Genomic DNA, 72,089 nt, shown 5'->3' on the forward strand with positions numbered 1-72,089 from the left:
CCAGCCCGCCATCCATTCTCCAGGCTCTCGCTGATCCTTGAACGGAGGCGGGGGAGTGACGGCCCGAGCGCGACGCCTCCTCCCCTCTTATGGGCGTTGGCTGCGCAAGAGGCGGGGTTCTTGCTTCTTACGGTCTGTCCGCAGTCCCGGGCAGCAGAAGCCGGGAGGGGAAGGAAAGCCTCGCGACGTCAGAAGGGCAGTGCCTTTTTTTTTTTTTTTGCTAACTTTGCATTACAGGTAGGGTTGCCAAGTCCAATTCAAGAACTATCTGGAGACTGGGGGTGGAGCCAGGAGCAAGGGTGTGACGGGCATAATTGAACTCCAAAGGGCGTTCTGGCTATCACATTTAAAGGGACTGCACACTTTTAAAATGCCTTCCCTCCATTGGAAATAATGAAGAATAGGGGCACCTTATTTTGGGGCTCGTAGAATTGGACCCCCTGGTCCAATCCTTTTGGAAGTTGGAGGGTATTTTGGGGAGAGGCACTGGATGCTATGCTGAAAATTTGGTGTCTCTAGCTCAAAAAAACAACCCCCCCCCCCCCCGACACCCAAGGATCAATTTTCCATTATACACTATGGGAATCGATCTCCATAGGGAATAATAAGGGTGCCCAGCAGACATTTCCCTCCCTCCACTTTCTGATGACCCTGAAGCAAGGGTGAGGACCTCCAAACCGGGAGATCTCCTGTCCTCACCTGGGGATTGGCAGCCCTACGTTACAGTCATTGGAAGGAGCTGGCAGTGGGGGATACTACTCGCTACATGGCAGGAAGTAATATTATGGAGGGGGTACCTGAAGGAGGCTCTTATCGGTAGTATCACCCATGCCCAGTCCAGGTTGGAAAATTCCTGGAGATTTAGGGGCAGAGCCTAGGAAGGGCAGAGTTTTTTTGGGGGGGGGGGAGGAAGGTTGCTCACCAGGGATATAATGCCATAGAGTCCGCCCCCCAAAGCAGTCAGGGGAACTTATCTCTGTTGCCTGGAGGTCAGTGGCAGTTCCAGGAGATCTCCAGGGTCCACCTGGAGGTTGGCAACCATAATAAAAGGGCTAAATTTTGAAAAGGTTTTTAATAGAGAATGGGGGAGCAGCAGACATTGTGTTCCAGCAAACCAAAGGCTCAGAGAATAGACTGGACAGGGGAAATAAAACACACTCCCTTCCACTTAAGTTTCTGTAATACATGTGCTTGTCCAAACAGTCCCTCTCTGACCCTCCTCTCTATGCAAATCCTTGGTAAACATTTTTGGGTGATGCACAGTTCTTTTCACCTGATGCAGGTGCAGCCTAGGGATGTGCAAAAAAAATATATACGGATTTACACGGATTTGGAAGTATACGGGGGAAAAATACGGAATCCCGTATATTTCTGAATTCCGTAGTCGGAATAGCCGCATATACGGTAGATGCGCGGCTATTTCCGAATATACGGCCCCATTATACCCTATGGGCCATTGAAATCAATGGCAAATAGGGTATATCTGAAGCCTCCTGGAGGGGAGGGGGTTTGAGGGAGAGCCCCCAAATTTGCAGGGGACCTGCAGGGGACTCTCCCCTACAAACCCCCCAAGTCCCAAAAAGATTGGGCCAGGGAGTCCCTGTCTTTGGGCTCCCCAAAAGGCCCATTGTCAACAATGATGGGGAAAGCCCAATTAGCCACAAGAATAGAGAGTTTTAAAGTTTATATTATCTATCTACAAGGGATATGTGCAGAGAAGAAACATCATGGTACAGTTTGAATCAGGGCTTTTTTTGTAAAAAAAAAAGTCCAGCAGGAACTCATTTGCCTATTAGGCCACATCCTCTGACACCAAGCCAGCTGGAGCTGTGTTCCTGTGCATTCCTGCTCAAAAAAAAAAAAAGCTCTGGTTTGAATGCTTCTAGAAATAAGGTTGGCTCTTACAAAGCACAAACAAGATGTACTCACAGACATGTGAAAAGCATGCCAGCGACTGGATAGAGTGCATGGACAAAAACACCATGCAACACGAGCAGTTATCGTGAAGAGGGGGAAACAGGCAGACACACTTCTCTTTTCCTTTTGCACAAATATAAACACAGCTTAGAGGAGGGATTATTTCACCTGATTCTCCCATCCAACAGCCTATTGTGACTTTTGCCCATCATGTCCCTGAATTCCAGCATCACCTGTCAGGGGTCAAAAAGGTACCGCTTGGGAAAGGGCAATGCAAGCACCGATCCTGTTCCAGAGAGTTCAGCACAGTGCAAAATAGTTCAGCCAGTCAGGAAACCATCAAGAAATTGGGGAAGACTCTTGTCATTCTTTTAGCAAATGTCAGCCCTGTGTCATGTTAGACATTCTCTTAGCATGGAACAGACCTTTTGATGACCGCTCTGCTGCTTGTCACGTTGTTAACTTGAAAGAGTCCTCTAAAAACAGCAGATGCAAAGATGTTGCTATCCTCTGTTGCCTTCATCCTGTGTTTTTGGAGCTGGCTTCTCCCACTCTCTCATGTGTTGTCAAGTACAGAAAGACAGGGTGTATTCTTTTGTAAGACACACCTGTGAGCAGGTGTGCTGAGACCAGAGCTATACAATGCTGTTCTTTGCAGAGAGTTTCTATTGTGACGAGCATGGTTAAAAGCAAATTTTAAAAATACAATGAAAGAGCACCTGTTGGGGAAATCTGCCTAATAATCAGGATGGTTTGGTCATCCATGGGTCAAAACCCTTCTTCATTCAGTCACTTGCTCTTGACTGGGTGAACCTGTTGCATTTAACAGCTCCAGGAGATCCGGCAGTGTGCTGTTGGCTGGTTAGTTCAAAATAGTGTGTCAAATTCAGGAATCAGCCCCCTTTGCTCTCACTGCCCCCTTAAGATTACTGGGTCAAATGTAGCATGGCCATAAGAACAGCTGTCAGAATGATCTACCTGCACAACAGCTAACAACACAGGTGCTCTTGGAGCGTCTAACCTGCATAAATCTAAGGTCCTATCTTAAAATAGTCTCTGGACAATGTCCTCGGGTATTTGTTCACCAGCCCGCCCTCTTCTCATTTACTACCACTCCACTGTATTCTCTGCTCCCTTCACATGAACCTTATACTGGGTCAGTCCATAGGTCTTTCAAAGTCAGTGTTGTCTACTCCAGGGGTGGCCAAACTTGCTTAACATAAGAACCACATAGAATAAACATCAGATGTTTGAGAGGCAGAAGACAAGGGAGGGAGGGAGGAAGGAAGGAAGGCAAATAGATGGGGGGAGTGAGGAGGGAGGTAGAGGTGGAAAAAACAACTTTAAATGCATTCTCCCAGCTGCTAGCTGGCTTGGCTTGGAGAAGTGATAGAACATATGAACATATGAAGCTGCCTTATACTGAATCAGACCCTTGGTCCATCAAAGTCAGTATTGTCTACTCAGACTGGCAGCGGCTCTCCAGGGTCTCAAGCTGAGGTTTTTCACACCTCTTTGCCTGGACCCTTTTTTGGAGATGCCGGGGATTAAACCTGGGGCCTTTGGCCTTCTCCAAGCTGGCTGTCAGGGCAGTGAGGTTTCGAGAGCCACACAATATGTATGAAAGAGACACGTGGCTCCCGAGCTGCAGTTTGGCCACCCCACTCTACTCTGATGGGTAGCTGGAGATTTGGGTAGAGGTCTTCCATATCACTAGCTACCTGTTCCTGGAAGTGCCAGGGACTGAATGTGGAACCATCTGCATGCTGAACAGATACTCAACTACTAAGCTATGACTCCACCTCAAAGGGTTCCTTTGGTCACCCTATACCTGGTCCGTTACATACCTTACGTGCTGAGGCCTCCTTCCCACAAGCTTTTAAAGCTTTACCAGGCCACACACAATCATCCCTCTAGATGCCCTTTAGGAAGTTGTATCTCTTTATACAGAACAGCTGAGCCAGTCAGTGACAGAGATGTAATTTCCACAACATAGATACAGCGAAGATGGTGGCAACAAGGTGATGGAGTCCTGAGGAAATGGAAAGGACCGAATCATTTCAGACTGCAGTTTGGAGGAAACTGCATTTCAGAACCTCCCTGGGGTGGGGTGGGGAATACAAAATACAAGAAGCTGAAGGGAGGCTCCTTAGGCAGGAGGAAGTTTTCCTGGAGGATGGCTGGACCACTATAATGCCAAACAAACATGGTCTGGAATTATATGACTGATCAGGCCATCCGTGATTCTTCCTCCTCTGATTCAGTTAAGACTTGTGCAGATGGCCTGTCCATGCACAGACTCTGCTTAATCGCTGAATTGTCTGCCCAGTGCAGATGCACAGAGGTGCTTGCTTGCATGCCCCCTCCTCATGATTAGCAGCTTCTGGAAAGCAGTGTCACCAATCATCCTGAAGTCCTCAAGCGGGCGGAGGTTACCAGCATCGAGGCACTGCTGTTGAAGACGCAGCTGCGCTGGGCAGGGCATATTTCTAGGATGGAAAACCACCGCCTTCCCAAGATTGCCCTGTATGGCGAACTCTCCACTGGCCATCGAAATAGAGGGGCACCAAAGAAGAGGTACAAGGACTCCTTGAAGAAATCCCTTAGCACCTGTCACATCAACCATCACCAGTGGTCTGACCTAGCCTCAGATCGCAAAGCATGGAGGCACACCATCCACCAGGCTGTCTCTTCCTTTGAGAACACACGCATAGCTGGTCTTGAGGACAAAAGGAGATTGAGGAAGAATCGCACTGCTACAGCACCAACCCTAAATCAGAATTTTCCCTGCAGCTGCTGTGGCCGGACCTGCCTGTCCCACATTGGTCTTGTAAGCCACCAGCGAGCCTGCAGCAGACGTGGACTATTGCACCCTTCTTAAATCTTCGTTTGCGAAGCCAAGCCGAGAGAGAGAGTCACCAATCATGGGGAGGGGAGTATATGCATGGTCACATCTTCTGTGCCTTCACAATGTGCAGATGGCTCGGTGATTGTATAGAGGGGGCGGGGGGGGGGGCAAGGCCCACATGCTTGTGCCTGTTCCCCCTCCCCACAGGGTGAATTAACCTGCAGAATGGTCTTCTGCACAGGGCTTGAGTTGATTCCTCTTTGCCAGTGTATCCAAAACATCAGACTAGGGTTTGGGGTTGCCTTTCAAACCAGGATGGCACACACCACCCTTTGAAGCTGGGGAACAGTCCTTGCCTGGTGGGGGAGTGCAAACCTTCATTTGCAAGTTGGTCATAATGGCAAATACTGGTTTGCACTAAGCAGGAAGAAACTAATTGAACTGGAGGATGCAGAGGGAAGCAGGAACACATAAGCTTGAGGCAGTCATGTAAAGCTGCAGCCAACCAGTATTTATTTTAAAACCCAGATTGCTTTGTGGTTTGCCTGCAGACTGTGCTCTGAGGCAACGTGCACCGCATTGTCTCCAGAGGAAGTAGACAAGGGGCTACTGTCTCTAGCAGTGCCTTCTAGGAAATACTTACACAAGTCAGATATATCTATCAGAGAGAACACAATATATGTCATTAGGCTCTTTATCTTTGACAAATAGTATCAGAGGCATAATGTGTATACTGTACTGGGCTGTGCCTACCGTAGTGGGTTGCCGTTCTGTGGTTGCAATCTTACGTGCACTTAGCAGGAAGTCAGCTCCACTGAATTTAGTAGTACTTGCTTCTCAATCCACAAGCCTGAAGTCACATTTTAAAGGACTACCAGAACACGAGGAAGTTCCGGTCCAGTTGCCAAGCCTTAGTATCTACCAGTGCTCTTGTTAATAGCCTCTTAATGTAAATGTAAGGAAAGAAAGACTTCTTTATATATAATATTATATACAATATAGAGGGGTTATCTAAATGGGTGGGATGTTGCATGCATGAAATAACATTTGAAAGAGAGTTCAATACCATGTAAGAGAAATCAGGAAGGAAGGCAATAGAATTAGGCAAATAGAAGTCATTTTAGGGGATGAGTTTTAAATTGTCAGTTTGGGTGAGTGGGGCAGGGGCTTGATTTGGGACCACTTTTTGGTTGCAGAACCTGAGGAGCTGAAGCTTTTCCTGGCATGGATCTTGAATAGTGTGGAACGTGTTTTGCAAGGAGAGCAAGTCATCCCACCAGTCCCTCCTCTTCCCTTCTTCCAAATATTAGTGCATGTTTTGATGGTGCAAGAAAAGCCATGTCTTGTTCAGAACTACATTAGCCACTAGATGCATGGGAAAGAGGGTTCTAGTTGCAGGAGGGGGAAAGCAGTGGCAAGTTTACTCATTCACAAGCCCATGCAAACAGCACCTGCCAAAAATCTTTTTTCTATGCAAGATGCCAAAGGATACAGCAGCACCAATGAACATTCATAAAGTATCCTGGACCATAATGGCATTCAGTTCATCTAGGCATTTATACCCTGCTTTTGCTCTTCAATGAGGCCAAAAAAGTGGCTTCCAATATAATTCTCCGCTCCATTTTATCCTCCCAACCACAGTCCTGCAAGGTTGATTAGGCTGAGCAAGTGACTGTCCCAAGGTCAAGCTTCCATGGCAGAGTGGGGATTTGAATTGGGGTCTTCAAGATCCTAGTCCAGCACTTCATCACATGAGCTGTGATGCAACTCCAGCCTTTTCATGCCTCTGTGCTTTTATTATTGTAAGCTGCCTTGAACCAAGAGGAAAGGTGGGATACAGGACTTTTTTTTGTTAAAAACCCAGATTGCTTTGTGGTTTGCCTGCAGACTGTGCTCTGAGGCAACGTGCACTGCATTGTCTCCAGAGGAAGTAGACAAGGGGCTACTATCTCTAGCAGTGCCTTCTAGGAAATGCTTACACAAGTCAGATATATCTATCCGAGAGAACACAATATATGTCATTAGGCTCTTTATCTTTGACAAATGGTATCAGAGGCATAATGTGTATACTGTGTATTGCTGTGTATTGTATAATGTGTATACAATACATGAACTCTTTTGCACATTAGGCCATACCCACTGACATCACCATTGTTTCACACAGGGCTTTTTTGTAAAGAAAAAAGAACTCATTTGTAGAAAAGTACTCATTTGCATATTAGGCTATATACCCTAATGCCAAAACCAGCCAAAACTGCATTCCTGTTTGTCCTTGCTCCCAAAAAAACCCCTGGTGGGATATGTTTTAATAAACAAACAAACGAGTAAATATTCAACTGATATGTTGTGTTAGGCTGGAGGCACCTTTGGAATTATGACACAGCATGATGGGCATAGCCACTAAATGGCTGCCGCAAAATAGCTGCCGCAGGAGGTAGAACCAGCCACAAAATGACCGCCGCAGATCTCAGTCACAAAGTGAAGTTTCTTGTGCTGTGGTGGCAATTGCTGCCAAAGCAACATTTTTAAAATCTGCAGAACCAATCCAAAGCCTTAGGATTTGTAGGATCTTTCAGGCTCAAGTGCCGTGTTCTAGTGGAGAAAGTTTTTCTTGCAGACGTTTCGTTCTCAGCTGCGGAGAACATCCTCAGTGGCGTTGCAGCCAGAGCAGGCGCTCTGACCTTCTTGGCTGCTGTGCATTGAGTGAGGCCAGGGCTGCTGGAGAGCTGCTATTTCTAGGCTGGAGGGGGTGTGGTGAGAGGGCAATTGGTTTGTGAATGTACCCATTGTTTGGTGGGACTTCCTGGAAGGGTGGTGATAAGGAAACTGGCTTTGGAATGTGGCCATTGTTCTGTGTTAATTGCTGGGAGGGTTGGAAGGGGTGTGAAGATAAGGAAGATGGTTGTTGACTGTGCTGATTGTTCTCTGGAATGTGCTGGGCAAAGCCTTACTGGGCAAAAGCTCTCCTTAACACTGCTCAGTTTCTCAAAACATTTGGCAGATGCCTAGAAAGGTGTTAATGGGCCCCATGGTGCCCCCCCCCCGACACCACATTGGAGGACCCCTGTGTTAGGCCATCTGCATCGTGTCACCCCAGTACCGATCCAAATGCTAGAGGTCTTTTACAAACAATCCTCCTGAAGAGAAAAACTAGTGTAACAGGCTACCGTGTCAGCTCAGATGTTAAGAATTGGAAGGGAAGAGATTGTAAGGTATGTAAAAGCACTGATTGTCTATGAACTGCTTAGGGGGGGGCAGTGTATTTCATTTTTGCAAGTGAATCCCCACACTGGAATCTGTGAATATGTTGTAAAACAGGCTGTAAAATATAATAAATATCTCCCTGTAACACTCTCATTGATGAAAATTATTTTTCTTCAATACAGCTACAAACATTCGAGAGCTTTGAAACAACAGTGCCAATTAATTTTTGTTCCCCCCGCTAATTACAGAGGTTTGCTCTGTTAAAAACAAACATGTTTTTAACCATTAGAGATTCAGACAGTTTGCGCCAATAGAAGTTAAATCATGCAAAGTAAAGGGTGTTATTTAATCATTAACAACTTAGTCCAGTGAGATGATATGGTTCATGGAACACAAAGTGGAATATCTTGGTTTTTCTCATTTGAAGAGCCAGTAACTGATCTGTGCAGAACTAGCAATATTCACAAAAATAATTGTCCACCGCCCCTTAGTGTTTACATGTAGTATTGCATGAACTGGAGATCGCTGGTTCTTATTCTGTCTGCTAGCTAAAGCGAATAACCAGCACTCCTGTGTGCTGGACAGCAACACAAGGCAGGAAAGGCTCTCTGATGATGGCGCAGAGTGGTAAGCTGCAGTATTGCAGGCCAAGCTTTGCTCACAACTTGAGTTTGATCCTGGCAGAAGCTGGGTTCAGGTAGCCGGCTCAAGGTTGACTCAGCCTTCCATCCTTCCGAGGTGGGTAAAATGAGTATCCAGCTTGCTGAGGGGAAAGTGTAGATGACTGGGGAAGGCAATGGCAAACCACCCCGTTAAAAAGTCTGCCATGAAAACGTTGTGATGTGACGTTACCCCAGAGTCGGAAATGACTGGTGCTTGCACATGAGACTACCTTTACCTTTTTAGCTAAAGCGAATAACCAGCACTCCTGTGTACTGGACAGCAACACTAGGCAAGAAGGGCTCTCTGATGATGGAAGGGTTCCCGCCCCCGTGTGCTCTACCATGACACCTCCATAGTCAAGTTAAGCTAACTCTTCTTGCTTCTTACTGGGGGATTCCTACAAAATCAGGTTGTGGCTTCATGGTCTGAAATACCCTTGTCTCTTTGTAAATTTTGTAACAAGTCGATGCAGAGTCCTGGTGAGGTTGGAAGCCTACACTATGTGTTGTGCCAATAAGGTTGGTCCTGATAAAAGGTATAACACAGATTTCATTCTTGTGCTTGGATTTTGTGTGGACCGATATTTATTCATTTATTATTTAATTCAATTTATCTCCCGCCCTCCCCACCAGGGTGGGCTCAATATGGTTCCTAGACTTGGATGGCCCAGGCTAGCTCACACAAAATATGGTGGCACATTTTTTGTTCTTCTACAAGGATTTCAGCAAGGAAAGAGATGGTATTGTCAAAATAATTAAAGCAGACCCGGGTAAAGGCTGTTCTATAAAAAGGGGAATAACGCATAATTTTACTTGAATAGACTTTCTCACCTTAAATTTATCTCAGGTATTGTCATTATAGAAACTATAAGGTATTTCCTGTTGTTCTCGTTCTGCAAAGGAACGGTGTGTCTTATTTGGCATTTTGGCTGGATTTGGGTTGGTTGCACCGTTTCCAAGAAAGAACAAAGAAAGGAGGACATGGATTGAATGCTGCTTCCCGGAGAACCTGCTGTATCTTGACACCTCAGTAACCAAGTTATGCTATTTGCCAGCTTGCATCTCACAGGGGATCAATGTAAGATCACAACTTAACATCATGCCCTGGGGAAAAAAAGCTGCTTTTCGCATCTAGCCTGATAAATAGTTTGCTGAGCTTGCTGTTTTGTGTCCATTTGGTTGGTCTTTTTTTTCCAGTGAATGTTATCGAGGAGATTTTAAAACGACGATATTTTTAAAACCCAGAAAATATTAAAAGAAAAGGGAATTAAAAGTAAATCAAGAAGAACAGAAATATATAAATAAGTGACTTTTGATTTCCTCCGTAGCAATTTGGTTGGTCTTAAATGAAAGGTATTAAACAGATTTACTTCTTGGTTTTGGATTCTGGGTAGACCAAAATGACTGTGATCTGACCTCAATAGCCCAGGCTAGTCTGATCTAATCACGCCTCAAAAGCTAAGTTGGGTCAGCCCTGGTTAGTACTTAGATGGGAGACCACGAAGGAATACCAGGGTTGCTGTGCAGAGGCAGGCAATGGCAAACCACCTCAGAATGTCTCTTGCCATGAAAACTCCCTGGGTTGTCTTAAGTTGCTTGTGACGTGACAGGAAAAAAAGGCACAATTTTACCCCCTACATAGGCAAAGGATTTCAAAAAAACAAAACTCAAGGACAATGATAAGATTTGTACCCAGGCATCAATGGTAGAGAGCATCACACAATAATAGCGGTACAGATATTTATTTTATCTTTGTTATTTTGCTTCATATATCACCTGTGTTTCTCATCAAGACTCAAGGAAGATTACAGCATTATACAATAGTGTAATAGAAACCAATGTAATAATACAATAATGAATGCAGTAATACTGGATTACACAATTAGGGAACAATGTAATTTTTAAAAACCCTAGCTAGTACTTCCAGTGAACAATGCAGTTTGATGGGGGAGTGGAGTAGGGGGAAAAAACCTGCCCCAAATATTCTCATGAACAATTAAAATGACATCCCTGTTCCCATCATAAAAATCGCTCATCGGCAGAATTGTTCTACCACATTCCCATTCCCCTTGTAAAAATGCCCTCCCCCCCACAGTGGTTATGTTTATACACTTCATGATGATGATGAAGAAGAAGAATTGCAGATTTATACCCCGCCCTTCTCCTTGAATCAGAGACTCAGAGCAGCTTACAATCTCCCATATCTTCTCCCCCCACAACAGACACCCTGAGAGGGCTCTCACAGCAGCTGCCTTTTCAAGGACAACCTCTGCCAGAGCTATGGCTGACCCAAGGCCATTCCAGCAGGTGCAAGTGGAGGAGTGGGGAATCAAACCCGGTTCTCCCAGATAAGAGTCCAGCCACTTAACCACTACACCAAACTGGCTCTGATGGAAGGCTTCTGGGCTTGTCTTATGGGAAGGGCTTATAGCTGCTTCAAATGAAAAGCTGTATTTATATATTTGAATATATTTATTTAGGACATTTGAATACCTTACCTGGTGTGACTTTGTCCATGGGGTCGCAAAGAGTCGGACTCGACTGTGTGACTGAACAACAAACCTTTCTCCAGACACAGGATCCTTCTGCTTCTGAGGTCCTCCAGTTGGCTCTGGACTTCAATGCATTCTTGGATCCATAGCTCATTCTCTGAGACCATTTTTCTCCCCTATCTTCCTCAGCCTTCTAGTCTAGCTGTCACCTTTGTGAAGGCTTCAGGGGCCTCATTATGGGACTTCAGTGATTAACATGGGAAACCGCATCATTCCCTCAAGACACCCTGCAAGAATGTCAGAGCTGGCATATGTGTGTATGAGGGGGAGTGCACACATGTGTAAGTCTTCACAACCACTGTGTGTGGGGGGGGATGAATAACCATTACTGCAGTGCCACCCTCCCCACCCCCAACCAAAAATTGCCTGACTGAAACAGAGGAGCCACTGTAGTCTCTCTGGATTTAGGTTCATAGACATGTCTCTAGAAATATGTGCTGTTGCTCTGAGAAGTAGTCTACTAGCTTAAGCCAGACACCTGGAGCCAAGTCTGGGGAAATCTACTACAGCCCTTCCTCAGGGGCTGAGAACTTCACAGATCAAGGAATGGGATACCTGAGAAGACTGAAGTAGAACCATATGGGTGGGGAGGGAGAGGGGAAGAAGGGAGAAATCTTTCTGTTCTACCCTTCTTCCTTTCTCTCCATAAAAAATTATAGTCAACATTACACAGTTACTACACCTTCATTTCCTGTTTGCCTGGCAGAGGCTCTGTGCCCAGCAACAAGATATTTGGCAGTGCAATTATGAGAGAGGTTTAATCTGTTGAATCTCTCACCTGTCTTGTGATCAAGCAAACTAGCAGTCCCATTCCTTTCTGGGTGCATTTATGGCGAGTATTCAAAGCATTAATATGTTAACTGAAACAGAGAGAGTTGTGCAAAGTATTGTTTTTTTAAAAAACACCCAATTTGGGGCAGCTGTTATTTTGAAACAGTAAAATTAAGCTGGATTTTAATAGCTCATTAATGGTTTGAAACTTTTGTGGTATTTTATGCTTGTATAATGTTTTACTATGTATGCAGCCTGAAGCAGGTTCTCTGAAGAGGCAGCATAGAAATTGTCTAAGCAAACAAAAAGTCTGGCTGTCCTCAACAAGGTCCAAGACATTTTTAGTCCTGGCCTCGACTTGGTGGAACACTCTGCCAGAAGACATCAGGGCCCTGTGGGATCTTTTACAGTTTCGCAGGGCCTGTAAGGCAGAGATCTTCTGCCAGGCCTTTGCATGAGGACAGCGACAGTTGCCATGCTGGCACCTTTTTCTCCCTACCCCAGTTGGGGGAATTCCCTCACCCCCAACGTAATGACGGGGAATCGTGCAATAGCACTTTAATAGAGACAACATCAGGCTTTATAATTTCTTTTAGTGTAACTGGTTTTATTGATTTAAATGTATGTGTTTTATTCTTATGTTGTACGTTGCCCAGAGCCTGGCACTGGCCTGGATGGGGTGATTCATTAAGTTTAATTAACAACAACAATCAATGTAATATATGTGAGTGATGTTCAAGGAATGGAAGAAATCTTCCTTGTTTTTCGTTTATGCATTTACTCCATTTATAGCCTGCCCTTCTCCCCAGCGAAGATCTGCACCCAAAGTGGCCGGCATTGTTCTCCTCTCTTCCGTTTTACCTTTGCAAAAACTCTGTGGGGTCAGCTAGGCTGAGGGAGAGTGATTGGCTCAAGGGCGTCCAGTTAGCTTCCATGTGAGCAACAGTGACATCCTAGACCCTATGTCTTGTCTTGGGGATGGTGGGGGCAGGGTGTAGAAGCTTCCTGGAAAGAGATGCAGGGCAGGGCCTGAGAGAGAGAGAGAGAGAGAGAGAGAGAGAATGAGAATGCATTTCCGTCAGTCTGGTGATCAGCAGTGCCCTCCTAACCCTTCTGACTCCATTGAAGGCAATAAAACAATTAAAAATAATAAGATGGAAACAGGCACTGTACTCAATCACAAGCCTGGTGAAACGTCTTAGCCTTGCAAGCCCTACAGAATCGCATAAGGTTCCACAGGGCCCTGGTGGAATTTGGCAGAGTTCCACCAGGTTGGAGACAGGTCCAAAAAGGCCCTGGCCCTGATTGAGGACAGCCAGATGTCTTTGGGGCCAGCGAGCACCAGCTGATTGCTCCCTGAGGAGTTTAAACTCTTTCAGGGTCATAGCAGAGGAAACAGTCCCATAGATATTTCAGTCCCTGACTACTCATGGCCTTATAGGTCAGTTCCAAAACCTTGTACCAAAACAGGACCTATTTGGCACTAAAATGCTGCAGCTGGGGTCAGGGATAATAAAGATTAGGAACAGGGGGTTAACTCTTCCCCTGTTGGTGTTTCCTGTTTTGGTTGCTGGAGGAATCAGTACTGAACCCGTAACAAAAGCAATGGGTGGGAGAAGTAAACCCTTTTCCTTCTACACCATGTCTCATCATGATTGCTTTTTATATCTCTGGAATTTCAATCGGAAGTGCTGGCTAGGCTTTCTAATGGCTAGGCTTTGGATAGTTAATTTTTAACAATTTTATGCTGTTTTATAATTTTATCATTTTTTCCCCTTTGTCTGCCACCTCAAGCTGGCTATCCGGAGAAGCACCTGTCATTTAAAGAATTATAAAATAAATAGGCGTAAGATGTGGACAGTGCTGCCCGGCCTCGTTGTGGTTATTTTGTTAAATGAAAACTGTGAATAGACATGCCACTGTGATGTTCCTTGCCTTTGGTTGCCTGAAGCAGGTATATCCCCACCCTCAGCTCCAAGCCCAAACTTGAGGAGTGGGAGAAAAATGGCTGGAAAATGCTCTCCACAGTGATTCTTCAAGAATTCCCCCATGATTTTTACCAGAGATGTCAGGGGAAATTCCTAGAGTATCAGCAGGAAGTGATTCCATGTGTTCTCTGTCCTCCACCCTCCCCAGGAACTGCCCTCAAAATCTTCCAACATTTGCCAAGGCAGTGTTGACAACTCTATGGACCCTACCTCTTTGAAGCATGTAAATCTCAATTTGAGAGCCAGTTTGGTGTAGTGGTTAAGAGTGGTGGACTCTAAACTGGAGAACCGGGTTTGATTCTCCACTCCTCCTCCACATGCAGCCAGCTGGGTGATCTTGGGTCAGTCACATTTTTTTCAGAGCTGTTCTCTCAAGAGCACTTCTCCAAGAGCTCTATCAGTCCCACCGATATCACAGGGTGTCTGTTGTGGGGAGGGGAAGGGATGGAGATTGTAAGCCATTCCGAGACTCCAAGTGAAGGGCAGAGTGTAAATCCCTTCTCCTCTCTTCTCTCATGCATGCAGGAATCAAGGCTGCCATACCTCCAGGTCTTCCTTAGTTCTGTCGTCTGCTCTCTCCCTTACCTGCTGTGTGGCAGATATCAGGCATGCCACAGTATACTATAGAGCAGGGGTGGCCAACGGTAGGTCTCCAGATGTTTTTTGCCTACAGCTCCCATCAGCCCCAGCCAGCATGGCCAATGGCTGGGGCTGATGGGAGTTGTAGGCAAAAACATCTGGAGAGCTACCATTGGCCACCCCTGCTATAGAGGACAGAGGAGCTGTATGGATAGCCAGGTGGGAAGAGGTGTTGCTGCTGCATCTCTCAATCTGGAATAAAAGGGAGCTCTGGGGTTGATTTGACCAGTCACTTTATTCCATTCCACCCTTAGCACAAAAACAAGATTTATTTATGGGAAAAGTTTTCTCTCACACAAGTTTAATATCAGTGGATGTTTTTCACAAATGAAATACAAAGGCCAGTGCACAGGCGATGAAAGAACTTTTCTAAATATAACCAGGGTTGCCCTAAGACGCTACCTGATATTATTATTGTTAGAGCAAATTTAGAGCTTCCACTAAAACACATACCTGAAGTTAAACTTACAATGAATTTGGATATTCCTTCTCAGGCAAAAAGCGTCAGGAATTTTCAGAAAAGCCAATATTGGCTTTTTAAAAGTACATAACAATACTAATAAGCATGTAGTGGCACATTTTCCAGAATATCAAAAATGCTCTCAGTACCTCACAACAGCCCGGCTTGACACATCTGGCTGCCAAGAGTCGTCCCTCTCAGAATAATTGCCTTCCCTGGAGTTGGGCTACAGCCCAGAAATACATCTCTGTTCAAGGACTTGCTAATTATTTTATGACCTTTTAACCTCTCCTTTCTTGGCCAGATTGCCAGAAGTTGACCTCGGGGTGAAAAATAAAACATTTCTCCTACATATGTATTTTGCCTTTGTGCATGATAAAGGGAAGAAACAGGGCTTGCTGTGCTAATGAATGTTTTCCCAAAAGCAGAGTAGCCTTCGTAGACCGATAGGAGTTGAGCACTTTGATGTTGTCAGTCATGAAGCGTTGCTGAGTTGTCTGGATGGTTTGGCAGTGCGTGCTGTACATCCATCTTCGACCAGCTGCAGTTCTTTCTTTTGGAGGTGAACATAAAGTAACCTAGGAGAATCCTAACCCAATGCATTTTCCTTGCAGCGATCTTAATACAAAGGCCAGATCCCTTTCAGTGCTGCAGGCATGTGTTTTATTTGCAACATCAGGTTTATCAGCAGCACAAAAGAAATGGTACAAACGTATCCCTTGGAGCTACTTTATCAATTAGTTGGCAGGGAGGATTAGATGCAATTGTTATGCAGGTTTTATCCACAGATGCTACCAGGGAATTGGTGCTCAGCAGGGCCTTTTTTTGAGCAGGAACACACAGGAAAGCAGTTCCAGCTGGCTTGGCACCAGGGGTTGTGGCCTAATATGCAAATGAGTTCCTGCTGGGCTTTTTCTACAAAATAAGCCCCAGTGTTCAGCCTAGGCTGGTACTGTGGGCTGTTGTATATGAGTCTGGATGTTTGAAAATGGCCCTGGGAACTCTACCTCAGTTTCCCTGGAGAAAATGGCTGCTTTGGGGGGGTGGACTCTATGACATTATACCCCACAGTGTTCCCTCCTCTTCCCAAACCCTGCCCTCCCTAGACTCCACACCCCAAATTTCCAGGTATTTCCCAACCAGGAGCTGGCAATTCTAATAGACTCAAAAAAATGTTAGAAATGAAAATTGTACTGAAGTTGGGGGGAATGGAAATGAAGGCAGTGTTTGTATACTTTCCTATAGTGGTTAATTTGCAGTGCAGTTTTGTGCAGTATTAGAATGCTCCCACACAAACAACATATTACAACACTCCCACACAACATTTTCCACTTTGGCTTCCAAACTGCAGCACTAAGTTGTGGAGCATTCACACAAAGATGTGATCTAACCGTGAGACAATTGCTCTTCCCTGGTCCTCAATCTGGTCCTCAATATGCTCCCTACACATGGTCTGCAATCATTGGACAGCCAGTCTGCAATAGTCAGACACTCCTTAATTGTGGGCAATTCTTCCACACCCTGTGGATGACACACATTGCATGGAGACCAGAACAAGGGCCATGAGTTCAGCCAGTGGTGGTGTCAAGTGTACAAGGATCATCTGTTCACTGTAGTATGGGAAGAGGGCTATGGAAGACCTCTCAAGGGGAGACCAAGGAAGGTGAAAATTCATCTAGGGTTTTCTGGCTCATGGCTCACTTATTAAACATGTGGGTACCCTCTTTGGGTGGCTCACATGTGGATACCCTCTTTGCATGAATACATCTATGTTACCACTAAGAGTTATTGTGTATTTATTACACTCAGGTACTTTCAAAGCTACACCAGACCTGTTCATTCCTAAACCTTCAGATTTAAATATTTTAACAGGTTGGAGACAAGATGGTGATGGATGAAGAGCTTCTTTTAGTTGCACTGCTGTCTTTAGTGTTTAAATTACATTTTAACTGTTTAGGCTACCTAATCTGCCTTGAATGTCTGGATATTTGCATTCTCTGTATTCGTATACTTTGAACATAGGCTGTACTGCCTAGCTACACTGGTAAATATTTGAACAAGTTTTACAGTGCAGCCCAAAGCAGGGTTATACCCTTCTAAGTCTATTGAAGTTAAATTGGTTTAGAAGGGTGTAACTCTGCTGTGTTCATCTCAGCCAGAAGAATGATACTTGAAAGTGGAAAAGGGGTTGCCAGCCTCCAGATGGCTCCTGGAGATCTCCCACTTTTACAACTGATCTGGCAGAGATCAGCTCCCCCTGGAGAAAATGGCTGCTTCGAAGGGTGGAATCTGTGACTTTGTATCATGCAGAGGCCCCTTCTCTCCCCAAACCCTCTCCTGGATCCACCCCAAAGTCTCCAGGTATTTCCGGCAACCCAAACAGTGCAACTTCTGCTTGCAATAATCAATGTTGAAAAGGTGGTAAAAGTTTTATTGGTAACTTCCACAAGAGGGCACCCGTGTACTTGACAAAACCTTCAGAATGGCACAGTGCCTGGAAATTTTATGGAGAATGTTACCTGGTGTCAAAGACAGTCTTAGTGCTGATAAGATAACTCTTATTTGTCAGGCTATTGACACATAAAATACATGTCTAGATTTTTGTAAAAAACTACCACTTATTCATAATTGTTTTGCTTTGTTGTGAAGATCTTTCCCCTGCATGTGCTGTCATGTGATTCCATCTAAATGAGGCAGCAACAAAAATTAATTACAATCTTCACAATAATTTCTGTAACCTAAATGTGCTTCGGTGCTGATATACTTACTATCTTAACCCAAATGCTCCCAAGTGTTGGACAAAGTGTGGTTCTGAACTTGTATCTGCATTCAAATACTCCCAAGGTCAGCTTGGATCCCCGAAACCCATATCGACAAGATCATTAGTTGCGATGCGCAGGATAATTACTGCCTGTATATCTGTTACTGATGACAACATTAACGAGAGCAGCGGTGGCAGTGTAAATGATCAGATATTATAAATTTGCATCATCACAAAATGCCTATCCATTTACTTAAATGCTGGGAATGAACAAATGCATCAGTTAATGTTGTCAGCCTAGCAATTACGACACATTTCATATCTGCGGAAAGTAATGAATTATTCACAAGACGTGTTAAAAAAAACATGCCCAGACTTGATCCTAAGTAGGGCTTACACAATGAGCTCATGTTTCAAGGAATGTGTTTCTCTTATCTTAGGTCTTCTTTACAATGCCTCCCCGAGCTCCAGTTTTCATCCCATGACTACAAATGTTGGTTAGCTTCTAAAGCAGGCAATCAATATATATATGTGTGTGTGTATGTATATATATATATATAGGGGGGAGGGGAGAAAGAGAGAATGAATTTAGACCGTAAGTCTTGTAGTAAAGCCAAGACTTTTTTTGTAGCAGGAACTCCTTTGCATATTAGGTCACACACCCCTGATGTAGCCAACCCTCCAAGGGCTTACAGGGCCTACTGTAAACTCTTTGAGGACTGACTACATCAGGGGTGTGTGACCTAATATGCAAAGGAGTTCCTGCTACAACCCCCCCCCCCCGAGTAAAGCTGTATATTCTTCTTAGGTGCATCATATACCTTCAAGTTCATAAACAATCAAAACTGAATGGTATTAAATTATCAGAGTGTTGAAAGCAATATGGGGTTGCCAGCCTCCAGGCAAGGCCTGGAGATCTTGATTTACCACTGATCTCCAGACTACAAAAAACAGATCCCCTGGAGAAAATGGCTGCTTTGGAGGATTAATTCTATGGTGCTGTGACCTGATGAGGTTCCTCCCTTCCCCAAACCCCACTCTCCCCAGGCTCCACTACTACCCCCCCCCCAAAAAATCTCCAGGGGTGTTTTCGCACTGACCTTAATCAGCAGCGATGCCCCTCTTCACCGCGCAGGATCGGCGCGGATTTCGCACTAATTGCCGCGGAGTACCTGGAAGAGCCGGAAAGTCCCACGGCTTTTGCGGCGCAAATGGAAACTGGTTTTTGGCGGTTTCCGTTTGCGCCGCAGAAGCCGCGGGACTTTCCGGCTCTTCCGGGTGCTCCGCGGCAATTAGTGCGAAATCCGTGCCGATCCTGCGCGGTGAAGAGGGGCGTCGCTTCTGATTAAGGTCAGTGCAAAAATGCCCCAGGTATTTCCCAACTCAGAGCTGGCAGCCCAATACAGTGGAAGTTGGGCTTCTTCTTACCCAAAACACATCCACAAAACATATTGGCATTTGAATCACATTTTTCCCTGCTGGTATTTTGTATTAAGTGGGGAAATGTGAGAAATATGAGCAACAGCTTCCCAAGCCAGAAAAGAAAACACAGTAAAGTTTTAGGCTGCCAGAGTATCCCTAGATCAAATAGGAAGAACATCAGGTGAGGGGCATCTTTGGAACCTTACCACCATCTGTTCAGCCTTGGATATATCCTGTGACAGGAACTGTCCCTCTAGTACTTCCCAAGCCTAGTGCCTCAGACAGCACTGATGGACAAATCAGTCTGTGAATGTTATTTATCTACAGTGCTTTCTAGAGCTCTGAAGGACAGTTTCACACTGTGATGGAAAGGCAGTGCATGGTTTCATTCAAATTTGGAGTTCCCCACTGTTTGAATTGGCAAGGTTACATGAACGCCAGGATCCTATGTATAAATCTGTCAGAGATTTGTGGGTCCCAGATCCACAGGTTTTCCAGCCAAAAAGACAGTATTAGCACTTCAAAGTAATAGAAAAGAGTTCAGTAGCACCTTAACGACTAACAAAATTTGTGGCAGGGTATGAGCTTTTCTGAATCACTGCTACAGGCAGGCTAAGATCTCAGGCTACCCATCTTGATCCACCTCAAAGTAGACAGAGTCCTAGGCTTTATTTATTTACAAAAATCTATGCTCTTTCTTTCCATCTCTCCCTCTCTCCCTCAAGATCTGTGGGCTTTATTTCCTCTAACAATGGCAAAAAAGCGATGTACCAGCACTGCTGGGATTCTGGGGGAAGCAGCAATATAAACTTTCTGAAACAGGCCTCAGTTACAAGCCTTGGAAATGGTAATCCAGCTTTGCCTGGAATAATAGCAACGGAAGCCCCCCCACGAACGGACCTCATACAACACAGAAACCTCCGCAGTGTTTCCAGGGGCTGAAAAGGATGATCAAAGAAGTGAGACAGAAAAACATATTTTCTCTTCTGTAGTCTTAAAATGAAACTTAATCCCAACAAGATGGAAGTGCTGCTGGTGGGTGGAAGTTTTGACCCAGGAGAAGAAGAAGAAGTTGGATTTATACCCCACCCTTCACTCTGAATCTCAGAGTCTCAGAGCGGTTTACAATCTCCTTTACCTTCCTTCCCCACACCAGAAACCCTGTGAGGTAGGTGAGGCTGAGAGAGCTCTCCCAGAAGCTGGTGGAAGGGTTCCTAGCCTCCCCCTAGGGTGGGGGTTCCCCTGATTTCAGAGCCTTCAACTCACCAGCACAGGATTGGCTGACAGGGGAGCCCCACCCCTGAAGAGCTCCAGCGGTGCCCAATGCGCCCAGCGCGATGACGCCACCCAGAAGTGACGTAATTGTGCAGCATGGGGGCACTCTAGCATTTTGGTAGAGTTTTTGGTGCCATGGAGATTTTAAAACTAAAATACCAGAGCATCCCCGCACGTTGTGCCTGCCATGATTATATCACTTCTGGGTGCTGTCATCACACTGGATGTGCTTTGTGCGCACAAGGGAAGCCCCCCCGCTGGCAGCTAGGCAACACCTGGCAACCCTACTCAGGATTGTTCTAGATTGGATTGCCCTCCCCTTGAAGGACTAGGTCTGTAGTTTGGGAGTGCTCTCGGAAAAACTGGAAAAGCAGATGTAGAAGATGTGTGTAGTTTCCAGGTCCCTTCAAAGTGCCAGTGGGGAGATTTCATTTTTTCCCCCCAGGAGTGGGCAGAGACACTGCACGACGCACTGACATCACCCAGAAGTGATGTCAGCATGTTGCCAACATCAGGGGGTGATGCTCTGCTTTTTGGGGCAAAATTTTATGGAAAATTGGCCTCAAACCATAGAGTTTTGCTTTAAAAGCAGAGCATTGTCCCCCATGTCATCGCTGCACTGACTTCACTTGCAGGGCTCTTTTTCTAGCAGGAGCTAGAGTGTCGCTGTTTGAGGTGGGGGAATTTCCTCCCACCAGCCAGCTGGCTGATGGCAGGCAGGAGTCTGAGAAAGTGGGGAATTCCTTGCCCCCACCCGAGGAATGGTATCCCTAAAGATGCAGCTAGGAGTCCCTTTTACCAGCTGCAAGTAGTTAGCCAGCTGTGAACTTTCATGGATAGAAAAAATCTGGCCCCTGTGGCATATGCCATGGTTAGACTGAGTTCAGATTACTGCCTTGTGCTCTATGTGGGGCTGTCCTTAAGAAGTCTTCAGAAACTCCAACTGGTACAGAATGCTGCAGCCAGGATATTGACCGAAGCGGGTCACAGGGACCATATCACTCCAGTCACAGTCCCTCTATGCTTAACTCACATATGCAGACAATGTTTGGGGGTTTCTTTTAACCAGGGGGTGGGGGGGAGAGAATGTAAACATTTCAGATTTTTCTGCAAACCTCAGAGTCCCCTAAGTTTTCTGAAAAACTCTGTTTAGCATCCATATGGACCTGATTTAGGAATCCGCAGATGGGGGCCACGTGTCGCTAATAGTGTATAGATTAAACATGCCCTGTACTTACAGTGATGAAACTGAACATATGCTGCTTTTTCTCTAACAAAATGTTCACCAGTGGGCCCTAAAGCAAAGGCAAGGACCCAGGAATCAAGCCCAGGCATAAAGTGCAGCATCAGCTCTATTTCCCTAGGGGCTCTGGCAGCATTATTATGGATCACATAACATCACCCAGAAAAGCAAAGAGCTGATTCATGAATCACACATACATCTTTAGAGCAATATATACCATCCCCTGTGACAAGGCCAGAACAACTCAAACAGATATTTCAGCATTTACATCCTGCCACATAACATTCCTAAATGGGTGCTAAGAGCTAAACGCTTGAGAGGTTCCGGGGAACGTTGTGCTTTAACATCAACAAAAGTAAATGGAAGCATTCTTCTATGCAGTTTGTAAATTCTAATCTAGACATCTCCCACTTTAGCTTGCAGGCAAAAGAGGTAATTAAGAAGATAATTGGGAATAAAGAAACTTTTTCTGCTTGAGGATCTCGCTCTGAGCTGTCTAGCAGCTCACATTTTGTAATGTTCCGCAGCGGCTGCCTAGAGCAAATCCAGCCAATCAAAAGATGGCATCTGACACACACACACACATACGTCCAGCTGCTTCCAGTGCCTGTCGCTTCTTACACATTGCTCCTCAGGGGCCAGAATTGTGAGAAAGGGTGGAGGCACCAGCAGAGGTCATGAAGCACCAGCAGTGCCATCGGCAGAGTACAGCTCAGGGCCTCTGCACTCTTGGAGGATCCCAGAATGAACCTCTGTTGTGCCGCTTTTGTCTTGGCTGATGCTGTCCTCAGCAAAGTTGGAATGGCAGTAGCACAGGGGATTCTACAATGCATACCAACTCCACACTGCTGGTGCTGTTTCGGAGCAGAAAGCTGGAAGGTATCCCAAAATGATAACGAGACATACTCTACACTTGAACACATGAACACATGAAGCTGCCTTATACTGAATCAGACCCTTGATCCATCACAGTCAGTATTGTCTACTCAGACTGGCAGCGGCTCTCCAGGGTCTCAAGCTGAGGTTTTTCACACCTCTTTGCCTGGACCCTTTTTTGGAGATGCCAGGGATAGAACCTGGGACCTTCTGCTTACCAAGCAGATGCTCTACCACTGAGCCACCGTCCCTCCCCTTCATGAAGGGCTACAGCATTTGCAGGGCAGGATTACCAATTAGGCCAAGTAGGCACTGGCCTATGGGCCCCCCACGCCGTTAGAGGCCTCAGGCTGGTTCCCCCCTGCTTGCAGCCCTCCCAACCTGCATGTGCAGCCAGCAACTGAGCCGTTCTTTGCCCGACTTGCCTGGTGCAGCTGCTGCTGGTGTTGTTGCCAAGTTTGCCTCTCTCTGCCTTTCTGCCTTGTCAAAGGTGCTTTTGAGAAGGTGCCTGCAGGCTGCAGTGGAAGCCACAGGTGGTGGTGGGGCGCTCCAATTCTGAGATACTTTGCGAGGGGGATTCCAAGATTTTGACTGCCTAGGGGCCTCCACAGACTTTAATCTGGCAACAAGCATTTGCTAGCCAAAAAATAGGTTCTGACCTTGGGGTTCACATTATTCTGTGCACCCTGCCTCTTCTCAGCTGTATCTGACTCCACTGTCTATGAGGGTTTGGTGGTGAATGGTACTATCGGATATCTTTACTCCAGGGCAAGGGGGCAGGTGAAAGAGGAGGGGATTAGCCTTGCACCCCCTCATTCAGGGTAGCCTACAACCAAAGCTAGTTGTCGACTGGAATGAAGTCTGTATACAAAAGTACTAGAAGGAAATGCAAAACAGTGACCATATTTAACCGCATGCTCAGACTTTCCCGCCCACTACTGCTCCTAGGAAATTTAAATAAAAAGACACTGTTTCAAAGCTGTATATTTATTTAGCATTCTATATTTAATGAGAGCCCCGTGGTTCAGAGTGGTAAAGCTGCAGTACTGCAGTCCTAAACTCTGCTCACGACCTGAGTTCGATCCCAGCGGAAGCTGGCTTCAGGTAGCCGGCTCATGGTTGATTTAGCCTTCCATCCTTCCGAGGTCGGTAAAATGAGCTTGCTGGGGGGAAGTGTAGATGACCGGGAAAGGCAATGGCAAACCACCCCGTAAAAAGTCTGCCGTGAAAATATTGTGAAAGCAACGTCACCCCAGAGTTGGAAACGACTGGTGCTTGCGCAGGGGACTACCTTTACCTTTATATACTTAATAGCATACCAAAAATGGAGCTGCAGATCTGACCTTTTTGTAGGCAACTGCGTCCTTCCAATCTAGGTCTTGGATTCAGGGGGTCTGGGATGGACCATAGGTCTGAGTTGCTAGGAACAGCCTGAACCAGGTCCAGTTGCTGCTGTTGCTCAGCATCTCATTGCTGGGGCAGCTAGCCCTACAGCATCACCAGTGGTGAGGAAGAGGTATTGCAGCTGCCAGCCTACATCAGGGAGCTGGAGATTTCCAGGAATGACAACTCATCTCTACATAACAGAGATCAGTTCACCTGGAGAAAATGCCATCACTACTGAGTTCCCTCCTCTCCCAAACTCCATCCTCCCCAGACTCTACCCCCTAGATCTCCAGGAATTTCCCAGCCTGGAGCTGGCAACCCTAGGGTAGTTGCTTAGAACTTTGGTAAGATTGTCTGGGCTCTTATCACCTTGTTCATAATTGGAAAACTTTGTACATGAAATTTTGTATGTGAAACTTTGTATGTGAAATTAGAAAAGGGAAGGGTTAAACTTAGCTTCACTGGTATTGTTTTTGCAGGGCTATATCGTTCAAGCTGCAGATTGCAGTCAGGTCATTGCATTGTCCAGTTTGTTGGAATGGAAGCCTTTTGAAAGTGAGGTGGAGGAGAAGAATCCTGCAACTTGGCAGCTTTAAGCAGTTGGGATTAACTCACCACAAATTATTGCAGCAAGCAAGAACCAGTCGCCAGTTGAACTGTCGCAGTTTTCTGTTCACTGCTGTAACTATGTGTTCATTGCATCATTTTTGTTGCATTGTTCTACATGGCTGAGTTAAGCAATTTTAAAATCCACATATCATCTAGTCATTTTTCCTTTTGCATACAGATAGTCAGTTAGGGGATTCCAACTAGCAATAAAAGTAGATAATGCCTTTCTTTAATTAAAGAAGTTAGTTTAGCCATTTCTGTTCATTCCAACACCTTCAACCACCATTCTTCTCCTGTAGGTATTTTTGTAGAGTTCCAGTTCTGTGCATAGAGTAACCTTGCTGCTGCAATCATATATAGAAACAAAGTCCCATGACTATTTTCAAGTTGCCTGCCCATCAGCTCCCTCCCCACAAAAGCTTCTGGTTTTATTTGTTGTATATTCATTTTTAAAATTTTCTGTATTTGTAAATGTATTTGCATCCAGAATTTTTTGGCTTTCGCAAATGTATGCTTATGCACATTTCCAACTTTTATTGCAGCAAAATTTAGTTACACAGTTGTTTGCAACTGCACATTAGATTCACCTGTAAACCATTCTTGCCAAGTATCACAGCAATCAGTTAATATTAATTTCACATACTTGCCATATTGGGGATGGGGATCCATTGACTCCACATGCTTATGTGTTTAAAGGGTGAGCTTGAGTTTCAGAAAGCATTCTTTTGAAGCCAAAACAGTATGATTTTGCTTGGTGGTGGAAAGTGCTGTCAAGTTGCAGCTGACTTGTGGCAAACCTTTGGGGGTTTTCTAGGCAAGAGGCGCCCAGAGGTGGTTTGCTATTGCCTGCCTCCTGCCTCTGCTCAGTGACTCTGGTCTCCCATCCAGGTAGGCCGACCCTGCTTAGCTTCTGAGATCTGATGAAATGAGAATAGGTTGGACCATCTAGGTCAAGATATGATTTTGCTTAGCCAGACATGTTAGGAAAAAAAGGATGAAATAATGTGCAAAATGCATGAGAACTTGAGTAGGTTCCTTTCTCCCCCCTCACCCAAACAAAGAAGAATTCTCCAATCCCCCATCTGTTCTGTGTGCCATACCAAAATGTGTTCCTTGCCATTTTGTTGATGAGATGATGAAGATGAAGATGATATTGGATTTATATCCTGCCCTCCACTCCGAAGAGTCTCAGAGCGGCTCACAATCTCCTTTACCTTCCTCCCCCACAACAGACACCCTGTGAGGTGCGTGGGGCTGGAGAGGGCTCTCCCAGCAGCTGCCCTTTCAAGGACAACCTCTGCCAGAGCTATGGCTGACCCAAGGCCATGCCAGCAGGTGCGAGTGGAGGAGTGGGGAATCAAACCCGGTTCTCCCAGATAAGAGTCCGCACATTTAACCACTACACCAAGCTGGCTCTGGTTGGGTGGCTGGAAGAGAATGAAGGCAGGAGAGCGTCTCTGCTCATGAGTATAACTGTCATCTTCTAAAACCAATTGTCTTTGTCAAGGCCACTTCAGAGGCTCTGGCATACAAACTAGAAAGAAGAGTCAGTGCATTTTTATTAAAGCTGTCATGCCGAAAATGAATGAAATTGGAGAGTGATTCTTTATTAAAGTCATTCTGATCTAAAATTATAATTGCTACCTAAGTCATGCAGGTGTTGGAACAAAAAAAAAATCAATGGTTTCATAACACCGTCATTAAAAATCCCTTCCTTTCTTATTTGTTCAGCTTTCCTTCTTCCCGTGCTGTCTAAATGGTTTTAAAGCATTGCTGGCTCTTTCAAAGGAAACGGGATCAGAATTTATAATCCCACAGAAGTGACCAGCTAGCTGAAGGTGTGCCGCATGTGTAAAGAGAGAGGTTATATCTACTGAGTTCCTGTCAGACAGCTGATCACAGGGTGATTAGTACAATCAAATGGAGAAGGGTACACAATGGCACGGTTGAAAGGAATCATTAGACGCAAACACTTGATAAATGGCTGTGGTGAATTCCAAAGGGATAAAGAAGAGAAGGCGGCAGCTCTTCCTTTCATAAGATTAGGAGAGAATCTGATTTGTAATAGACATGGCAAATGGAGTACAAACACTTGGTCAGAAGAGGTATCTGTGCCATCTCATCCTTTATCTATTTAAAAGGGGGGGAAGTACTTCGCATCCCTTCACACTTGGCAGGATTTTTTTTTTCTTCCAGAAATGGAGCCATGATGCTCTGTGTTTGTTCAGTGGTGCATGCATTCAGCATGCTGAAGTTTCCAAATTTAATGGCCAGCTTCTCCGGTTGAAAGTATCTTCAGGCGCAGATGTTTGGAAAGACCTTTCTCTGCTTGAGACCATGGAGAGTCACACTATTCAGGCATTACCAACTCAGATACATCAATAATCTTGTTTTGGAGAGGTGGCTTTTCACATTTGTATAGAGATGGGCTCAATTTTTGCTTTCTGTCTAGTTCTTTAATGGCAGCAATAAAGGCCTTGGGACAATTGAAAAGACTGATAATTCATGAAAAAGACCTGGTAGGGTCTGCTTGGCACAGTACCCAGGAATCTGGAGGGATGGTGTCTCAGTGGCAGAGCATCTGCTTGGGAAGCAGAAGGTCCCAGGTTCAATCTCTGACATCTCCAAAAAAGGGTCCAGGCAAGTAGGTGTGAAAATCCTCAGCTTGAGACCCTGGAGAGCCGCTGCCAGTCTGAGAAGACAATACTGACTTCGATGGACCAAGGTTCTGATTCAGTATAAGGCAGCTTCATATGTTCATATGTTCAGTCATTTCATAGATAAAGAGGTGCCAGAGTTCATTAGCACAACTAATTTGCATAATTCATTTGCATATGCCACACATCCCTGACATCACCAGAAGGTGTACTAAATTACATCAGCTCAGCATCTACCTTAAAATGCTTCTTGAATTATAATTGTCCTAATAAAACCTTACTCCCTGTCTCATCATACTTTTTAAAATCACTTTCTCTTATGTGGCCACAGTGGCATGATGAAGATTTCCATCTGACTGCTTTATATGTTTTGGTTATTTCCCCAATATTAGAAAGTTCGTCAAATCTTAAAGTTCAGCAAAATTCTCACAGGGGGTTTAAACAATGGAGCCCAGAAGCAAGTATTTCGGGGTGGGGGGTAAGAAAGAAAGAGCACAATAAAATCTAGAGGTTCCAGAGCTCTGCTCTTGTGAGATCCTGCCCAAAATGAGGCCTGACTGTACCACTTCAGAAAGCCAACAGTAGGACTCCCATCCCAAGCTTCCTGGGAGTAGAAAGTTAGCATGACAGCCATGTCCCTGTTATGCTAGACCCAAACTGAAAGCAACCCTTAATTTAGGGGAGAACTGGATGTCGTGAGATCTTTTGCTACCATCCCATGGCTTTCCCTGCATCCGTACTCATAACAGGTATTTTAATGTCACATGGCCCTGATGCCAATGACCAGTGATGTGAATAAGGAGTAGGGCAGCCCAGGAGGTCATGTCTTCATGAAAGATGCTGCGTTAACTAGGGTTGCCAAGTCCAATTTAAGAAATATCTGGGGACTTTGGGGGTGGAGCCAGGAGACATTAGGGGTGGAGCCAAGATCAAGGCTGTGACAAGCATAATTGAACTCCAAAGGGAGCATTTAAAGGGACGGCACACCTTTTCAATTTCTTCCTTCCATAGGAAATAATATGGATAGGGGCACCTTCTTTTGGGGCTCATAGAATTGGACCCCCAGTCCAATCTTTTTGAAACTTGGGGGGTATTTGGGGGAGAGGCACTAGATGTTATATTGAAAATTTGGTGACTCTACCCCCAAAAAAACAGCCCCCCCAGAGCCCCAGATACCTGCAGATCAATTCTCCATGATTTTCTATGGGAATAAATCTCCATAGGGAATAACAGAGTTCCCAGCAGACATTTCCCTCCCCTCCCCCTGCTTTCTGACAACCCTGAAGCGGGGGGAGGGTCTCTAAACTGGGGGATCCCCTGCCCCCACCTGGGGATTGGCAACCCTAGCGTTATCTGAGACAGTGCAAGGAAAAGAGGGACAGAATCAAGCGTGCTATGTCTCTTGTAACATATAGCACCATTCTTATTTTACCAAAGACAATCAAGCTCTGCTCTATCTGCCCCCACCTGTGGAGGTGAGCTAGGTGTGACCAGAAATGGGGCTTTTCCAGAGGGGGGGGGCGTATCATCTGTGGAATGCTCTTCCCCCTTGAGGCTTCCCTACTGCCTACCCTGCTCTCTTTGAAGTGCCAGGTCAAAATGTTTCTCTTTTACTCAAGTTAATTAAGTGCTTGATCTATTAAAATTGTTGCTACAGTCTGCCTAAAAACAGTCCTAGCCTAAAAACTGTTTTACAAAGGTCATTTTAGGGTGCTAAATGTCTGTTTTGATGCCTTGGCTCGCTTTCTGGAAGCAGGGTTTTTAATTGCTTGTTGTTTTTCAATGATTTAATGCTGTTTTATGTTTTTCCATGTTTTACTCCATGAACTACCTCAAGCAGAATCTTTGGTAGGGTTGCCAACTGTGAGAGGGGAAATTTCTGGAGATTTTGGAGGTGGAGCTTGGGGAAGGCAAAGTATGGGGAGGGGAGGGACCTCATAATGTCACAATGACCTCATAATGTCATAATGTCAAAAAAGCCATGCTCCAGGGGAACTGATCTCAGCACTCTGGAAATCAGTTGAAGAAGAAGAAGAAGACATTGGATTTATTTTCTGCCCTCCACTCTGAATCTCAGAGTCTCAGAGTGGTTCAGAATCCCCTTTATCTTCCTCCCCCACAACAAACATCCTGTGAGGTAGGTGGGGCTGAGAGAGCTCTCCCAGAAGCTTCCCTTTCAAGGACAACCTCTGTGAGAGTTATTGTTGACTGAAGAACATTCTAGCAGCTGCAAGCGGAAGAGTGGGGAATCAAACCTGGTTCTCCCAGATAAGAGTCCACACACTTAACCACTACACCAAACTGGCTCTTGGAGGTCTTGGAGGTCTAGGTTGCCAACGCTAATATTTAAAGAGGCAGGGTGTACATTTTATAAACCAAGAAGTAGGACACTCCGAAGAGCAACTTGCATCATGAGAAAGGACCTTCCACCAGCAGAAAGCGCCTCTGAGAGCGGGATATCCATGAGGCCCAACCCAGTGGTTTTGTCAGAGCATACTTTGAATATAATAATAATCATTTTGCAAGCAAAGGAATGATTTGGCCAAATGGAATCTGTTAAAATAGCAAGCTGCTCTTTCCCACCAACTCTCAGTGACAGTCCTCATGGCTATACACTTGTATTATTCCTTGCAATAATGTTAGAGTTTTTTGGGTTAAAAAGTAAAATGAACTATCTTTTGTATTGTCGTCCCTCACTACAGTGTGCACTTTAAACCACGGGAGACCAAACGAAGTCTTTTTAAATGACACTTCTGCCACACCATTTAAAGCAAGTGGTTTCACACTGTGGAGTCCTTGTTTTAAAAGCTATCAGAAGGAGCCACTTTTGAATAGCTGTGGAAATTTTCATATGAACAGCTGCACTTCAAAGAAAAACACTCTTGATTTGGAGAGAAGTGATAAAATAACCATTTTCTCCAGGCTTCTGGACACAGACATAATTCACAAGAGATAAAGCTTCAAATGACTTATGTAAATTGAATGACAAGTGGATTCGGCGTTACATTGGCATCAGATGGAAGCGAAAGCTGGACAATTTGACCTTGAATGAGGAAGTTTTTTAAAATATATATGTATTGCAAATGATTTTTTAAAAGGATTCACACTCTACCTGGTAACACTTATAAATACGCAAAGCTGTTAGGTCTTGAGAGAAATAATGCTGATTCCAAATACTTTACTTGTGAGTTATTAATTCCCATAAGCAGCAACTTATTGCTGGGGAAATTAGTGTTTGGAAAGCACATCCATCCTAGCTGAGGGCCTCACTTCTTATTTACTCATTTGCGAAGTATTAACGATTCTCCCCTTTCCACAGTCTCATGGGATTTATGTATACATTTTATACCTTGTTTTGCAGCTTGGCTGACTCCCAGTGAGGTTTACAATTCAGATTCGTTACATGTTTTAATTAAAGCCAGTTCCTGAGACATGCAGTTTCATTGTGGGGATTCTACCTTCTCTTCTATTGAGGTATCTCCATTTTACAACACTGATGTCTTATTTGAAAGGTGCTGCAATCAGGGCCGGCCCTAGACTGTCTGCAGTCTAGGCAAGGCTACCTTCTAGCACCGCCTCCCTGCACTGATAACATCACCAAGTCACATGGGGGCTCCCAATTTGGTGCCCCCAGAAGGTCAACATCTTAGACAATTGCCTAGTATTCCTAGGAGCAGGGCCAGCCCTGGCTGCAATGGACAGTGTTCTCATAGTTGCTGTGAATGCATCATAGATCAGTGACACTAATACTGCCTGTGTTTGTTTGTTTTTTTTAAAAAATAGATGGTCATATCCCTCTTTTCCCCCAGTGAGTCCCCAAATAGCTCACAGCATTATGAACATATGAAGCTGCCTTATACTGAATCAGACCTTTGGTTCGTCAAAGCCAGTATTGTCTACTCAGACTGGCAGTGGCTCTCCAGGGTCTCAAGCTGAGGTTTTTCACGCTTACTTGCCTGGCCCCTTTTCAGTTTGAGATGCCGGGGACTGAGCCTGGGACCTTCTGCTTACCAAGCAGATGCTCTACCACTGAGCCACCGTCCCTCCCCTAATTGTTGTCCCTGCTCTGCTTTGTCATCGTGACAAGCCTGCTGTGAGGTAGGTCAGGCTGAGATATTATGGCTGGCCCAAAGTCAGTTGAACGGCAGTGGGGATTTGAACCTCAGCCTCCCAGATGCTTATTCGACACTACTACATTATGCCGAACCATTTAAAAGGAGTCAGTAGCTCTATGGAACATTTAGATGGTTATGTGGATTGCCCCGGTCTCATCCTATTTTGGGGTCTGGATCTCTAAAACTCCTGTCTAGTGTTCTGAGATCTTTCAGTGCTTGAATCAGCACTGACACTGTCCTGTACAGAAGCACAGAAGGTTTTGTCGTTGTGCGTTTGACAAGCAAGTTGTGATGCTTTATTTCAGGTTAAATGCAAAGGTAGCAAGGCTAATACCATTTCCTGCTAAACAGGTAATATATATTAGCTTTATGTTATAGTGTTCTGCTTAGAGCATAGAGATATCAGTAAAGCAAGCTATTGTTAGCATAAGGGTCTAGTGAGAAAAAGAGGATGTGGTAATAGAAGGTCAGAAAGTCCCAGACCAAACGTATGTCTTGTAGCAAGGATAACAGCTAAGCCTGATAAAATATATATTTGGGGAATGGAAAGCCCCACTTGAGCATTTGGAGACTGAGCAGTCGCAAACAGCTGAGCTGAAGGGTAAAAAGGGCTTAAAAGGAGAAAAGATATGTCTGCCATGGCTTTTTTTTTGTAGCCGGAACTCCTTTGCATATTAGGCCGCACACCCCTGTTGTAGCCAATCCTCCTGGAGGCCCTGTACTAACAGCCCTGTATGCTCTTGGAGGATTGGCTACATCAGGGGTGTATGGCCTAATATGCAAAGGAGTTCCTGCTACAGGGGCCTAATAATTTGCTCAAATGTCTGTTTGGCAAAGATACCCCATAACAGACAAAAAGAAGCTCAAGGACCAATGTCAAAACAGCCATCTGCGTATGTCTGAGACTTGTTTACTTCACTGTATAAAAAGTGCATGCTGAAGTATGAACACATATCAAAGATTTCAGGTTTTCACGGCTGGTAACATCATTAGGGTTTGTAGAATCTTTCGGGCTCAAGTGCCGTGTTCTACTGGAGAAAGTTTTTCTTCCAGACGTTTCGTTCTCAGCTGCGGAGAACATCCTCAGTGGATCTGAGGATGTTCTCCGCAGCTGAGAACGAAACGTCTGGAAGAAAAACTTTCTCCAGTAGAACACGGCACTTGAGCCCGAAAGATTCTACAAACCCTAATTATGAACACATACTTTACTGTCTGGGCTCTCCTTTATTGCATGAAGTTCTGTCTGCTTCTGAAATCTCTCTGTTGCGTCCTTCATTGGGCTTCAGCACACCAGGCAACAGGCACATTTGGGTAACAGGGTGAAAGATAGGAAAGCTTTCCAAAGGAAGCCATAGGAGCGCAGCTACACACAGCAAGCTTATATTGCATCACTGCGGATTGTACAAATTGCACACTAAACATTTAATTGGGTGGGGAAGTGGTTTAGGTATGTTTTTAAAAAGTTTCAGTCACAACAAAACTCCCCCCCCCCCCAAAAAAAAAAACAAAAGCAGTGAGCTTGGAGCCACAACCGTGGGGTCACGAGGAGCCTACAGTTGGAAGCACAACAGTGGCACCTACAGAGTTGCCATTTTATAGAAGAATCTGCCGCTAACATATGGATGTAGAAAGCAAAAATACTAAAGGGCTCCTGCTATGATAGAAGACAGCCAGCTGGCAATTTGCTCTTTGCCAGTCAGAGAGGTGACAGGAGAAAAATTAACCAAAAAATTCCCCATTGAGCCAATGGTATGACATCACTTCTGGGATTTCTTGTCCTGTCTGGCAAACCTAGAGAGTACCATACCACCTGCATATCAAGGTTTGGTGCAACCTCCTCCCAGAGCAAAAAGGATGACACACACTGAACACTCAGCCTCAGCACAATGTAGCAGCTGTCACTGGTGTTTTGGACTTGGGCTTGGGGTCGCCTGCTCTCAGGGCAAACAGCTCAAAGTATGCTGTTTACACTAGTAGGAGCACCCAGCCTCACTGTGAAGTAGCAGCAGTGGCTGCTGTTTAATGCTAAGGTTCAGTGCTGCCTCAAATGTCAGGTGTTTTTTTTCAGTTTCCCTCAACGGTCAGTGAAAATACCAAACTGTCCAGGTCAATACTGGACACCTGGCAACCTTAATGCACTCTGACAGAAGCAGCAGATGACCAAACAGAGGTCACTCAGGAGTGGAGAGGATTCTTCTTTAGCACAGGTAGGTTCAGAGACCCAGACCCCTCCTCTTCCTGTCACTGGGGAGGGATGGTGGCTCCATGGTAGAGCATCTGCTTGGTAAGCAGAAGGTCCCAGGTTCAATCCCTGGCATCCCCAACTAAAAAGGGTCCAGGCAAATAGGCGTGAAAAACCTCAGCTTGAGACCCTGGAGAGCCACTGCCAGTCTGAGTAGACAATACTGACTTTAATGGACCGAGGGTCTGATTCAGTACAAGGCAGCTTCATATGTTCATACATGATTATGCCATCATGTGACTTTATGCCACATGAGCCCCATGTTACTGTCTGAGGTTAAACAAGGGTCTGGAACGAGGGTTGAAGACCAGTACACAACTTGTGGTTCTCAGCTACGAGACAGTAACATTTTATTAATACCTCTGTGATTTAACATTCTTTTTAAACAGAGAATTTTTACTTTTAATGTATTTGAAGGCCATACACTTTCAGCATACAAATTAAGAGACTGCACTGACAAGAATGCTTTACTAGCTATCGTTTATGAAGGTGGGATTAATTTAGGAGCCAAAACCTTCAGACTAGCTTGTCTTTTGGCTTGAGCGATGAGATGACTGTGAGTCTGGTGTTTTTTGAAAGGTCTTTTCTAATAATAATGCACCTTTGAGGATGCCCTGAGTCTAGAAGCTGCTATTGCAATATTGATTCCTGTTAAAACTCTTCTATAAGTGATGGTTAATAATAGCAGTGACATATTAGCATTAACAGACCGATTTTCTGAATCATGCACTGTGTGAGCCATGTTAGTTGAAGATAACAGGGCATGGCTGATAATGTTAAATAGAAACACCAGACTCCTGTATGCCAAAAGAAGGAAGGGATTCCCCCCTTCTTGTCTCCCCAGCTTTCCATGGCCTAGTTGGAATTCAAAATGTTCACAATATTACATTCCTGGGAGTCTTTTATCTGTAACTCTGGCATTTCAACTATCAGAAAAAAAAATACTCCCTCTAAACTGTGGAGCCTTGTGAGCAAAAATTCTACTTCGTGAGCCAGTGACATTAAAGTTGTGAGCTACGGCATAAATTAGTTTGCTCTGGGGCCGTTTTTCCTGAGCTGAGACAAAAATGTGTGATCTGGAGGCTAAAAATTGTGAGCTAGCTCACACTAACCTTAGAGGGAACACTGGTAACCACTCACAATCAGTCATTGCAAGAGTTGTATCAACAAAACATCTTGAGGTGGAAGTAGAACTTTTAGTCAGGAAGGGAGCCAGCGTGGTATAGCGGCTAAGAGCAGTGAACTCTAATCTGGAGAACCGGGTTCGATCCTGCCCTCCTCCACATGAAGCCAGGTGGGTGACATTGGGTCAGTCACAGCTCTCAGAGCTTTCTCAGTCTACCCTCCCAAAAAGTCTAGCTTTACCACCTGTAAGAGTTAGAACTTAAGGTGGCCAATCTTCAGATCTCCTGACTATGCACAATGCTATATGATAATTATTATTCTCAGGGCTTTTTTTTTTTGTAGCAGGAATTCCTTTGCATATTAGGCCACACCCTCCTGATGTAGCCAATCTTTCAAGAGCTTACCCTAAGCCCTGTAATAAGAGCCCTTGGAGGATTGGCTACATCAGGGGATGTAACCTAATATGCAAAGGAGTTCCTGCTATGAAAAAAACCCCTGATTATTCCTAGTCAGAAGGATGCTTCGGCTCATACCCTGCATACCTGGCGGCTACAAGCATAGCCAGTTTTAAGAGGGGATTGGATAGAAATATGGAGCAGAGGTCCATCAGTGGCTATTAGCCACAGTGTGTATGTGTGTATGTATGTAAGTGTGTGTATGTGTATGTATGTAACGTATATGTGTGTGTGTGTGTCTGTATTCACACACACATATATTGGCCACTGTGTGACACAGAGTGTTGGACTGGATGGGGTACTGGTCTGATCCAACATGGCTTCTCTTATGTTCTTATGCAAACAGGGAAACAATTTGTCAACCAACTTTCTACTGGTCAGCATCTTTGTGTTGTTTAGCGGGTTGTTTCACTGTACCCATTCCTGATAGCACAGTGCAGCTCAGTCAGCTTCTTGAGCGTGTGCATTCTCACACAGCCTGATCGAAACATCTAGATTAAATCTGCATCAGGATGCATATCAATTGCAAATACATACATCCAAAATTGCCATATCTTTACACTAGGAATCCAGAGATAGTTACCTTGGGCCCTGCCATGCTTGGCTCACCAGTTGTAAGTAGTTGATTATAACTTTCAGCCACATCAGAATGGTGGGGCTAGCAAGTCTGAAAATCCACTTTGTATGAGGCAATCCATCTTTCTAGCCATTCTGCCTTTTCTCTGAGTTAGCAAAGAACACTAGTCTGCCTGCACCCCAGTTTGCCCCTACAGTAACCGTTTGAGATCGGGTCAGGGCCAGAGAGAGGGATTGGCCCAAGATTACCCTGTAATCAAAGCTGAGTAGGGATTTGAAACTGTCTCTCCCAAGTTCTAGTCTAGCACTGTAACCCGCACACCACATTGACTGCCGTGAAAGCCCCCTTCCAGCACTAGGGGAACATAATGAGTGAGATGCAACTATGTTATTGAATTTTGCCATCTGAATCAAGTTTGAGAACAATATAATTGAGTACGGACATCAAATAGATATCAGATGAACCCTTAGGAGATACAAATGTAAAGATTGCATTTGAACTCACACAAGCTCATTTTTGGTGTATTTGACAGTAAAAGGTAAAGGTAGTTCCCCCGTGCAAGCACCAGTCATTTCTGACTCTGTGGTGACAGTGCCCAATAGAAATCCTGCACTGTTGCACTTTTGGGCATGTGCTGCTGCAAATATAGAAAAACTCGGGCAGGACAGGATTCCATAGCAGAGAAGGCAATCGACAGGACAAAACTGGCCTCACATTCCCATCCAGAACTTTGCAGCAAGCGGCCTTCCATATTGTTGCTTCCCTGTAAAAGGGAGATAAATGCTTTCCATAAGGCATGCTGTGTGCAGGCTGCTGCACCTTCCAGGTCCCCCCCCCCCCCACACCAATTTCATTACACATGAATCTGTCTTTCCCCTCGTTCAGTGGGGGGGAGGGGAAAGGCTCTTCTGCTTATTGCTTGATATATTTACATGACATTAAAGTTGTTAAATGATACCAAATCTGCATCGAGCATTTCAGTCTACAAAACAGGCAAGCTTTCTATGGCATAGACAGGATGAGGCTAAGAAGCCTTAGCCCTTTGCCTCTATTCCCCTTAGCCTGGCAGCTGGTTCAAGCAAAGCATCTGGGACTATTGCCCCAAACAAGCACTGCCTGTTGCCAGGAATGAGGCAAAGTCCTGGGCTCTGCCTCTACCCCTCCCAGTCTCTGCTGCTATGTCTTTCAGCCAGTTGGTATAAGCAATACAACCCCAATAACAAAAAGCTCATGCAAGAGGGCTGTTCTCATATAAAATCAGAAAACCCTCCCTGCACCACTGAGATGATATAGTGTAAAACCTCAATCAACCAGGGTGCTTCAACACCAGCAAAATTGTCTGGTTGGATAACTTCCCTGTTAAACATCCCTATAAAGACAGTCACTCCGTTCCCTTTCCTTTCCAACTTGCTTCTTTATGCCAAATGGAGCAGAACAGCATCACCAAGACATCAGCAACATGAAGAGGATTACTTTCTTACACTTTCAGGGAAATGCTGATGGCCACTTTGGGGTCAGTCAGCGAATTTTCTCCAGGCCAGATTGGCAAGGGATCCTGGAGGTTTCTGCCATCCTCTGTGCAGGGAGCAGGAGTCACTGGGGATGTGAGGGTGGTGGTGGTGGGAGGTATTTGTGAAGTTCCTGCACTGTGGAGGGGGCTGGACTAAATGACCCCGGAGATCCCTTCCAACTCTATGATTTTATGATCTCCCCTCATTATTCCTAGATGTCACTGATTTTCCTGTTCATACAATGTTGCCTTAAACTGCCATTGGTCTGCCAAGGACAGTAGTGCCTACTCTGACTAGAAGCAGCTCTCCAGGATCTCACAAGTCTTTCACGTCACCTACTATCTGATTCTTTAAAAAGTGTATGTGTATGTGGACTAAGGTTGTATATAACTAATGGGGTTCCTGCCTGGCTCACTGGAGCCTGCATAACTGAGCTTAGGGACTCAGGAACAACGGGCAGTTGGATCCAAATCCCTACTGCCGTGCTCCAATCACAGGCCTCCTGCTGGTTTGAATGATCCAATGGCATCCTTACACGGGAACCTTGAAGTGTATATAGTTGGCCCTGCTGGCCCAGTTAGTCAGTCTAGCGTTCAGCCATTACCATGCTGTACTGAATAAAAGAGCTATGATCGCTACAACTGCATCTCCTCCTTGCATTGAACCCACTATATTATTTTTTTTTTTTAAAAACTGGAATAACAGACACTGAATGTGCCAAACAAATGCTCTACCACTGAGCCACAACCCTTCCTCTTAGATTAGCTACAGCAGGGTTTCCCAAACTTTTCCCTCCCGTGGCCCGGTTCTTTCCCCTTGGTCCGGGCGGAGGATGCTCAGGGAGTGATACAGAGACTGCGCACTGGCCAGGAGCCTTCCCCGTCCTCTCTGATGTTTCCGAACATCAGAGAGGGATGGGGGAGGGCTTCTGGCCAGTGCGCAGTCTCAGTATTGCTCCCTGATTGTTCTTTGGGCGGAGGACGCTCAAAGAGCGATATGGAGACTGCCCTGCCCTCACTGATGTCTCCAAACACCAGAGAGGGACAAGGGAGGGCTTCTGGTCAGTGTGGAGTGTCTGTAGCACTCTCTGAGTGGGGGCAGGGGCTGGAGTGTGGTGCGGCATGCAGCGCTAAAGATAAACAGAGAGTGGAGGGGGGCAGGGGCTGTCGAGCCACCCCTGGTGACCCGGTATTGAGGCTTGCATGGCCCAGTACTGGGTTGTGACCCTGCAAATGGGAAACACTGAGCTACAGTAACTATACTGATGAGCAAGGTCTGTTTGGGTCATCTTTGGACTGGTTACTTTTTGAATGGACTCTCTTAAGAGTTGAGCTGTGTGTGTTTTTCAGAGGTTGCTCAATAATTCTGTAGCTGTACTTTAAAACTATTCAAAATGAAGCTGATAAGCTCCTTGGGGCAGGGAGCTGTCTGTTTGGCTTACATTACTCTGTGAAGCACAATGCATATTGACAGTGCTGGATAAATAATTAATAGTAATCTACTAATGAGTTTTTCTCGACTCATTGCATGGGGATGTGGCATTCCCTTGACTTATCTGAACCCAATGAAGAAGGGATGTCAGTTCTGCCAGACTGCTCTGAAAAGAGATGCTTATTCATATTGTCATAAGAATCAAGTCTAGGACAGTTCTAGTATGCCATCCATCCAGACAACCATGTGGAATCACTGTATACAGTCCATTTCCACATGCTTGGGTCCTACCAATCTTAAACTAATTGAAGAACAGGGCTTCCACTGCTCTCCTTGGTTATCGAATGGATTCTCTCAGTTTTTCCACCCATGAACTCTGAACGAAAGGTTGGGGGCTAACTGAATTCCATAAAATAAAGATCGGAATCTTGAGTCAACACACACATGATGTTTTTTTAATTTTGGCAATGGTACGTTGCAAGCAGTTTTTTCCTCCTTTTTTTTTAAAAAAAAACCAAGCAAACAAACAAAGGAACATGGAGGTAAACAATCAGTCCAAGTTTGTTCAGCAACATTTAGCTCAACAATACTGTACATGTTTATCCAAAAATGTCTCAGTGGCCTTATGTGTACATAAGGATTGGAGTCCTCATTTGTTAGTAAAGACTGCTTTTATAACACTCTCCTCCAATTTTCCAATTATTGCAGGTAAATATGCAAACCAGAGGCAAAAAAACAAGGTTACTCTGAAAGCATAAAGCGAATCTGAGCTGCAAGCTAGTTTCCTGATGTCTCAACAAAGCAGAAAGCGGTTTCTGAGAAAGAAGGTAAATAAGCAAAGGAGGCGTCTCATTCATCACACTTGAGCTGCAGTGATCAAAACCATCATTATAGGCAGTAGTTACTAACACCAGTGAACAAAAGGTTATTTTGTGCATTAATACAGAATGAACAAATATTGTTACATAAATATAACACAACAACGCATCCCAGAAACTGCATCATTTCTTCTCTGCTTGGACTAGGTGGGCCTATCAAGAAAGGCTTTGAAAACTTAATAGGTCCTCCAAAGTCCTTGATGGTCCCCCCAAAAAACTGACCAGGACACTGGCAGAATGGATTCTAGGCCACTCACCCCAGAAGCAACTCTTAAAATAGCAACGTCATGCAAGGCAGCCTAAATATTTTCAGCCATAGCCGAGGTAAGTTTTATCACTGTTCTTACTAGATCTGGTATGTACCCTGTAAAGTCTATATGTTTGTTTAGAAGAAGATATTGGATTTATATCCCGCCCTCCACTCCGAAGAGTCTCAGAGCGGCTCACAATCTCCTTTACCTTCCTCCCCCACAACAGACACCCTGTGAGGTGGGTGGGGCTGGAGAGGGCTCTCACAGCAGCTGCCCTTTCAAGGACAGAGGCTCAGAGCAGCTCACAATCTCCTTTAACTTCCTCCCCCACAACAGACACCCTGTGAGGTGGGTGGGGCTGGAGAGGGCTCTCACAGCAGCTGCCCTTTCAAGGACAGAGGCTCAGAGCAGTTCACAATCTCCCTTACCTTCCTCCCCCACAACAGACACCCTGTGAGGTGGGTGGGGCTGAAGAGGGCTCTCCCAGCAGCTGCCCTTTCAAGGACAACCTCTGCCAGAGCTATGGCTGACCCAAGGCCATTCCAGAAGGTGCAAGTGGAGGAGTGGGGAATCAAACTCGGTTCTCCCAGATAAGAGTCCGCACACTTAGCCACTACACCAAACTGGCTCTTTACTGTTTAAGTATCTAGATATACATACTGCATAAGCGCACCATGAAAACACCCCAGGGGGATCATGGCTAACCACAACACCCTGCAGTGTATTCTCATACTAAATGAACCATCTATATGACAAGTAATTTTTATATGAAACTGCTGTACAACTATCAAAGCTGCTATAAAAATATACACGTACCACCAGAAGTCCATTAAGATTTTTTTAGCTTAGCACCACTGGGCAAAATAAACATGGAAATATGAGGGTGTTTTTTTTAAAAAAAATTATTAGGAATAAACATCTACCTAGTGCATTTTTATCCCACCTTTTCTCTAAGGAGGTTAGAGCAGTGTGCATGGTTCTCTACAGCCTGACTTGGATCTGACAGTGTGCAAGCAACAACATAAACATACTAGTTTCTGGGTACCACAATATATACAGAGAAAAGTGCTAGCTGCTGTGCAAGATTTTGCAGAAGTGGAACTGTGCCTAGACCTTCTGGAATTATGACTGATCTCCAGGAGACAAAGATCAGTTCACCAGGAGAAAATGGCTGCTTTGGAGGCTGGACTCTATGGCATTATTCCCTCCTGCTGTCCCTCCCCTCCCAAAGCCCTTCCCTTCCCAGGCTCCACTCCAGAAGCTCCAGGCATGTTCTGATCTGTAGACAGTAACCCTGCTCAAGATTGTCAAAATGGAAGGATTAGAGGAACAACATTCTGAGGGCCATGGCCACTCTGAGGACTTATGGAGCTAGGGAAGTCATGTGATTTGCTTTTATATAATGTTTGGGTTGGATGGAGCCTGGAAAGAATTTATGTTTGGGGGACTATGGTGGCTTTCAGCAGCACAGACAGGGGCCGGGATCAGACTTTGTAGATAAACAAGATTGATAAGGAACTCAACTTTTGATTGGATTTTAGTTTCAAGGGCAATAGCAGGAAAGCTATCAGAAGAAGGAGTACTAACAGCGAGAAGCGGGTTATAAAGGCAGAAATCGGTCAACAGGAAACATAGTCATCAGATTAACCACTTTTCAGGTGCAAAGAATGAATCCTTGCTTAAACAGGAGTTGGTAAGTGTACTGGCTAGTGTAGTCAGCTGGTTCTCCAGTCGTTTCTTTTCTTAACTAGATTTGTTTGAGGTTACACAGGTGTGGATAAGCATATGTGAATTCCACTGGAGGCATTCTGGTTTTTTTCAGCTTTTGTTCCCCAGTCTTGAACAGCAAATTGCAGTAGAAACTCAGTTGCCAGATTGAATGTCAGCCAAGTCCAGTTGCACATCAGTAAGCTCAACATTATTAATTCTTCAGTTCAATGAAAGGCCTTGGAAATTCTGTGTACGTACAAGTGTATTGGTTATGACTGCACTGATCCATGAGATTTGTACTTGTAAAACTTGTACATATGTATTATCACTCAGAGTTGCACTGCATAAGATTATCAACCGGCTGGGGGGAGGGGGGAGGTCCTATTCCTTTCCAGTTGAGTTTTTTCATGCATCACCTGATAATTTCTGTTTTAAGAGTTAAGTTTAAAAGTTAAGAACCCAAGCAATGCGTCACAAGATAAAATGTCTTAAAGGCAGTTTAGGAAGAAATGGCTTATTTTCAGGGCTTTCTTTGTAGAAAAGGCCCATCAGGAACTCATTTGCATATTAGGCCACAAATTAGGCCCTTGATGCCAAGCCAGCCAGAACTGCATTCCTGCTAAAAATAAAAAAGCCCTGCTTGCTTTAAATAGAGATAACATTGGATAATATAGTCTGATGCAGAAGGGTCACAAAGTTCCACCTTAAAAGGGTTTTGGAATGGTGCAGTTTCTGTAGTTGTGATCGAGTGACCAGCTCAGGAAGGTCATATACCACTGGTGATATGAAGGCTGTCCTGACGGGGGAGAACCAGGTAGCACCACAACGGAACTCCTGTTTAGAATGTCCACAGCCAACAATGGAGAATGTTTCAACTTCTGGTGTGGAACAAAGGCCACTCTCCATGACAATAGAGGCAGGCGTGCCCTTACTGACATTGGCATTTAACAGAAGCACCCTATTCTGAAGACCTTTGATGTATGCATCAAGGAAACTGATGTGGTTGGACTTGTACTTGAATGAAGATATTTAGGAGGGTTGTGTGCACATTGGTGCAAGAGAGGTAGCGTGAAGGACATTTTTGGTTTGTCCTCCTAGACACCTGCAATCGACTATTTATCTAGTACATTTTACACCCTTCCTTTCTTTCAAGGAGCTTAGTGTGGTGTACATTGAGCTGTTATTCTGTTCAGAGGCCTGTGGAGACTTAGACCTTTTCTCAGTAAGTAGCCAACAAATTAGACCGATATTTTCCCATCATTTTATTGGTCTCCGTGCATCCAAGATTCAATAATTCACATTAGGGCTGCTGGTAAACAAAGGAGCTCTTGCTCATGATAATTCCAGAAGATATCCTGTTTTATCTCCACCGCCACCGCCACCACCATCATATAAGGTACATTAGACTGAGAGGCTGAATAACTAGCCCAAGTAAGCTATTACTGAAATAAATGTTAGCTTCTAAGGTGCCCCTAGACCTAGACCAAGGGTGGGCAAACTTGCTTAACATAAGAGCCACATAGAATAAATGTCAGACATTTGAGACATGAACATCAGATGTTTGAGAGGCACAAAACAGGAAGGAAGGAAGGAAGGAAGGAAGGAAGGAAGGAAGGAAGGAAGGAAGGAAGGAAGGAAGGAAGGAAGGAAGGAAGGAAGGAAGGAAGGAAGGAAGGAAGGAAGGAAAATAGATGGTGGGAGGGAGGACGGAGGGAGAGGTGGAAGGAAAACAGCTAACTTTAAATGAATTCTCCAAGCTGCTGGCTGGCTTGACTTGGAGAAGTGATTTGAATAGAGAAATGCCTTCTCTAAGCTGGCCAATGGGGTGGTGGGGGCTTTGTGAGCAAGAGACCCCTAATTTTAGTTATATACAGACATCTTAGTCACCCGTTTGGTTGTCAGGGTGCCTGGAGATTGAACTCGCACACATCTGCTGTGAAACGTGGATTTTATCTACCATTTTATAAGAGACTTATGTGAATACTAACAGCCTCAGAGTTACAACAGCACTCTATATCTCTAGCCAGGAGTACAGATGGATTTCCAGCCGCTCTGTGCGTGCACCATCTCGGCCATTGCAGTGGAAGAAGTCACGTTGCCAGGAACTGTCCGGGCAAGCGGTTTCCAGCCTTGACCATGAAAGCCATGTTGGTAGGCTAACATCATCAGCGATCATCTTCATGCAGTGCCAGACTCCATGACAGAGAAGGGAGAGGCTCACGTACTCAACAGCTGTTACATCTACATAAGGCAATCAAGCTCAGCTTAGGCGTGGGTCCTGCCACACCACCCCAAGTCTTTGTCAAACGGAACTTTAGACAATGGACAGTGCTAGCCAGAAGAGCAGAAAAGGAAGACCAGCTTCACCTAGAGCCAGAGTTCTTTGCATAGATTGGGTGTCACCTTAGGTACCAATTTGGCCCTCTATTGTCACATTTAGATAAGTTTGTATAGTTTGTTTTACTGCCACCATCCACGTCTTGCCCAAACTGCCACTTTGGAACCTCCCCCTGTCCCATTGTTACTTGGAGATCCATTCAGGTGACCAGAGTCAGGTTTGCTCATTGGCTGGAAACGGGCATCCAATCAGGTACCCAGAATAGACTAGATAATGCCCATCAATAAGCCAGCCCCTTTTTGGGAGGACCTTTTCCTTTCCAAAAATAATATAACCAGAGAGAAAGCCATGTTCGCTCTCTCTATGCCTGAGCAATATGTAACCAGATTGTTCCTCCCTCCCTACTCTAAGTAAGGAGCATCAGGCATGGCACATCGCAGTGCATGTCTATATCTTCTAGTTGTGACTGGACCCTAAGCCACCAGGATCAGGTCGTATACCCTGTCTATGTTTTTACCTCTGTGTTACCCCTCTATCAATTTCATATCTGTTTTCTTAGGCCTGTATGTATGTTGTATGATTTTATACCCTTGTATGTTTGCCCTTATTCCTTAAATAAAACATCCCATTGATTATTAGACCATCTTGACTCATTACTGGGAGGGTAACTCTCAAAGCAGACGCCTTCTGTATAAACAGGTTTTTAGATCTCGCTAAAAGGCTGATTGCCCACCACTCTAAATTCCCAAAAACCATTTTTAGGGCAATTGGCTTAACAGCTTGGATATGTGTAAGAAAGCCACAGTTTAACACACACACACCCCTGGCCTAGACTTTTGCTTTATTTTGCTACAACAAGCTTACATGGCTACCCATTTGCAATCACTGAGGTCACGTCTAAGGTGATTTCCCGTGGCAGGGTTGGGATTGGGAACCTTTCATTTCATTTCATTTTATTTGATTTATATCCCGCCCTACCCCACCAAAGTGGGCTCAGGGTGGCTCACAACATAAAAATTCTAACAATAAAATTCAGGAATTAAAATACAATAATAATTTACATAATTAAAACTACTAATATATCAATACGTCAGTCAGTCTCAGTGTGCTATCTTATAGTCTTCTGTCAGAATATTTCAGTATTTCAATGTTTCATTGCTGGTCAGTTATAAGCCAACCGGAAGAGGACTGTCTTACAGGCCCTGCGGAACTGTCCAATGTCCCGCAGGGCCCTGACCTCTTCCGGTAACTGGTTCCACCAGCAAGGGGCTGTGATCGAGAAGGCCCTGTCCCTAGTTGACTTCAACCAGGCCTCCTTTGGCCCGGGGATTACAAGCAGATTTCTAGAGCCGGATCGCAGCACTCTCTGGGGGGCATATGGGAACTCCCAGATTCTAGTTTAGTACTCTAACAACTACACCATGTTGGCTTTCTTATAACACACTGGCTCTTAACCATTGGCGAACAAACACATCACGTTTCAGTTTCAAGTGACTGCCTGACTTATATCTATCAGATGCCATGTGTTGTATAATAAATCAAGGAGCAGAAAAAGGTAAACAGAAAAAATAAACCTTTCTGCTTTTGATGCAGATGGTACAGATGCATTTCCCTGGTCTCTTCTATTGCCTGATTCTACAGTGTTGTAAAACACAGACATCAACAGCTGGCTATGTGCTCAGTTACGTGCAAGGACTGAACACACCTTGGATGTAGCGCTAGAAATAATCTTGCATTCCTTAATACTGACATCCTCTGTCAATAAACTTTTAGAAGTAGTAGTAGCGGGTTATTTACAGCTCTCGCCAAATTACTCATAGCGCTTGTTTTGTTATAAGACTGTAGGCAGCACAGTGCCTCTTCTAATGAAAATGGATTTTAAATAATAATGAAGCAACCCTTGTAGGACCATTTTTCTGCCTCCAGTGTTTCAAAAATGTTCACATCATAGGGAAAACACTCTATCAAGCATAAGAATCTCAGGTTTGTTTTTTTAAAGAGCTGCTATTCAATGTTGGAATAACAAAAGTACAAACAAAACAAATTTCTTAGCTTTGGAATTAGATTTTCTGCTTTGGAGCTCCATGTGTGCTTTAAAGCACTTAATGGATTTCTTGATGATCCACTGTATTGACAAGGAAGCCTCTGAAGTTAGATGGTCTCTACATTCTGGTTAGATTCCCATGTATAGGGCAAGGAGGAGCTCCCTGTACACTTACACAAGAAACTGTATATCGTCGTAACATCGTACCATCTAGAGTGCTATTTCTAAACTGGCCCAAGTTACCCTTAGAATAGAGGATGGCAGGAACCATATCTAATCCCTTTCTCCTTGTGTTCAAAGCAATCAGGGCTTTTTTCTGGGGGACCATGGTGGAACAGAATTCCAGAACCTTTTTGTGGAAAAAAAATTCTCAAAAAATGTTTAAAAATTCACGAGGAGCACCTGTGTGTTTCTCCTTCATTTCCCTCTTGAGAGTTCTGGCATCTCTCTTTCCAGAAAAAAAAAAATCCCTGGAAGCAACATACAAATACATACAAAATCCATGGAAGCAACATACAAATACTGAAGAAGGCCAATTGGCTGAAACACGTTTGGTCAAGGTCACAAATGGTCTATGTTTGAAATAATTCTATGGCTTTTTTTCTGATTTGAGGCTACTATTTTGGCCTAAATTTGTTTTGATCTAATTTGCAGGGCTTTTTCTGTAGCAGGAACTCCTTTGCATATTAGGCCACACCCCTCTTATGTAGCCAATCCTTCAAGAGCTTACAGGGCTCTTCTTACAGGGCCTACTGTAAGCTCTTGGAGGATTGGCTACATTAGGGGATGTGGCCTAATAGGCAAAGGAGTTCCTGCTACAAAAAAAAGCCCTGCTAATTTGTAATAAATACATTTTTGTATACTTGGTAATATTTATGTTTTATGTTTGGATCTACAACTATTGGGCCCTTTTGGTTCTTAATTCAGTTCTTTTTGAGTTAAAGTTTTCCCCCTCCCTTCCTATTAAGGGAATCCAATCAGGAGTTTGCCTCATGTGCAAGTCAGGAAGTTTGATCAAAGTAAGTTGTCTGGGGGGTCATGCTTGTGCTAAAACTCTCAGAAGAGCTGCTTGGAACAGATCCTTCACAAAACATTTTGAGCTCTGGAGGCCGACTCTGAAAGGTGCATCAATTGCGCTGCATTTCAGCTGCTGGCTTCCCATTTTTTAGCAGTTTTCTCACTCCCTCTCCGAGTCTGACTCCTCTTTTCTCTGCTTCCGTGAAACTCTCGCTGTTGCTGATTTGTACTGCTCTTCTACAGATTGATAGAGCTGCAGTTCTTCATAGCCTGGAGTGATGTCCACCGCTTCCTCATTAATTAGCTTTTGGGCATGGAAGGCTCTGAGAGTAACAAGCAGCAAACTCTGCCATTAAAAGGGTCCCTCGGCTTGAAACCGATACTTTCTACAAGCACAGACAGATGGAAATGCCAGGGGGTATATAAAATCTCTTCTTCTTCGGCTAGTTGGTCACACATTGTAACTTGAGAAATGCAATATAGTTCCTCATGGTGGATCTGGAATCGGAAGATCTGTAATGAAAATAGCGTACATTTATATCCCTTACAAGGTGCGGCCTCGTTAAAAAGCATCAGAGGGAGACATTGAACATGGTACGATTTCTTTTGCCCAACTCCCAACCTTCATCACAATAATGAGGCATCTTAAATGTTAAATGCATGGCATGGTGTAAGTAGCATTCTGTACTCCTCTGATCTTTACTATTCTCTGCACTTGGCTTGACTGTGCTGCCCCATTTAGAATCTCAAAGGCTGTTCAGGGAAATCTGGAATAATGGAAGATTTTTTAAATAAAAATTCAGTGTACAGGGAGAAGAAGCCAAACTGGTTTTCATGCTAACCTTAGTTGCCATTCATGAGAGAAATGGAGCTTTTCCCAGGTGCCACAGAGAGGATAAGAGTAAGTACACTTTCCCTAGGAATAAATAATGTCCTGAGAAACAAGCATGCATTATTTGCTAAAGGAAAAGTAAAGAACCATCTAAGGAGACAAACCTATTATTATTACATGAAATTCCAGAAAGTTTTACTTAACTGTGTGTAGTTATATATGAGGCCATAGGAGAAAGTTTACTATTACATTAGGGATTATTGTACTATCGAGTCTTCATAACTGAAGAAATAAATCACTGGGCTGACTTATCTAAGACAGTGTAGGGCTGCGCCTGTATATTCTATGGATCAAATTGTGCATTGTTCTGGGAGCTATGGCTGGATCAGTTATCTATCTATCTATCTATCTATCTATCTATCTATCTATCTATCTATCTATCTATCTATCTATCTATCTATCTGTCTGTCTGTCTGTCTGTCTGTCTGTCTGTCTGTCTGTCTGTCTGTCTGTCTGTCTGTCTGTCTTCATCATCATCATCACCATCATCATCATCATCATCTATCATCTCTCTGTCTCTCTATTATCTATCTTCTAATCAATTTATCCCACACTTTCTCCAAGAAGCACAGAGTGGCACACGTTGTTCTGCCATTTTCCATTTTATCCTCAATGACCCCATGAAGCAGGTTAGGCAGATAGAGAGAATGGCCCAAAGGCATTCAAGGATCTCTGTGGATGCATGGGGATATGAATGAGGGTTCTTGCATCATGTCATTTAACCTTGAAAAGCAGACTTAAAACACCTGTGCTAACATCAGGGTTTAACTTAAGAATTCTACAAACTTCTTGCTGAACATACTCAGTAGAGGAATGTACAATGTATGACAGATGCAGTCATCCATGAGCTAAACCGCCAATCTGCTCACATGTTCACTGTTCATTTTGAATGACTATTAAACAATTTTTCAGCTCCGGTGGTGATGGAGCTTTGTTTCCTTCTTTGTAGGGGCTTTTGCATCAGTAAATTTAGTAAACAACAACAATGCAAGTATGGTGATTCTACCCAAGGTCATGGATAGTCAGGTTAGTCTCAGTAATGAAATCACGTGGGAGGGGAACTCTTATAAGGCTGTGCAAAAATGCACACACAAGAAATAACATTAACATGAACTTAAACAGCATGGTAAGTTTTTTTTAAAGGTATTTGTTTATTGACTGTGTGTTTTGCTTACTGTTTGTTTCTATGAATGGCTATGGAGTAGAGTTGCCAGGTCTGTGTTGGAAAACACTTGGAGACTTTGGGGATGGATCCAAGAGAAGGCAGGGTTTGGGGAAAGGAGGGGCCTCAGCATGGGACAAGGCCATAGAGTCCACCCTTCAAAGCAGCCATTTTCTCCAGAGGAGCTGATCTCTGCCAGCAGAAAATCAGTTGTAAAAGTGGGAGATCCCCAGGCCCCACCTTATTCCTGAGTGGCGTGCAGCTACAACAGGTCTGTGGAGAGGGAAAAGGAGAGAAAGTAAGACCCCCTTCAGGTTGTGCGAGGATGTATGTGTGAAATACTGCCAACTATACTGCACTGTAGGAGTAATGAAAAATAATCTGATGAACAGGCTAGTACTGTTTGTGAACAGGTGGACTGAATGAAAAAATGGTTCCCTGTTCACAGCCAATGGATAGACTATCGCTTCACAGCCTTTTGGCTGGGCAAACATTCTCTATCAAGTCAATCTGTTTTAGATTATGAGTTGAACCAGTGAGTCTTGGAGCATCTCTAGGTTTAATTCCTCTGTTTCACCATTTTCCTAATAGAAATTGCCTCCACCTTTTTAGGAAAACAGATTGGTACAATATGGGTGAGAAAGAAAAGCCCGGGCAGGCCACACTTCCATTGGACTAGATATGCTAGAAAGCCACATGGATAGCTTGAGGAACATCCTTTGAAGACTGATGGTTGCATTTGTATGTGAACCAATGATTCAGGCTTGCCACAGAAAACCTTAAATGATTTTATTTTATAGACTTTCATACTTATATGTAATAATTAGTAAGACAGATAAAACCAAGCATTTCTACATTACAGTTGCATTTTGGCTAGTATAGGAGTTGAATGCTAGGATGCTCTGGTATTGTGTAGCATTTTGCAACAGAAATATTTGAGCCATTGTTAAGTACATGGAAAGAATAGTGCACTCTGGGCTCAGTGCTGTAAAGTGGGCAGAAGGTACAGATGGTGGCACATTTGTGCTATGTAATTTCAAAACCATTATCCTTTGAACTAGCAGCCCAGCTATTTGGAGACATTAGGTAGGAGTGTGGGATGTCATTTCATCACTTCTTTGATGGCTAGTTATTTGGAAGTTCAAAGAAAATTCTCTTCTGCTTATCCACACCTATCTAGGATAAACAAGCAAGACAATGCATCAGGAGAGAAGCAGACTTTCATGAGAGCATTCAGACTCTGAAAACAACAGAAATGTCTGCACATCTATCAAAAATTTAAGAGAGCACATGGCCCATTTGTGGGCACCGAGATAGAACATCTAAACCTATAGACTACCGTTTTATCATACATGTGGATAACTTTGTATAAGGCTCGCATTATGCTTGCCCAGGAGTGAGACAAGAATGCTACAGCTTTTATGGAAAGAACAGATCACGACTTTATTGTCAATCTAACAAAACCTGTAAGAACATGTCTGGAAGGCTAGAAGTGATAAAATCCTACTTTCTTGAACTGTCAAGATGACACACCTAAGAAGATGTGATGAGTGCCCGCATTTAGGGCTGGCATTGGGGTTAGAATGGTTGGGCAGCTGTCGGCCCCAGAGTCTTTGGAGGATCCACCACTGTGTAGCAACAGAAATCACTGTCTGCTCTCTCGCTCTCTGACTAGTACTCCTGGTAGCCATCCTTCCAATCCCCATTCGACCAAAGACCAGCTACCTGTTCCATAAACTAGTTTATAAACAAATCAGTAAAATGGAATGCGCCCCGCCCCCCCCCCCCAAAAGTGCCAGTTTCTAAGGGAGTTTGCAGTTCCACCATTCAACAGAGCAGCGGACAATGCTTAAGACTTTTAAAATCCTCTGTTTAGAAGTTCCCCACAACTTCAACAAGTCTGATGACAGAATATCTCTTCTTTGTGGCTTATTGCTAAAGAAACATGTGTGCCTGTGTTTGGAGGTCTTGGAAATAACCAAGCTGTCATGCCATCCCCTATCGGACAAAACATAAGATAATTCTTGAACAGAGTGAAACAACAATTTATAGCAGGAAATTACTTTTCATGCTGCCAATGGAAGACATATTGTTTTTAAAAAATGAGTTTGATATATAGAACAAGGATGAAATGTGGAATATGTCGTTTTTGTAAATGACAGATATGTGTAAACAGAAACACCAATACTTAGGGTTGCCAGCCTGGCACCTGCAAGTAGCAGGAGCTTTTTGGAGGGTGCAACCCTTAAAAAACAGCATTGCATGCATTGTGACATAGCTTCCAGTAAAAACCCAGAAATGAAGTCACTTACTGCCAGAGGTGGAATTCTACCTGGAGATTCTTTTGCATATTAGGCCACACACCCCTGATGTAACCAATCTTCCAGGAGCTTACAAAAAGAGCCTTGTAAACTCTTGGAAGACTGGCTACATCAGGGGGTGTGGCTTAATATGCAAAGGAGCTCCTGCTAGAATTCCACCCCTGCTTACTGCCACCCTCAAGACACTCTAGGAATTCCCCAGATCTCTATGTGAGAGCCCAAGAGATTTAGGGAATTCCTAGAGTGTTGCTAGATCAGCTGAGGCATCATTTCTGCGTTTTGAAGTGCTGTGACTATGCGTGCAACACTGTTCTCCTTCCCATTTTCTCCAGCTGCCCAGAGGAAAGCAGTGAGAGGGTAGCAGGAAAAGTAGGAGAATGCCTGCTATCATTGAGTCGGTGGCAACCCCTCTGATACTGGAGCTGCACCAGAGAAAAAACTCCAAAGAAATTTTCCAGGCAGTCATCCTGAGTACCTTTGCTCTGTTTCTGTTTTCTCACTTGGATGGGTTGGATCTCATAGATCCGTATAATAATCCCACAAAGTAATCTCTTAGCTCAAGAAAACTTCCTTCAATGCAAGAGGCACTTTCTGCGCCAGGGGAAGTGCCGCCATCCAACCAAATGATTATTTTATGGATTATGATCTATGCTATCACTTGATAGCACTTGATCACTTGATAGCATACCTAGCAACTACTTGTAGGCTAGAACAAGGACACATAATGCAATTTTTAAAAAGCTAACGCTATTCTGTGGATTATTAGGAAGGGAATTGAAAACTAATCAGTCAGTATTATAATGCCCCTTTATAAATTGAAGGTGCAGTCTTATTTGGAATACTGTGTACAATTCTGGTCACCACACCTCAAAAAAGATATTATAGCATTGGAAAAAGTGCAGTAAAGGACAACCAGAATGATTAAAAGGTTGGAACACTTTCCCTATGAAGAAAGGTTAAAGCGCTTGGGGATTTTTAGCTTGGAGAAATGATAACTGAAGGGTGACATGATAGAGGTTTACAAGATTATGCATGGGATAGAGAAGGTAGAGAAAGAAGTATTTTTTTTCCTTGCTCAGTGGTAGAATATCTGCTTTGCATGCAGATGGCCCCAGGTTCAGTTCTTGGCATCTCCGTTTTAAAATTGACCAGGTACTTGATGCCATGAAAGACTGGAGAGCTGCTGCTACTCAAAGTAAACCACAGTCTGACTCAGGGTGCAGTCAGATGGGCAGATTACTGCGGCAGTATCTCAGCTTTCAGTTTGGTGAGCCAGTTTGGTGAGAGCCAGTTTGGTGAGAGCCAGTTTGGTGTAGTAGTTAAGTGTGCGGACTCTTATCTGGGAGAACCGGGTTTGATTCCCCACTCCTCCACTTGCACCTGCTGGCATGGCCTTGGGTCAGCCATAGCTCTGGCAGAGGTTGTCCTTGAAAGGGCAGCTGCTGTGAGAATCCTCTCAGCCCCACCCACCTCACAGGGTGTCTGTTGTGGGGGAGGAAGGCAAAGGAGATTGTGAGCCGCTCTGAGACTCTGCGGAGTGGAGGGCGGGATATAAATCCAATATCTTCATCTTCATCTTCTTCTTCTTCAATAAGCCACTTGAGTTTGGGGCGGTTTCTGTTGATCAGACAGCATCCCCTAAGCCAGCATCATAGCGCCACAAGCCCATGGTTGGTCATCCACATCACTAACACATCACAACCACAGACCTGCAGCTGGGTTGGGGGTTTTTTCCTAAGTCCCACTGTGCATGCACAGAAGCAGACAAGCACACAAACGCTACTAGCTTTGTTTTATGGGGGCGCTGAAGCACATATTGGAGTGGGGTTGGGGGGGGGGATGCACTGGAAACAAACTCTCATGTATTTCCATGCTGTGTCCAGGCAATCAGATCCCTGGAAACCTGCCATGGAAGTGCTTCGCTGAGGTAGCCACTGGAATTTGTCTGTGGTTATTTAATCCATGTGGGAGTTGTTTTAGTGTGAAGTAGGGACGAGCGGGGCGTGGGAGCCAGATGTGCACATTTGATCTGGAGGAGAGGGGTGGCTATGTCAGGCCAAACTGCTCATATGATCACACCCTCTGTAGAACACAGCTTCTGTTCACCAGGTGCATTGAATCAGGGACTTCCAATAGCTCCAAATTATGAACATGAACATATGAAGCTGCCTTATACTGAATCAGACCTTTGGTCCATCAAAGTCAGTATTGTCTTCTCAGACTGGCAGCGGCTCTCCAGGGTCTCAAGCTGAGGCTTTTCACACCTATTTGCCTGGACCTGTTTTTGGAGATGCCAGGGATTGAACCTGGGACCTTCTGCTTCCCAAGCAGATGCTCTACCACTGAGCCACCGTCCCTCCCCAGACAATTATCAACAAATGATTGTAGTACACTCCATTGTCTTTGGGGCTTGACTCCAGTGCATGGGTCAGGAGATGCAGAAGATCTCCTTCAGCATCCTTTGACCTTTTGGGGTGTTTTGAAAGAATTGTACTAAATACTCACAATTCACTACCCACATTACATATCTGATGAAGTAGAGTCTTTCATAACAAAGCTATCATTGCAATATTATTGCTTTGTGGTGCCACTAACTATGTTGTTATCTTTGCCACCTGCATTTTGCACCTACTGCCTCCTAGAATTCGCCTAAGGAGTCCCTTTCAGTTTGGGAAATGGGTTTATTTATATAGCACTCCCCCGAAGGTTATCAATCTAATCTGCAATATTTAGCTCATTTATCGTATTTTTTTTTAAATTTCATTCTAATTCATGCAAGAGCAATTAATGGATTTCCTCCTTTTCAAGTTTCAGCAGCAACTGTTTCTTTAAAATCAAGTAACATTAATTTTAGTTCTTCAGGTCTTTTGAAAAGTAGCAATAAATAAATTACTGGGTGCATGTGATGAAAATGGAAGAATCATAATGCTCAGTGATTAGTTATTTTAATCCCTTGTCTCATTCTTCTTCTTGGATATGATTATCCAATAGATTATACTAAATCTACAATTATTACTTCAGTATATACAACATAAGTCCTTGGGGAAGAGAGTTATCAACACATGATACTAAGGTTCAAACAAGCTGTCGGTTTGGCTTAGCACAATTCATTTAAAATGTACTAAAAGCCTTATTTGTTCCTGCCCTTTTCTGCTCTGTATTTTCCCATAAGTCTCAAAGCATTATTCCCATTCAATTAAAAAGGCTTCACAAAATTATAGTGCTACAAATTAGAATTCTAGGTGGGGGGGCAAGGGGAGAAACAGTTCTACAGCTTGCTTTAAAGAAGCACATGTGTTCCATTTGCAAAATCTGGCATGTCACAGAATATTTTTCGTGTAGTTTTCCAAATGCCTTCATTATAGAATATCCATTCTTCAACATGACTCCTGAATTCCTGCTTATCTATCCCAACTTTTGCCAGCTTAACCTGAGACCTTGGAAGTCAGTTAGCCATAACTTCCCATCTCCATTTTCAATTAGAGAATAAAAATTATTTTTCAGTAGCAGGATCAAGGGCTTTCTTTGGGACTCTGGTACTAACCAGGGCTTTTTTTTGTAGCAGGAACTCCTTTGCATATTAGGCCACACACCTCTGAGGTAGTCAATCCTCCAAGAGCTTACAGGGCCTACTGTAAGCTCCAGGATGATTGGCTATATCAGGGGTGTGTGGCCTAATATGTGAAGGAACTACAAAAAAAAGCCCTGCTGGAAACTAAAAACAATGAATTCATTTTGCTTTACTTATCAGTTGACATGAAGGGTTCAAACAAACTAGATAAAGGCCACACATCGCAGCCCATCCATCAAATGCAAATTGAAGTGTCATGTGGCTCAGTTTGTTTTGGAGCCATGAATGATGAGAGAAGGGCTTTAACCCTTTAAACTCCATTTGAGTGCAATGTTTGAAATTGCCTCACACTGCTATAAGCATCTTAAAAGAGAAACTATAGGCGTTTTCGCACAGGGCTTACCTCGGAGCGACGTCCCTCTTCACCGCGCAGCGTCTGCGCAGATTTCGCACCAACTGCTCCGCAGAACCCAGAAGAGCCGCGTAGTGCCACGGCTTTTGCGTCACAAATGTAAGCCGCCAAAAACCAACTTTACATTTGCGACGCAAAAGCCGCGGCTCTTTGCGGCTCTTCTGGGTTCTGCGGAGCAGTTGGTGTGAAATCCGCGCAGACGCTGCGCGGTGAAGAGGGACGTCGCTCCAGGGTAAGCCCTGTGCGAAAACGCCCTATGTCTAAACAATGAAACTGAATGGACACTGAGGGGTTGAGTTCTCTCTTGCTTCCCCGCATAGTTGTATCACAAATTAGAACCCCCAATTTGTATTTTGTGGTATTAGTTGTTGATCTCACAGATACAAGCAGACTAGTATATCTAGACTGGTCATGTTTCAGCATTGCTAGGTGTATGTGCACGTTTTAATCAGAATATGCGCAACTAAATTTTTAATGTTTCTTTAGCTGCACTTGCATTAGATCTGATGTTAAAACTCATCAAGATTTTAAAAACGTCCTGATATATGTGGATCTGATTTACAGTACATTCACCTTGTAATAAAATCTACTCAGGGTTTTTTTTCTGGGGGAACACAGTGGAACAGAGTTCTGGAACTTCTTAATGGAAACAAAATTCTTTAAAAATGTTTAAAGGTTCATAGCGGCACCCATGTGTTTCTCCCCTCTTGAGAGCTCCAGCACCTCTTTTTCCAGGAAAAAAGTCCTGATTATATTGAACTACATACTTTAACTGATGGAAGTTATGGTCTTGTTGTTGAGGCTATGGTACTCAAACTGTGAAGCTGACCTCCTTAGAGCAGATAGTTTTGGTAGATGAAGTGTGTCAACTATTTTCTTATGGGCAATGGTTGCCATAACCTCCCTATGGGAAGGGACAAGACAAGTTGACATCCTAAGTGGAATTAGCGGTGTGCAAGTTCAAAAAAAACATCCTTCAGATCTGATATCCTTCAGAACAGATGTCCTTCAGACATTTAGGGTTTAAAAGGTTTTCTGTAGTTGTCCTCTGGAACGACCTTCCTGATGCATTCAGATAACCATCTTCCCTAGAGGCCTTCAAGACATCTTGTAAGGCAATGTAAGTTAGAAGGGTTATTCATGGAGCTTAATACATAATGATTGGGTTAAAATGCCAGGCTTGTTTTGATTCTTATAATTTCGTCTTGTTTCATGTATGCAGTTTCTTTTTAATCTGTTTTTAAATTGTTTGGCTTATAGCATATTCAATTACATCATATGCCCTTTGTGCTGTATGCTTTGTTGCAAACCTCCTCAAATCCAGTAGAAGGGAGAGGCAATAGCCCTGACTTACCAGGAGGCCAGGAGTGAACAAGGAAGTCCTGTATTGATGGCTGTGAGCCAGCCGCATGCAGCTCGTGAATCTGGGAAGGCAGGGCCCTGGCGCCAGCTCAAGGCCAGCCAATTGGATTGTTTTCAGGCTGGCCTGGAGGGCGTGGAGCTCTAGGATTTCATTCTGATCTACCTCTTCCCTATTTAGGTGGGCTGCTGACTGGGCCTCACCCTCAGTTGATTCTGGTTCTCCCCCCACCCCTTTGTCTTCAGTTGTCCCAGGCAGGCTGCATTCCAGTTTTCTTGTTTCCTTGGGTCATTGCCGTTTCGTCACAGTTTAGTTGGGTGGTTTGGGCACTCTCCTCCTTTGGGAGGAGAGGCTGTGCTTGCATGCCCACTTCCCCCACTTTGGGGACTCCTTTAGGGGGCCTTGGAGGTGGAGGCATTCACCAGCACACCCAGCTTGGGGGTTGTCAGATGGCTCTCACCACCAGGTGGCAAGGGAACCACACAGTGGCTAACACCCACATGGAACCCAGGAGTTACCACTCAACAGTTTTCCTCAGGGCAGGTGGGCTGGGAGGAACAGGAATATTGGGTGGCAAGTGGATCACCCCATATGGGATCCATCTCAATGCTCATGTAGTTCCGTCTAATAAAAGCTCTGGCCAGTTTCCCCCCAAAATCCTTCATCTTTGCTCCCTCCCTTGCCCCTGGGTCCACAAAGGCTCCGCAATCAAACAGACAAACAGGTTTACCCAAAGTAGTTGTGTCATGTGCTTTTAAATTCATATTTATGGGGGCTGTTGTTCATCATCTGTTGGTGAGTGTTGTTTTCTGTGTAAATTAATCCTAAGAATTCATATGTTAATTCACACACAATGTAAACAACTGGCTCTTTTCTGAAGTTCCACTTTGCTTTCTTGCATACATTCCGCATGCCATGTGCATCTTTGGAATAATTTGTCTCTCTGATCCCTGATTTATTATTAGAGAGTCAATCTGATGTCATTTGCCTGAGTGTTATTGTTGAGGCATTAGACAACTAATGCAGTTCGAGTTGTCTATATGAGATATGTAAGAATGGTGCATTTAAAAAAAATAAAGAAAAACTACCACCACAAAGGGGGGGGAAATGCAAAAATGATAGCCGTGTTAGTTCATTCATATCTTCAAGTCCTAACTCCTTTGGATAATAGCGCCATTTATTTCCCTCTCTCTCTGACAGCCTGATGGAAACACTGCTTATTGAGCTTTTCAAAATCTCTCACATTTTAGACATGTCTGCAGATCCAATCTCCTCCCAGCTTCCTGTCAGCCTCATGCCACTCCGTTCCCAACGGAAATGTAAGCATTGTGTCGAAGTCAGCGGGCATGATCTTTTTCTCCGTTCCCTTTTTCTTTGAAGCAAGGAACCCATTAAGCTGCTTTTAGAGTTAGGTGGTTATAAGGGAACCTGTCATGTTTGTCTTAGTCATGCCCTCGCTTTGCCCCCCTCTTTGCCATTCTCAGTGGCAAAACACATACTGTGCCTGAAGAAGGTCTCAGGTTCAGTTACTAGCATCTCCTTGTAAAGGATCTCAGCAGGCCTGGTAGAAAACTCTGGAAGAGATGCCAGCCAGACAGTGTGAAACTGATTTACCACTGGTCTGACTGACTCAGTATTAAGAAGCTTTATACCTTCATATATGAGTAATGAATGAGTGTTCCTCCACAAATATCATAATCATAAATGACTCACCTTTTTAGATAGGTCCAGTTCTGACAGTTTAGCTCTATTGGTTGACTCTTGGAATACTTCCAAACAAGTGTTGGTGTGGAAAAGTGTATGGCAGTCTCTCCATACTCTTGGGTTTCCTGGCTTTTGCTCTGCCTTCAGTTCTTACAGCCCCCTGCGTCATTGGCAAGTGGCTCCATCGTGATCTTTGGCCTCTGGCCAAAGTCTCCTCAGCTTCTCTATACCCAATTCTGTTTCTTTCCATAGTTGTGGAGTTCTTCATATAGTGCAGGGGTGGCCAAACTTGCTTAACATAAGAGGTTGCATACAGGCCTGGCTCTGGGGCGCATAGTGCTCCAGGCAGACCGACTGCCCACTGCCCCCTCCACAAGGGTACCCCTGTACCATCCCCCCTGCAGTGCCACGTTGCGGTGCCATGCTCCGCACCCTTCCCCCTGCTGCTTACAGGAGCGACTTGATCCTCCTGCTTCCCTGCTTCAGTGCTTCCTGCTGTCAAGTCGGCAGATTCAATAATGAGTCGTTGATAAAAGTAACTAGTTTATTAAAATCTGGTACTTGTGGCAAGGCCAGTATTGAAAGACTGAAGATCATACAGTAGGTACCAAGCTATAAGGGATACATCAAAAGGATTCCTGAGGGAGGGGCACTATGCAGGGCACATTCACACATAGATGTTACATTTTCATTCTCCGGCTCGATGGCCTTGAACAAGGCAGACTCCTGACTCCTACATTGCCCTCTGGCCTGAGAAGGCACCGATTATCACTTCACACTCTCCCATTTTCCAAAGCAATACTACATAACAAAAGGGAGGGGGTCGATCAGAGTTTAAGCTAGCAGCACTTGAAAATACTTTGGTTCTTTCCCAGAATGCCCTGCCCAGGCCAGACTTTTACACAGACTTGATACCTGCTGCTCACTATTAAGAGAATGGGTGCCGAAGCGCGGAAGCAGGAGGATTGCATCGCTGCTCCACGCTCTGCACCCTCCCCCATGGTGCTTACAGGAGTGACGCAATCCTCCTGCTCCCATTCTCTTAATAGCTCCCGTTGAAGCCCCTTCCTGCTGCTCGCTATTAAAAGAACGCCCGAAGCAGGAAAGCAGGAGGATCGCGTCGCTCCTGTAAGCACCGCGGGGGGTGGCCTCTGGGAAGCACATGGGGAGGAGAAGGGGAAGGGCTGGGCAGAGGAGGAGAACGGCGGGCAAGGGGGGAAGGGCCAGGCAGGTGGAGGAAGAAGACCGTGGGTGAGCGGGGGGAGGGGCGGGCTACTGAGGAAGAGAAGGGCCAGGGATGGCAGGCAAGGGGGAGAAGGGGCGGGTAGGCTACTGAGAAGGGCCAGGTGGGCGGAGGAAGAGGGCGTCAGGCGAACTACTGGGGGCGATCGGTGGTGACCATGGCAGTGGCGGGGAAGGGCGGGAAGTGCAGCAGAAGGTAAGGGAGTGGGCTGGTGGTGATGGCGGCAGCGGGGGGAGGCAAACTACTCAGTTGTCTTGGGCACCGGGAGAGCGGGAGCCCAATTTGATGCCACTGCCCTTCTCGGTGCCCTAGGCAACCTCCTAGTTTGCCTAGTGGAAGAGCCGGCCCTGGCTGCCTAGAATAAATGTCAGCTGTTTGAGAGCCTCAAGACATGAATGTCAGATATTTGAGAGAAGGAAGGAAAGCAAATAGATGGGGAGGAGAGATGGAAAGACAGCTGCTTTAACTTTAAATGCATTCTCTAAGCCACCAGCTGGCTTGGCTTGAAGAAATGATTTAAAGAGACAAAGCCTTCTCCAAGCTCGCCGATGGGGTGGTGGGGACTTCGAGAACTACACAATATGTTTGGCCACCCCTGATATAGTGCCTCTGAACCAAGTTGGCCTTTGATTTCAAACGTGGACTGTCTCTTCTGATGAATCCCTTAACAACACTCTATGTTTTGCTTAGTTCAGCTTCTCATGCTAGTTTGTCTTTTGGGATCCAGACTTCACCTGGATTTGGGTGGACCTTATTTTTTTTTTCCCACCTCCAAACCCACATGCAATTTATTATTTCAAATTATATCATTTTGTACTTACCAGCATTGATATTCTTTTATCCCCCATATTATCTGGCTACTCTTTCAAAACTTGTGTGATCCTGCCATAAATTTGTAGTATGCTTTATCTTGATAAACCAAACTGTAAGTTGCATCAAGATAGACAGCATAGGGTGAGTGGAAAGGCCACAGCTTTCTTCCTCAGCTCCATCTACAAACAAATACCCGGAGCATTTTTCTTGTAATGTACAGCAGGAGATACAAAATTCTGAATCATAAGACAGCACAGATGTCAAGGAATCACAATTACCCAGGTTTGCTCATATGGTTATGCAACGGGAGGTCTCTCAGAGAGAGAGACAATTCATTATTCAAACCATGCAGAACCTCTGATAGAGATGCAATAATGTCTGTGGATTTACTTTGTGAAGTAAATTATGTACATGTGGAATGCATCATGCAGTAAGCTCTATATAACAAAGTCTTTAAAATTAATCTCTCCTGGTTCAAAATAAAGTCAAACAAAGGAACTGTCTTAAATATTAAAAACGGGTGGAAGTTATCCTTCACAGTAGCTAAAGGCACTACAGAAATTCCTCCCTTTTTTCAAATTGGCCAGGTAGGTATCAATCTTTACAACTCCTTGGGTGCGGCCACACCTCACATTAAAAGTGGGTGTGTAGCGCTCAAATTTGAACAGCTGAATATTGATTCGATGCAGGGCTGTTCAGATGAACATCCAAGAATGCGACTCATTCTGTTGTTGAGCGATCACACATCCAAAACTATCACGCTCTTTTCTTGGAGCATGCATGATCAGATGTTGATTTCTGGGAGGGGGGGGTCCATTGAACATGCACCCAACTGTTTGGAGGTGGGAAATCAAACAATGCTTCAGAGGCAGGGGGGAAGGGGGAAAATTTCCGGAATTAACATTGTGGATTCAAACCAGGAAACTGCCTGGAATTAATTTCCTAGAAATTGGCAGTGACAATGATATCTGGAAATCCTCCACATTGAAAAAAAAGATTTTTTTTTCCTGTTCTGAAGAGTGGGATAACGTCCCCCACCCCTATCCTGTGTTGATTGGAGAAGCAGAAGCGTCACCTCAGATTCCTGGATGATCTGGCAATGCGCATGTCTGCTGGGGCTTTAAAAAAAAAAAAAAGATGGTGGGGCAGTAAACATTCCAAGGGGCAGTATCGCATGTGAGCTGTCCAAACAGGAAAAAGCCGATTTTGTGCCGCTGTTTTGAAAAAGGGCCGGACTTTATGTGCTGTCAAATTAACGCGGCACTGATCCGCAGCAAGTTGGAATGACCCTGGATGACACTCGATTGCCAGATGTGGATGTCTGAACGAACACATTTAATCCGTCAGCGAGACAGAGCTGTGTCGCCACTAATGGTACATCTGGCTGCACCCCTTGTAAGCCTATTGCAATGTAGTAAAAACACACAATACAGGGTAAGTGTACTATGTGGTATTTGTGAATGTGTGTAGATGCAATCATGTGGCTTTCTAGAGATGGACTATTCACCCCAAACAACTTTTGCTAAATTAGCACCTGAATAATGCAAGAAACCCAGAACCGGTAATTGAATGGAGACGTGTGTGTGTGTGTGTGTGTGTGCATGAGCATGTATGTTGGGTTGGATTGGATGAAAAAGTAATGGTGCAATCTTCTGCCTTTGCTGTAGTGAAAGATGTTCAAACAAACAAAGCTAGAACAACTGTGTTATACAATGATATATCATATATTTATGTATATGCTATACTCTCATCACAAAAAATGCGTTGCCAAAGAACTACAGATGACACCAGGATAAGGTGTCAAAGGTAAATTTACCAGATTTACATCACAGGTGAGTGTCTTAACTTAACATAGATGTTCAGTCAGTCCCAAGTTTGCTGCGATATATTGTTTCTTCTCAAAGGTAAGTATACCAGATTAGCATCTCAGGTAAGTATCTTTACTTTACATAGATGTTCAATCAGTCCCAAGTTCATATTTATTTTCTCTCCATAGGAATACAATCCCACATAGGATGTGACCAATGATGGAATGTCATTGTGCTTTGATATTTCCCAGCTGCTCTCCCCAGTTTGCCAGCTACTCTTCCCAGTTTGCCAGCGTGTTTCGAGGCTGCCACACGCAGCCTGGGCTTTATCAAGAGCCTAAACAAATAAACATTCCATATCACAAAGATGCTCCAGCTACTTATACAATATTTATAGTAATTTGAATAAAATACTTACTTCCAAAAATTGAGTCTCGGTATTTTTCACACCCACAGAATCTCACAGTTTCAAAACTTGGCAACAGCTCAACCTCCTGAAGTGACTTCCTGTATTTACAATGCTTCACAGGTGTAGTTAATTATTTCTTAAAGTAACATGTTACATGTTACATATTCCATCAGAAGAGTTTTCAGCTAAACATTAGGAAGAACTTCCTGACAGTTAGAAAGGTACCTCAGTAGAAAAGGCTTCCTTGGATGGCAGGCTCTCCTTTTTTGGAGGTTTTTAAACAGAGGCTAGATAGAACATAAGAGAAGCCATGTTGGATCAGGCCAATGACCCATCCAGTCCAACACTCTGTGTCACACAGTGGCCAAACCCCCCCCCCCCCAAGTGCCATCAAGAGGTCCACCAGTGGGGCTAGAAGCCCTTCCACTGCCCACCCCCCTCCAAGCACAGGCAGGTATCAATCTTTATAACTCCTTGGGTGCTCTGAATCCATACAGAGCATCACTGCTCCAGATAGAGAGTTCCAACAGTAAGCTGTGGCTAATAGACACATATGAACCTCTGCTCCATATGCTTATCCAATCCCCTCTTGAAGCTGTCTATGCTTGTAGCCGCCGCCACCTCCTGTGGCAGTGAATTCCACATGTTAATCACCCTTTGGGTGAAGAAGTACCTCCTTTTATCCGTTCTAACCCGACTGCTCAGCAATTTCATTGAATGCCCACGAGTTCTTGTATTGTGAGAAAGGGAGGAAAGTACTTCTTTCTCTACCTTCTCCATCCCATGCATAATCTTGTAAACCTCTATCATGTCACCCCGCAGTCGACGTTTCTCCAAGCTAAAGAGCCCCAAGCATTTTAACTTTTCTTCATAGGGAAAGTGTTCCAACCCTTTAATCATTCTAGTTGCCCTTTTCTGCCATCTGACAGCAATGCTGATTCTGTGAACTTAGGCTGATCACGAGAGGAAGGGCAGGGAGGGTTGCATCAGTGCTTCGATTTCATGGCTCCTTCTTACATGACCAGGGGAATGCTGGTCATCACATTGGGGTCAGGAAGCAATTTTCTCCAGGCCAGTTTGGCCAGGGATCCTGGAGGTTTGGGGTTTTTTGCCATCTTCTGGGCATGGAGCAGGGCTAACTGCAGGCATGGGGGGAGTGTTATATATAGGATTGAAGTATAGATTCCTGCCAGGCTTATTGAAGCCAGGAGAGCAGAGCTTGGGGACTTGGGAACAATGGACAGTAGGATCCAAATACCTGCTGCTCTACTCCAATCACAGGCCCCATGCCTGTCTGAATGAACCAATGGCATGCTTGTGCAGGAACCGAGAGCTGTATATAGGTTTGGCCAGTAGGCCCTTTCCCTCAGTCTTGTTGGAGCGGCCCTCACCATGCTGCTTCTAATAAAGAGCTGTTATCACTGTTACCTCATCTCCTTGATGCTTTGAACCCATTATATTTTAGGGAGGTACTTGTGAATTCCCTGCATTGTGCAGGGGGGTTGACTAGATGATCCTGGAGGTTCCTTCCAACTCTATGATTTTATTCTATTCTAATTGAATCAGTGGGGAAATCGGTCACTTGTTCTGAGGAAAGCAGAAGCCCAGGGGTGGAGAGACTGCTAGTGAGGAATTGGTATAGGTCTTCTAATACAATGTAGACTGAAAGCATTTTTAAAGGAGGAGGAGGATTATTTGGGATTTTATTGTATTTTGCATGTTTTAAAACTCATTCTTCCAAAAGGAAAAGTGGGGTATAAATATTTTACTAACAAACAACCAAATAAATAAATAACAGCTGCATTGAAACGTAAAGTTTCATGGGCTAGAGCCCACTCGCAGCTCCCTCCAATTTTTGGAGACCTGGAAGCTGCGAGGGAAATTGAAGGGAGCCATAAGTAAGAATGTGGCCGCACAGCAACTAGTGGGGAATTGGTTGCTTGCTCTGAGGAAAGTAGAAGCCCGGGGACAGAGTGACTGCTAGTGAGGAAATGGTACTAGAAGGGCTTTTTTTGTAGACAAAGTCCAGCAGGAACTCATTTGCGTATTAGGCCACATCCCCTGGTACCAAGCCAGCCAGAACTGTGTTCCTGTATAGGAGGGCCAGTTTGGTGTAGTGGTTAAGGGTGTGGACTCTTATCTGGGAGAACCGGGTTTGATTCCCCACTCCTCCCCTTGCACCTGCTGGAATGGCCTTGGGTCAGCCATAGCTCTGGCAGAGGTTGTCCTTGAAAGGGCAGCTGCTGTGAGAGCCCTCTCCAGCCCCACCCACCTCACAGGGTGTCTGTTGTGGGGGAGGAAGGGAAAGGAGATTGTGAGCCGCTCTGAGACTCTTCGGAGTGGAGGGCGGGATATAAATCCAATATCTTCTTCATCTTCTTCTTCCTGCTAAAAAAAAACAAAACATGGGTACTAGCAAATAAAACGGCCTTGCATGGTGCCCTAAACACCTCTAGAGCCAGCACACCTCCTCAGGAAGCTCATTCCATAGGATGGGAGCCACAATAGAAAAAGCATATGGTTTGGTCAATGCCAGAATCCTTTAAGGGGGGGCAGCCTTTAGGTGGACTATGTCTAGCACATGTGGATGTAGGAAGACACAGAGTCCTTCAGATGTGTGGATCTTAGTCCATGAAGGGCTTTAAAGTTCATAAACAACACCATAAATTAGACTCAGAAACAAAATGGCAGTAAAATGCTAGCCCTAGCCAGTGTTCGGGCTGTTAGTCTTGCTGGTATCACAAGAATAATTCTTTTTCCTGCTGCACCTGACTAGAATGGCTACTCCCTGGATTCTGTTACCATCCAATCTGCCAGGAACATTCTGTGCTCAAGCCCCATTAAAGCATATGGGAGCATTAATTATGCAGCGCAGAGTGTGTCAGCGGCTCTTACTGAATGGATGTTTTGATTTTTTGTTCCCTTGAGACCGAATCTATATTCTATTCTATTTTAATCCATATTCTATTCATACTCTATTTTAGAATTCAGTATGAAACACAGTATGAGTACAGGAAGATTATTTTCTAAACTCTAACATTATATTTATAATATTTACTCTCCCTCTCTCTCTCTCTCATTATATTTTCTCTGCTTTTTTTCTCTGCAGCGCAGCTGTATTTATACAGAGTATCTTTTCCCACTTTTATTAATTAAAGATGAATAACTGAATATATTGAAACATTTCCTGGGATATCGCTGTACTGGCAGCAAAGTAACTTTCCCCATAATGAATGCATCAGGTTGCGTTTCTAATCCTTATTTTTGCAGTTAGATTTCAATTCTTCAGCCATAAGTCTCATTTGAATTAATCCCATCTAAGTCCCTATTTTAACTGCGCATCTCACTGATGCCTGTTTAATATTAGAGGCAGCAGGTAAAAACAGAAACATTCCAAGATTCAGTGGTTCTGCAGCGGGCATATTATTAGAAAATAGTCTAAAATTAGTGAGGAAAGTGAAATAAAGTGAGTTCAGCCAGCTCTGAATCAACCAAGAACACTTTATTGCAAGAGGGAACAGCCACAAACAGCACAGGCCATGGTTAACCACGCCCCCCAGCAGGCAACAGTTACTCCTTTTGGTTCAGTCCAGAAGCCTTCATTTGCATCTCTTTGTTAACAAGTTGTTATGTGACTAGTAACCTGATTGGTCAGTTCTTCCAGGCTTCAAGATCCTGGTTTGCAAGGAGTGCCTGTCTAAAGCTCAGGCAACAAGAACCCAGTGAGATGCAATACATAACAAAAGTTTCCAGAGATCATAGTTTTTTGTCCATCCGTGGGTTTACCTTGTTCTCACTGGTGTTCATGCAGGCTCTGATCCAAGATGAATGCCTAGATCAGCTGTTCTAGAGATGGGCAGGTGCCAATTTATTCTAACAATCAATTCAATGAGAGAATTAACTCGCAAGAATAACTTGACAGCAGAAATTACCCAATTTATCTTGTGTATTATATATATATGCTGCTTTTCTCACCAAGGGAGACCCAAAGAGGCTTACCATATTCTCCCCTTTTCCATTTTCACACCAAGAATCCAGTGAGGTTGGCTAGAGAGTGACTGGTCCAAGGTCATCCTGAATGTCTCCTCGGTATTGTGGAGAGTTGGCAGAGGTCCTGTTGTCAGATGTGGTATTGAAGACTTCCAGAATGATTATTCTGGGGGATTTCAATATTCAAGCTGGAGATCCCTCACCAGAACTGGCCTAGGACTTCATAGTCTCTTTGACTGCCTTGGGCCTCTATCAAATTATGATAGGTCCAACACATGGAAGAGGTCACCCGCTGGATTTAATGTTTCTGCCCAGAATAACTGAAGCAAGCCCTGGATTCAGAGTTAGAGATTTGACCCGAGGCATGGTCTGACCACTGCCTAATTTAAGCCAAAGTTAATGTAGTTTCAGCACCCTGAATTAAAATGGTCTGCCCACTGAAGTTCATGAATCCTACTGGATTCCAGAATGATTTGGAGGACTTTAGGATCACATTCAAAGAGTTTTATTAGAAACAAATTGCCATTAGCGCAAGACCTAACCTGTGGTGTTCCACAGGGTACATTTTCTCCCATGCTTTTCAATCTCTATGTAAACCCCTTAGGACCAAACTGTCATAGCTTTGAGGTTGATTGTTATCAATATTCAGATGACATCCACCTCTATATATCTTTATCCAAGTCTCCTGGTGATGTGGTGATGTGCCTGGCTAATATGGTAAATTGACTAAGAGAATACAAACTGAAGCTAAACACTGAAAAGACAGAGGTAATGTTGTTTTGAAAGGTGGAGATCTTGGAGGACATTGTAGTCCCCCACTTGCTGGCTTGGTTAAGAGCAGTGTTATTGCTGGGGAAGCAAGTTAATGCTTTCTCCAAACTCAGCCTAGCCTGTAAGATGGCCTCTTATTTTGATAAGATTGTTCTGGCTACCTGGATCTATGCCACGGTGACATCCAGACTAGACTACTGTAATGCACTATACATTGGTCTTCCCTTGAAATCAATTCAGAAACTCCAGTTGATGCAGAACGCCATTGCTTGGCTATTATTGGGAGCCAGTCACTCTACTTGCTGCCCATCAGTTACTGGGCTCAATTTAAGGTATTGGCTATATAATGCCCTTCATGGCCTTGGCCCCTTATATTTGTGAGACTGCCTTTTGCCCTGTACCAGGGGTGGCGAAACTGTGGCTCGGGAGCTACATGCGGCTTTTCCACACGGGTACTATTTTGCAGCTCTTGGAGGTGGAAGAGGAACTTAATGCAGGCTTACTCTCACATAAGCGTGCTTAGCATTGGAACCTCAGTCAGCCTTTGAGCAATTATTTCTGACATTCATGAAGTGGGGAAGGAGGGGAAAATAGGCAGGCTTGCAAGCTCTTCTCCTCCACCACAAAGGTCACCCAGAGACATAAAGCAGGGAAAGAGAGTGCAAGAGCTGAGGAAACCACTGGAAGAAGGGATGAAATTAAAGAGGGTGGTGCAGGGTTCCCCCTTAGTCTCATAGCTCTTGTAGGAACTGCATTTACTAACCTTGGTGTCAAAGCAAATAGATACGCATAATGGTGCAAACGGTGGTCAGTGATTTATATGGTTCATGTGTGTTTCTTTTTCCTACTGGTGCAAAAAAAAAAATCATTAACCTTTCCCTATGCTGGTCTTATGGGGGCTGTTATTTCCAACTTTTGTTTTGTAAAAAAGTATCCTAGCATGGTCCTGTTGTAAGGTGCATACATATGTATTTTATTTTTCTAAGTAAATAAAGTATTAAGAGTTTTAATAAAGATGTGTGCTTAATATTTGTTCATGTCCTGCAGCTCTCAAACATCTGATGTTTATTCTATGCGGCTCTTATGTTGAGCAGGTTTGGTCACCCCTGCCCTATATACTACCATGACAGCCTTGCTCATCTGAGCAAGGTCTTGCAAATGGGCAAAATCAACAGCTGCCCATACATGTGCCTTCTCTGTTGTGCCCCCACCCCCGCACCTTATGGAATGGCCTACATGGGGATGTCAGGAAGGCTCCCACTCGCCTCTCTTTCCACAAACAATGCAAAACTGAATTATTCAGGAGAGCTTTTCCACTTGTGCAATAGAGTTGCACTATACTAAATGATTCACAAAGTTATTTACATAAGTTATTACAGGCTGTGGTCTATGCTACTGTATTTAGCTTACTGAAACTAGGATTTGACTCATTGACTCATGTTGTGTTTAGTTTATCGAAAGTAGAACCCTACTATGTAATATGTATCATTTAACATGTCAAGACTTATGTTTGTGCTTTGCTTCAGTTCTGATAGGCACTCCAGCTCGAATCCTATTATTAAATACCCCCATCCTGTCAATTGTATTGACTCACTATGCATAAACTGCCTCAAGCCCAAGTGAGAAAGGCAGACTATAAATGATGTCAAGAAATAACATTAAAATAAATAAAACTAAACAAAGTAAGCAACATTAGGTGGCATTTCACTTTAAATCAGCAGGAAATGGTTTGTTTGTTTTAGCATTCTTCATGACTCTGTAACTTGGTATATAGCATCTTATGGAATTGGTCCAAAGTAATCAGAGAATGGACAATTTGAAAAGTAGATTGAATTTTGTCTGTCTTAATTTCTTATGTAATTTAGCATCAGTAACAAATAGAATACACAGCACTTGTGAAATGAAATTCATTTAAAATACTTCTTCTGGTGAGGGAGGCAGAATATGTTTTCATTTTCTACCTCCACCCCAGACACTCCTTAATTTATGCTTTCTCCATCCCATTTCTATGGCAGGTAGCTGACTATCTCCTAGAGCATATAATTTCCTCCTTCTCTGGAATGCATAATTCATGCTATTTCTTCTCTGCTGTTTTCTTATTTTATAAGATTAAAACACACAGAAAAAAAAAAACCCTCAAAGGCTCAAAGGAAGCAATCCTACGTGTGCTTTCTTTCTGTTATGGAGTTGCCATTGTACTGGGAGTGGTATTCAAGACTGGTGTAGCAACATAGATGTCAAATTCATCCACTGGTAGCATTCTTTGTCACCAGCCCAACACACTGAGATACTCTAAGTGGCTGCTTCAGAACTGCAGAGAATGCAATAGCTTTTTCCTGGGATATTGCAAAGTAAGAAGAAGAAGATATTGGATTTATATCCCACCCTCCACTCCGAAGAGTCTCAGAGCAGCTCACAATCTCCTTTACCTTCCTCCCCCACAACAGACACCCTGTGAGGTGGGTGGGGCTGGAGAGGGCTCTCCCAGCAGCTGCCCTTTCAAGGACAACCTCTGCCAGAGCTATGGCTGACCCAAGGCCATGCTAGCAGGCAGTGGCGTAGCTAGGGCTTTGGGGGCCCGGGGCCCAAGATTTATGTGGGCCCCCCTATGTGTGTGCACGCCTCCAGAAACAGGATATGATGTCACTTCTGGTGATGTCACTTCCGCAAGATGGCCACCACTTGCGAGGGAGCCCTGCTGGAAACAGGAAGTGATGTAACTTCATATGGTGATGTAACATATCATATGGCTTGCAAGCATATCATATGGCTTGCATATCATATGGCTTTCATAGGTGAATCCTCTTCAGCTGTTGCAACTCAGCCTTATTCCCTACAAACAGCAGGCCAGCCGCTTTGCAGGACTGTCTTCTCTACCTTTCAGAAACATGCCGAAGAAGCAGGGGTCATTTTGTAGAAGAATAGTTGGCGGACCTCATCCAAGGATTGTTATGCAGCTGCACATACTATTCAATGGAGAAGAAGAAGAAGAAGAGCAGATTTATACCCCGCCATTCTCCCTGAATCAGAGACTCAGAGCGGCTTACAATCTCCTATATCTTCTCCCCCACAACAGACACCCTGTGAGGTGGGTGGGACTGAGAGGGCTCTCACAGCAGCTGCTCTTTCAAGGACAATTCCTGTGATAGCTATGCCTAACCCAAGGCCATTCTTTATTCCAGCAGCTGTAAATGAAGGAATGGGGAATCAAACCCGGTTCTCCAAGATAAGAGTCCACGCACTTAACCACTACACCAAACTGGCTCTCTCAAGGAGGTGAGGCCTACGAAGAAGGAATTCCATCTGATACAGCTTCTTACTATCTCCTTTCCCTGAGACACAAGCTGAGCTTGCCCTCTCTCTTACAGGATCCTTAAAATGACAAGAGGCCTTCCTTTCCTTGGACATCCTGCTCCAAATAACAAGGAACCCAAGCCCAATCTGGTTAAATTCAGAAGTTAGATGCAGGCCCTACTAATAATAATCTGTTCTCGGGAAAACAAAACAAGCTGCTGAGTTCAAGTTGAATCTATAATAATAAATCATACCCATCCCCAAATAGCAAACTCCACCCCAAGCTGCACCTGGAAGGGTCACTGTCCCACATAGCAAAACATCAGATGCTGGAAAGAGAAGCTGCGGCAAGAAAGCATCCGTCCACATCAGGTCTGCAAACAGACACTTGCCTAGTCACCTGTGGCGAGCAGAAATCTCTTCGAGGAGACCAGGGGGGGAAAGTTTTTGGTTTTTTTAAATGCAAGAAAGTTGATCTTCTCTTCCCAAAGAGCAACATGCTTCTAGCGTAAGTATACGCACGCAGATGGGTATAGTAAAACATTTCTGTAAGTTTGTGGACCTGATTTTTGTAGTTATTTGTAATGTATAGCCTGCCTCTGCCTTTCTCCATGAGACTCAAGGCAGGATTACATAGTTTAAATCAAACACTATCAACAGGACAGGGCATCCAATAAAACAGGGTTTGTCCTGCAGAAATCTGAAAACAAAAAATGCAAAGCTCTGACCGCATAATCTTCTACAGGCTCCTTCAGTAATGCAGCGGGCTTCAAATTAACTCATGACTTCAAGGGCTAAATTAAATAAAATACTGGCAGATATGTACCCTGATTTCCATTTTTTAAAATTAGTAAATAGTAGTGACAGGGTCCCTGATTCTGATCAGGCTTAGAACACTGGGAAGGGGGGGGGGGATTTTTCCCAACCCCAATTGCCTCCCGAGGGGCCATGGTTTGCCTGTATGTCAACCATATGCTGCTTGTGTTTTTCCATGGGCTGCCACCTTCCAGGTGGTGGTGGGAGATCTCCTGGGAGGCAGCAGAGATAGTTCCCCTGGAGAAAATGGCTGTTTTGGAAGATAGGCTCTATGGCCAAACTTGCTTAACATAAGAGCCATATAGAATAATTGTCAGATGTTTGCGAGCCATAAGTCATGAACGCCAGATGTTTGAGAGCTAGAAGGAAGGAAGACAAATAGATGGGGGAGGGAGGAGAGCTGGAAAGAAAGCAACTTTAATTTTAAATGTATTTTCCAAGCTCCCAGCTGGCTTGGCTTGGAGGAGTGATTTAAAGAGACAAATGCCTTCTCTAAGCTGGCTGGCAGGTTGGTGGGGACTTCAAGAGCCACTCAGTATGTGTGAAAGAGCCACATGTG

This window comes from Heteronotia binoei, chromosome 16 (assembly GCF_032191835.1).
Source record: "Heteronotia binoei isolate CCM8104 ecotype False Entrance Well chromosome 16, APGP_CSIRO_Hbin_v1, whole genome shotgun sequence".
In the NCBI taxonomy this organism is placed as follows: Eukaryota; Metazoa; Chordata; class Lepidosauria; order Squamata; family Gekkonidae; genus Heteronotia; species Heteronotia binoei.